Genomic DNA, 72,089 nt, shown 5'->3' on the forward strand with positions numbered 1-72,089 from the left:
TGTTGTTTGTTGTTTGTTTTGTTTTGTCTTTTAATAACTTTTTCCTGGTGGATGGTGACCATCCATGAGGGTCATGAAAGGTTGATGGGAGATTGTCTAAAAATCTCCCCAAGACACACTTAATAGTTAGAAGGTCCTGCACCCCAGAGAGAAATAGTAAGACTCTATATGTCACAGCCACCAAGTTGATCCCACACCACCCATCCCTCTTCCCCTCCAGACCTGCCAGTTTCCTTATGTTAGAACATACGAAGAACCTGCCTGTGTCCTGGAAATAAGCCCCCACCTCACTCAGTCATCTGCAGTTGTACTTCCTGCCCTGCTCTTCTGCCTGGGTTAGTAAGTTGGCATCTGTCCGTCCCAGCTTCACCCACTGGGACTAGTTTTCTTCTGTCACCCATTGGATATACAGCATACAGGTTCCTGAAGGGAAAGGAAGGAAAAGGCCAGGGTCCAGCTTCCAAAATCCCACTGTCAACACTTCTCAGCTTCCTTCTTGCTCTTCTCCTCCTCCTCCTCTCTAATAATCTCTGGCAGGTGGTTTTTGCACACTGGTCTTTTACTAACCCACAGAGGGAGGAAGGAGAAGAAAGGAGACACAGAGACTTGAAGAGCAATGTGGGAGTTAAAGCTCAGAGGGGTGGCTGACTGTGAATCAGCCTCTAGATGTTGGAAAGCCTCCCCTGCCTCTCGCTGCCCCATCACCTACTGACTGGACAGTGAATGGGGAAATCATCAGAACAAATTGAAGCATGATTCTGACTAGGAAATTACTGATCTAGGAACTACGTAAACAGAAGATATTGTTACATGTTACTAATTCCAGGTTCACTTGAATGTTTGTTCTGACAATCGCCTCTCTAACCTCCATGCTCTTGGTCTTGTATATTTATCATCAGTAATAACAAAAGCAGGAATGTTTTCAATTGCATAGATGGAAGCCATCGGTTTCTGATCAGGAAACAAGCTGAGAATCCCTTTAGTGAGAGCAGCAGTGATCTAGTCATTTGTCAAAGACACATTTGTCCCCCACTCAATAGCTATTTCCAGCCATTTCTGCCTCAATGTCACAGCCCTAAAGCTCTGAGGGTAAAGACGCTAGAATTTTAATATACTTAATTTCTGTTTTCCTGGAAGCTAGTACTGACTATGTCCCGGAGGGCACCCAGAAACACTTTTCTCCCTGATAAAGGATATCTGCAGGAATAGAAGCTTTGTCACTTGCCACCCCACATCAACTTCCAAGTTTTCTACCTGTCTTTGACAGTGTAGTATGAGGAATTTTGCTCAAAGATGGTGTAGTCTTCCTCTCACCAGGAAGACAACTGTGTCGCACTGTGGGTCACAACACAGAAAGACAGAGGGATATGAACTGTAGTGAGTTCTCGGCTGGTAAACCAACCAGAAAAAAACATCCACAAACTTCTTGCTACTTGATAAATTTTCTTTATCTTTGGTACACTTTTTTTTTTTTTCTGGTGTTTTGTTATTTGTTTACAGAGACATCCAAAAAAAGTAATGCCCCATTAAAAGGCCACACTGACCTGTGGAGTGCCAAAGTTTCCTATTTCCATTTATTTTCAGTCACTGACTACTTTGCTAGACCACTAGTAGGAGATTACCATTACTGCAAAAGGAACTCTAGAGTTTGAAATGATCATGGAAATTTAGAAATGGAAGTGCTTCTCTTCTACCTTATCAGCACTCTTCGATAACAAATGGCTTCTAGAAAATTACCAAGATTCTGCTCAAGTGTTCCTGAGACAGAGGACTCATCTCATAGGAAGCCAAATGCTTTCCTTCTCCTTTCTTTATATTATTTAAAGTTGCTACCAGACCATAGGGCAGCACATTTTATAAGAGAGAGAAGAATACAATGACATTTAATTTTTCATTTATGCGTGTTTGTAAACTGCACTGGTTAACTGCAAAACTACTTAAGGCTTTAGGGAAGATAACATTATATAATTTTACATTTTCCTTAGAGTTGTATAAATCATTAATAAGATTTTAATTGATTTTAAAATAAGGAAAGTGAATCAAATCAACATTATATTATAAAAAACACATCACAACTAATGTTTGGAGTGAAGCATGTTCACATGCTGTACTCAAACTGTTGATTAATAGAATGTTAATAGAAGACAAAAATAAAAAATATAAAATATAATAGAAGACATTATGAAGAAATTTTATGATTTATTTTGTATCACTTCATCAATAGAGTAATAATATCAAGGAAGAAACCTACAGGAAAAACCTTACTACATATTTTTAAATGCATATAACTAATATAATTTTAAACATAAATATTTGTCTAAGTATCTCTTCAGAACTTGACTTCATCCAACAATTTTGGATCTTAAATGATTCAAGTATTTATTTTTAAAATGTCCTTCATTTAAAATTTTGACTCTTAAAATAATCAGAGGTTCAAAATAAAATTCACTGAATTTCCTTGGTTACGAATTTTATTTTGATGCTTGTTCAAAAGGCCATTAAAGTGTGTTCAGTGATGGATGGGATGATTTGTAATTTCTTGTGTGCCTGTAATGTCATATTGAAATATTGTATTATTCTAAGATTCCAAAAAATTTTAACAAAACCTAATAGAGCTGTTCCAGTGTTATTCCATCAAGTGTGAGATCACAAAATTGCACTATATCTTTAGGCCATAGACATGAACCATACTGTTATGAAAATAGAAAGCAAGCTCAAGAATTGTATGGTATAGTCATTGATCTTACAGAGGCATCTGTCTGCAGGAACAAAGCTGAATCCTGAACACCAAAACAGCTTTACACTTATTTAGTGTTCTATCAATCTCCTCACACATGGTCCCGTCTTTAGAACCTGAAATAAGTTTGTGTCATTCCAAACTAAGAAATTATCTCCAAAATACATTTTGTAAACTACCTGTTTTGGCAAAGAAATAGACAAGATTGCTTGTATTGTATTATTGTATTTTTTTCTGATTCTTTGCATTTGACACAAAAACATCAAATGATGGGAAACAACCACATATTCAAGATCAGGTATCATTAATGAAAGAAAGCGCCTCAAGGAAGCTGTATGTGCAGACAAAGTCTTGAAATTCCATCAGCATCCTGTGAGTACAACAAAATATATTAATCCTTTTGTTTTTCTTTACCTTTTTAGGACCAACACTTCAAAGCTAAATTTTTTTTCTAGTGTCTTCCAATTGCAAAAGATTGATTACTGAGCTGAGGTTTAACATGTCTACAAACAATTCAGATCTTATGATCTCACAGTTCACTTGAATGGAAACTTGCTGATGTGTGACAAATTGTGTTAAGTTAGCATAGAATTTCCAGAAGTAACATCTGTGAACTTTCATTATAACACAATATGTTTTATGAGATTCTCATTTTCTGTATTTTGTTTGTCGCTATTCCAAAGAAAATTAATGATCTCTGGAAAACACAAAATAGGATGCTAGGTGCTATGCGGTATGTATTAGTTGGTTATTTTGTTGACCATATTATGAAAACAAAAAGGTTAATTTTGTGGCTAAGTATTGCCCAAACCAACTTTTTCAAATATCACCTCCAGGGACATCATTTTTCTCTGGTTGATATCCTTTATGCCCTAATCTGAAAGTCAAATGAGCATTTCTAGGCAAAAGAAATAAGAGCTAGGGTGTGCCGGTGGGTTTATTTTTAATTGGAAAAAGAACTCCTTTTTCTTAAAAGTCAGGTAATGATTTCAATGTATTTCTAAGCAAGGCCTGAATAAAATATTAGATAATCATGTTCAAAAACTATTAGTGGTTTTCTAATCTAATAGAAGGAGAGGACGTTTCGAAAGTAATTGGGATTTTCTTTATTTGTAGCTGCATAACTTGTGGAAAACCTACCAGGTATACAATTTAAATTTTTTTATCAGGCAAAGCACTGTGTTTCAAGTTTTTTACGTGCAAGGGGGAAGAGTAGTTCCATGTATTAACTGGTAGAAAGTACTGTGGACATAAATACACTGTATTCATAAGAGTAAATCTAGACCTGTAGAGTCGAAGACCTGCTGTTTTATTTTTTTTATTGTTCTGCTACTAATAGTCTGTTATTCCAGGGCAAGATCTTATAATCATTTTTTTATTATTGTTTCTGGAGCCAGACTCAAAGGCTAGAATCCAATATGCTCCTAGATAAAAAGAATTTTATTGAAATAATTAATCAAAACATTGATTTGGTGAAATTTGGATCTATACTTTTTCAACTGTGGCCGAACATTTACTGACCACACGATCTGCTTGTCCATAATATATCACAAGCGTTTGCATGGGAAATTGCTAAGAGTGGAGAAATGGTCAATTTTTTTTTTCTTTCAGAGAGAAATTGTCTAACTTGGGCCAAAAAAAGCAAAACATAATTGGACAATGTTCTGGAAAGAGCAAGCGGTTATGTTTTCCTCCTCTGAATACTTCAACATTAAAAGCAGAATTTCCTTAGATATGATGGGTACATGTATATGTGGTTCATGATTTGAGTTGATAACTTTTGATACCTGTGTTAAGTGTCAAGATGAATGAAGGGAATCAAAGTGCCAAAATATATAAAATTCTAAGCTTTTTACATGTAGAAATAAATTTCCTCCCAAAGCAAAGCTCTTTCAAGAATATATATCCAACTGTGTCCTCACACTGTAGATTTTGCATGGTAGAGGCTCAATTAAGGGATAGGGACTAGGATTTGTTTCCATTAGCATACAAAAACTCCATTTAAGGAACATTAAAATGGTAACAAAAGAATTGCCTCCCACTGCATCTTTAAAAGGGCACTGGCACAGTATTTCTTGTCCTGCTGATAATCATTTTTTTCTTCCTGCTGTTCATCCATTCCCCACTTCTGAAGACTAAGTATCTTTTTTTTTTCAAAAGAAAACAGATATGAAATATTAAAATAAATCCTAATCACTTGATCTAGAGACAAAGTGTAATGACCACCATTTTAAATATCATAAACATAATCTAAAATAAGAGCTTGATACATTTTCAATATACAATGATGAATTCTTCCAACACCAGCAAGATGCATTAAAGTATGTTCTCCTTAAGAGATTTCAAATTCATTACCAGACAGTTATGTTTTCACTTCAGTATTAAAGGCACAGCTGACAGTGCTCTATGAATAAAAATGAAAAGCAAATTCCACAGTCAGAAAGTCTAGTGGCTGTGAGCCCTTGTTCCGTGGGACTTGAGATTACACATTGAGCAAACTAATAGCCTGCTGATTCAACCTCGGTGAGTGACAGCGAGGTAAGAGTGAAAAAAATAAAAAATAAAACACTAAGAATATATTGGGCTCTGGCTACCAAGAGTTTTATTAGCCAGATACAAAAATCAATGTAAAGCCTTGGGGTTCTCAATGGAAAGATTTTTAAAAATCCATAAAGAGAATATTATTAGTCTTCCTGTTCCTCTATGGAAATAAAATTAGAGGCTGCAGCTTTCTTCCTCTCCTGGCTAAGCACAGTGAGAGAGTCACATCTGGACAAGACAAAGGCTGCTTCAGACCCTCAACCTCTGAGCACTTCGCTCCTCACCATGCCAGCTACTCAGTTAAAGGTAAGATTAGGTCAGAACTTGAGAGCTAGACGGGGTCTTGGAGATCATCGAATTAAGTACCCTAAGTAGAGGAGAGTGAATTGACTTAGTCGCTGAGTTATTTAGTAGTATTACCATAGCTAGAATTCAAATCTTCTGTTTTCCAGCAACAGTTTTGGGAAGCTTCCCGCTTCATCAAATTCTACACTGATATTGTCTGTAAACCCAAGTTCTGGCATTCCTGAAGACATGTTGACAGAAATATGTTTCACATAATTGACACACATGCTCATAAAACTGGGCATTTTCTCGAAGTAATACTTAGCACATATGATTTTCTTATTTTCTATTCTTATTACATTACAAATTATTATTATATTTATTTTTAATGGTACTGATACCACCATTTACCGGTGACGAGTTCTGCTCCTTCTAATGTTGAAGATTGAACACTAGAGAAGCACTCCAAGGCAAGCATATTAAGCAGGTTTTATTTAAAGGTAATAACACAGACTTCTCCCAGCAGGAAGAAGGGGGCCATGGCTGATGTTCTAAAGTCCCAAGAAGTGAGCGCACCCTACATCTTTTATAGGTTAAAGTCTCTTTTGTTCTCCAGTTTTTCCCCCCTTATCTCTCTCCTTCCTGCCTAGTGACTAGGCCTGGTTTTGCATTAAGTGAGAAACCATGGGCAGGGGGAGGGCCAAGGTGATTCAGGCAGGCAAGGGCCCAGGGGGCATTAATTAGCAGCTCCTTGCTTGCAGTCCTTGATAAAGGCAGGTAAATTTGGTAATCAATGGGCTCCAGAGATCCTTGACATTCCATTCTTCCAGGGGCAGTCTCCAACTTCCAGTGGCAGATGGCTTCATGGCTTCATTTCCTCGAATTGACCCGATTTCCTATTTCTACACTAACTACCTGTCCTTAATTCTGGCTTCATTCCCCCCTTTAGCTATAGGAACTCCTAACTGCTGTAAGGAAAAGAAAGGGGGCGTCGATCATTCTGGCTGCTTCGAAGCTGAAAGGGGGCAGCGAGGGGCAAGCAGTTTGGAGTTCCTTTTTTAAAAATCGGGTCAATCGAGGGGTCCAAGGTAGAAATCTGGTTGGGGAAGAGCAGGTTGTAAAGTCATCTGGGGGTGGGTGCTTCTATGATAGAAGAACAAAAAGACATGAGTACTGAAATGAGATTAGTACAAAGTAAATGTTGCAGCATCTGGAACATGCCACTGAGTATCATGAAAATGACAGAAGTCAATCTCTCACCAGGAGGTGGAAGAACTGAGAAATTGTTCCCATAACTAGGCCTAGCAAAGGCTGGAGAGGACAAGGCCTTTATTTGGGAACTTTAACATTGTCCAGGTTATCAGGAATGTAAACACAACATTTAACTCAATGTCATAGATGTCCCCAGAAAATATAGTTAAGCTACTTAATGTCGTCTGATTTTTGTAAAATATCCCTTTATTGGTATAACCTGTGTTTAGTAGAGAGCTCTATACTTTTGTTACTTAGGGCTAGATAACATAGGAGCAAACATAGGTTAAGTCTGCCTGTGTAGCTTAGGAAGGTCTACAAGCCTTAAACTGACTAAAAACTTCTGACTCTGGCAGTTTCTCTTGATAGTTATCAGGCACATTTGCTGAAGAATCTTCCTTTCATTTGTAGCTTCCAGTCTTTATTCTAGTGGGCTAATACAAGTGTACATCTTAAGTTACATTTAACTATTATTTCTTTTAAATGCCCAAGAATGGCTATATTTTGGTTTTAACTGTTTTGCTGGGTATCTAAGATCAAGCTGGTCAAATTGACCTGGTTCCTGTCTTGTTAAAGAGTCAGCTGAGTTCCCACAGGGGCCACTCGTAGAGAACTTAAGAGCAGCTTCTTAGCTTCACCAGTGCCATTGGTTAGGCAGGGTCTCCTTGATGAGGTGACTTCCTTTGGAAGCATTAAGGGATGTCTCCCTTTTTCCATGACCCTTCTCTGCAGCAGATGCACTGAGTGATTTTTCATTCTCTAGTCTCAACAATCTCCTTGATCAGGAGGTTTTGTGACCCAGAGTTGCAGCGCTCCTTAGAGAAGTCCTCTTGTTCGTTGTTTCAGGCTGACTGGGGACAAAAGTTCCAAATACTGGTCTATCTTGCTTTCTGTATTTAATTCCAATCTCTAAGTTTGATCTTAATCATCCAGCAAGCCAGTCTCACCAGTCATAAAGTAAGAGTACTGGGCTTTAACTTCAATGTCCATAACTTTACAGTTATTTACCCTTTTATCTAACTGGAGTCTGCATTAGTACTGGAAGTTACCACTATCTGTTCTATAGGTGATGGCTTATTATCACAAGTTACCTAGGTTGTGTGTTCTTGAAGCAGCTACTTCTGCAAAACATTAACAGGTAACAGTTTTACAAAATGAAATTAGCAAGAGTAAAAATATATTCAGCTTGTATAAATAGCTGTCTTGAATTTTGACTGAGAACCACATTATATTCCCTATTTGAGATCATAGTAATTTTACAACAAAAACCAATCTTTTGACTATAACTTTAAATAAGCTGAAGTCTGACTTATTTTGGAGTCACTCTAACATGCAGTAAGCTGGGAGGCAGAGCCTTATCTCAGGTAAGGCATGGCTCTTTACAGATCTAATTTTGATGTTGATCTTTGCTTCTTCCTTAAATATCATTTTAAGAAGTTTACATATATTGTTTCCTGAGCCTATATAAACTTTATAATTAACACAATTTAACATTGTATCTAAAACATGAATCAAAGAAAGGCTGAGAGAGCTTTTAACTTTCCTTTTGTGTGTCAAATTAGCAAAATGTTTTCATGTTTCACAATATTAACCTTTAAACAAGTTAGGCTTGTTTCAAATATAAATACATTTATATTTGAAATTTTTTATCTCAGTGTAAAAAGTAACAAATTTTACATATACCCTATTGATAGCAGGTCCTATAATAGAACATTAAATGATAGAAATAAATCCCCAATTAAAATTTACTCTTTATAAGTTTAAGATTACCATTACAGGCAAGTTTAATCTGGAGAATAGCAGCTTGATAAATTCCCTGCTTTAAAAACTTGTATACCTGGAAAATATGAACACATTTAATATACAACTAGTGACCATTTCACAATTACCTTGATACTTTTATCTTACCACATTTCGTTTTTAAAGAAAAATGGATACTAACATAGTACAATACTCTAACAGTTGTTTAACCGTAATTGTATAAACCCCAATTTTTAAGACTAATTGTTCTAAAGAATAAAACTTAATAGACACAAAGTTAAGAGTAAGTCCTTAGTGTTTCAAATCCTTGTCATTTTACCATGTCATTTTACCAGATAGATTAAACTTTGGTTTATATCAGAACATTAGTATTTCACCTTAGGAAAAACCATAAATAGCTTTAGCTGTCTCACATACATACAACCAACTTAGTTGCACGCAAACTTGTTGAAACTTGCCCTTTACTTACACACAGACTTTCTTAGCACTTACTTAGACCCTCATGTATTTCATCACACAAGCACTTTCTTACCCAGAAACATTTCCTTTTCCCTTTTACTAAATATATTTCCATACCTAGAACCTTTTATTTTCTCTTTCCTATTTGTTGACCCCTTTTTGTTCACATTCTGAAACAACACTTATGAAATTTCTGAATTTAGATAAATTATTCTATTTTAATAAGATTAAATATTTTGTTGTTTATAGTACTCTAATTGAAACACAGTTGAAACTTTGGGGACCCTTTGTATATAGAATTCCACTTGTTAGGACATAACTCTTAGTAACCTTGTTTTAGTTTAGTGAGGACACAAAGTAATTGTAAACCCTTTTTATTTACCAATCTATGAAAACACCAATAATGTCTAAGTATGTTACCCCATGTAATTTAAGGAGTTAAAAATACTCGATGTTATTTAACAATTAGCATTTTACTTTGTAAATTAATCAGATGTCTCTACAAACACATTTGAGTAATCCCATACATGTTAACTCTAATTCACTTATTCTGTAAAAACCAAGAAATCAGACAAGTGTTCTGAACAGTATTTGCTGTCTCTTTCCTGTTGAAGAAAAGTCCTAGAAACAATTGATATTAGACATTTTATTAACATCAATATTTTATTAGCTTGACCACCTAGAGACTTGTGAGTTATTTTCAAAGACATTTTACTTTCATTAGTTTACCCAATTTGAATTGAACCTTTAAATCATGTGAATTAAAAGTATCTGGATCCATTTTTAAATTTTAATTTTAGGAGCGCTCAGTTTTGATACAGACAAAACATGACATCAGACAGCACGACATACAAATAACACAAAATCAAAGGCCTTGTAACTTTATAGGTGAATCTCCATTGCAATGTAACAGATGTTCAAAAACTCTAGTTGAATAAAAAATAGAACTGATCCAAAAAAATCTTGAGCTCAAAAAAAAATGTAGAATTAAAAAAAACAAGAGTCCTGGAAAAATGATACGGCCAGTTAATTACTTTAGTAAGGCACCATAAAATTTACTTTTGCTGGAGTTCAAGTAAGACTCTTTTTACCTTTTTTTCTTGGGTTTGAGACCAGTCTCCTACTGAGCCTTTAGGCTTCCTATTTACATTTCAATGTAAGCCTTGACTGAGATCTGGAAGGATCTAACAGGTTTTAACAGAAACCTTGTGCCTAGGGCATTTTAGTCATCTCATCAGGACAGGTTGGATGTCAAAGAAAATTATGAGACCTTATTTTCCATTACTTTTGAGAATGAAGCTACTTTGCTAAGTTCCTCACTGAGATATGCCATTGGTTATTGAGTTGCCTATGGCTGCCTATCCAGGATTTATTTTCCCCTTTGTGACAAACAGGTTAAATCTTGCTTCATAGGTAAGCTGAGGACAGGAGTTTGAAGTAAGGCCCCTTCTTGATATTCCTGGGACAGAATATTGTCCTATAGTGGCTATTTTCTGTAGTATTGAACCTGTTGATGACATAATTAAGCTTTATTTTTTGAGATCTTTTAATTCCTATTAGCTAAGAAGTTTAGGAGTTCTGCAATGGACTTTTGCTATTCCTCCTGGATGGAGGCACATAAAGGATGTACTTTACTTACTGGAGAACAATCACAGAATGTTTTATCTCTAAATTTTGTTAAGTCTTTAGCTAAGGTTTGTCTGGAACAGGTGAGGGCCATCTAAATCCTGAGGCAATACTGTCTAGGTTAGTTGAGATACAGTATCTGGTTCCTCAAAGGCAAACAGAAATTGCTATTCAGAGTCTAGCATAAACAGGAAAAACCATCTTTTAAATCTAACTTAGTAAACCAAGCAGCAGTTGGAATCCAAGATAAAAGTGTATGAATTAAGAACTACAGGGTGGGGGAAATTACTGCTTCATTATTCTAAGGTCTTGGACTAGGCAGTTAGCTCCTAAAATGGGCAAATTGCATGGACTATTGCAAGGCATTAAAAGTTTCTATCAGTTTGAGTGATCTTTAATAAGTCCTTTTTCTTGCCTATATGTTCCCTTTTCTTTCTTTTTGATGTCTATTAAAAACGGAAGATGCAAGCTAGAGAAGATCATCTGAGGATTGATCAGGGCCACGTGCCAATTTTGTAATTTCCTCTAAATATTTGGGGCTGACTAAATGATAAATTTATACCTTAAAAGTAGGTGGCCCTTTATGGATTCAGGATTCAGAATGGTGTGCTTTCTTATTGCTTTTCTAAGTCTCTCCATGAAAATAGGAGACTTTCTTGAAGGCTGCATAATAGTTTTTTTAGGCATCCTACTCATTATTTGAATCCCAGTTAGGATGGTTTCTGTGAACTGCCTGTTCTCTAGATGTATTAATAGCATAATCTTCCAGGTGAAGTCATACCTGGCATAAGTTTTGAAATATCTCAATATTTATTAGGATCCTCCAAAAGCCTCCTTAAATTTATTTTTGTCTGTCTTAAGTTGGGAGGGTTCCTTCAATTTTCCTCCCTTAGTGGGTGATTCCTCAAGGCTTTCTCCTCTTATGGTAGAGATCATTGATGTCAAGCATGGTAACATACGAAAGGCACTTTTCTTGATCATTTGTAATTTAGCAGTATGCAGGCTAGTGGTACTGTTGAGAGAGAAGCTCCCTTCTGAGTTAGAAGTATTAGGGACGTCTCCCTAACTTTGAGCTTCCTTCTGGTCCAGAAAAACCCATCTCTCACTACCTGGCTTTGCCAAAGTTATTTCTGGCCTTCTTCGGCAAAGTGCTAGGGTCCTAGTTTGCCCTGTGCTAGAGACCCTGGGAGGATTCAGACTTAAGGACATTACTGCTTTCCTCCTGCCACTACAAACTCCTAATTATGAAAAATGATGACAAAAGTAAAAAGTGTGCCTTTTACCTATCTTCTTGCCCTGTAGACTAAAGGAATCTCCGGAGGGTGAGGGGACATCTATTGGTTGTTAGGCATATAACGCCCTTTGCTTGGAGGGTCTCACGGGAGGGGTTTTTAAATGCCTCCCTCTTGCAGCTTAAAGAGAACAGAGTGAGCACATTTAAGCATGGGAACAGTAATGGGGAGTCTCTAGATGTCTAGACTAGTGAAGGCTAACTACGGGAACAAAGAGAACCTGGGCATTTTCATACTAATCATCCCAGGCCTTAATTCTACAGTCTGAATTCCTAATGTCTGACTGGCAAGGGAAGGGGAGCATCCAGGAGGGAGTGGATGTGTGGGAGTGTTGTGCACTGTACGACCCATACGGAGGCAAAGGTGATTGGCGCTTTCCCTCAGTGCCATTGTCTACCGATCACCCTGAATACCCCTCAGGGCTGTCAGGAGGGGGAGTCTGGAGAAGGAACTTTTGGAGTCCACCCGAGAGTAGCCCGGGTCGAGAACCCCGCAGTTGCTCCAACCCTTCGTCCACCTCCACGCATCCAGGGCAGATCAGGACTAGGTACACTGTGTACTTGCGGCAATTGCGCTCCGGGCCTGGACAGAAAAGTAGGAAACGGCTTCAGCACAGTCCAACATGCCTACAGAGCAGGTGATTGGCAACTTGCCTGGGTCGGGAAACCTCTCACCCGAGTCTTAAGAATGGCGGCTGCACTAACTGCATTTAAATAGCCGACAGGTGCCCATTTTGCCCTCCAAAAATAAAGAGACAGAAAGATGCACCTCAAACAGATGTGGGGTGCATGGAGAGAGAAACTTACTTACCTTGGCATAAATCTCGGTGGGACCTCCAAATCTGATACCGCCATTTACCGGTGACGAGTTCTGCTCCTTCTAATGTTGAAGATTGAACACTAGAGAAGCACTCCAAGGCAAGCATATTAAGCAGGTTTTATTTAAAGGTAATAACACAGACTTCTCCCAGCAGGAAGAAGGGGGCCATGGCTGATGTTCTAAAGTCCCAAGAAGTGAGCGCACCCTACATCTTTTATAGGTTAAAGTCTCTTTTGTTCTCCAGTTTTTCCCCCCTTATCTCTCTCCTTCCTGCCTAGTGACTAGGCCTGGTTTTGCATTAAGTGAGAAACCATGGGCAGGGGGAGGGCCAAGGTGATTCAGGCAGGCAAGGGCCCAGGGGGCATTAATTAGCAGCTCCTTGCTTGCAGTCCTTGATAAAGGCAGGTAAATTTGGTAATCAATGGGCTCCAGAGATCCTTGACATTCCATTCTTCCAGGGGCAGTCTCCAACTTCCAGAGGCAGATGGTTTCATGGCTTCATTTCCTCGAATTGACCCGATTTCCTATTTCTACACAACTACCTGTCCTTAATTCTGGCTTCAGTACTTAAGATCCAGGAAAATGATAATTTCACTGTTCACTAAGGGACCACAGATACATCTCAAAACAATAACTGCAGCTTAACTTTCTTATTTTATTGTCTTCTAGGAGACACAAAGAACTTCATAGTATGTTTGTTGAGTAATTTATGCCAACAATCAAAAAGGCACCAGGTCAGGGCATGTGCCCCCAGACAAAGGAAAGCCTAAGCAAAGATGACCGGTGGTGCTTTTACTCATTATGCATGACTTTCTCAGATCAATATTCACCAGGTACCGCTGGGTTCAGTGACACCCTGGCCCTTCCTGTCAGGAAGAGGCCAATCTAGAGAAGTCGTACTTCCAGATAATTGCTTCCCCTTCCTGATTTCCTTTTCCAACAATATATTACAGAGATATTGGAAAACCAAAGTAGCTTTCTATAATTGCTTTTCTTCTTACAATTAAATAGTTGTCTCATGATTCTCTGTATTTTCACAATCCAATATATACAATATCTTTCTTTTAGTTCAGTGCCCCATTCCATGGATCACGGACAATCCATTCACCTATCCAACTCCCCTTTCTAAACAAAGAGTAGGAGCCCCATGGAATACTTACCAGTCCTTTGATTTTGTCTTGTTGATCACATGTTGCTTTGTACCCCACTGTGCTCCCTGTACCTAGTCCTACACACTCCCATTCTCTCACTGTTTTTCCATCTGTCTCATAAATAAATAAACATTATCAGGATTCATGGTCTAGATCTGGGGTTAGAATGTACAACTTGACGTGGCTCTTTAGGTGATAGAGATGTGCACTGTGCTCCCCACACCAAAACCACTATTAGCCACACCTCTGTATACACACATATAAGCCCCACAACAGCATCCAGCCCAGTGATCAATTGACCTTTATATACTAGTTCTTTGTATTGGTGAGCTTTGTGATTTTTTTTTTCACTTGCTTTCTTCAGAGTTTAAGCAAAACCTTAAAGAAAACTCTTAAAGGAAAGTGAGAGAGGTGGAGGAATCCTTCTGATTTAAGGACAATATAGAATGCTCACAGTGTCTTTGTCTCTCACCTGGTTCTCTTTCACCTTCCACCACTATGAGGCTGGTTTAGCTCCTTGGAGCAGTTTAAAATACTGAGGTCTCCCCTAATCCTTCCAGACTCCCAATAGAAAAGTATAGTATTACAACCGTCTGAAATGGGAATTTGAAAAGAAGCAGTAAATGAAAGAGACATGAAAAGGCAGATATTCCTCAGCTGCGTGGGTAACTCCTGAAAGAGTTAACAGAGCTATGCTGAATCTTCATCACAGATACATGGACTGCTTCCTTTGTCTTCTTCCTCTTATCACTTTGCTTTTGGAAGCAGTCAAACAAGTGATGAAAGGGTCTCCAGAAAGAATACTTTGTTATGACAAATATCACCCATAGTTAAGCCACCTCCATATCCCTGAAGCATTCACAGACCTTCTAAAAGGACAAAAGAAATTAAATTAAAAGGAATAAACACACATTGGACCACAATGCCCCCTGGCAAACAAGGCTTCTTTTCCTCCTTAACTAAAATCATTTTTCAACAAGTAAGGGGCAGACAGCTCTGAGACTCTGTCTCTGTGGAGCAGTTACAGAGAGGGCAGGTGGTGCCATTCCAGCCTCTGAATGGTCAGAGAAGAATTTCTGCTTCTTCACATTTTGACCTGGTAAATCTACATCAGGTATTACTGTAAAATAAAAGACAGATGTCTCAAAACTCTCCTACAGCTGCCAATTACCCAGAGATGAATTGTCTTTGTAAATGATCAGCTCTGTAGCCTCAGCTTATACAATACTGTAAAGTTGCAGGGCCCCTATAACTTTCACCCTATGATGGAAAAAAGCTATTCTACCTCGGTTGTGCAATTCTTAGAAGATTTATAATTGCAGTGAAAACTATATAAGTATGGAGGCGAACAAAAAGGTTTCCTGAAAATATTTTAATCTCTACATACTCCTTTAGTTAGAGATGAATGGAAATGTACTAGGTAACTTACAATGTCAAACCATTAACAGGATGGATTCTTCTTGTTGAACATGGAGTGGAAGGTTAAGTTATGAGAAATCTGGCTAGCTTTCTTGGCCAATCTTCTTCAATAATCATTTTAGAAGGCCTTTCCTTATCTATGTTCTGCTTTCAGCCTCACCATTTGTTTGAGGGCCATGAGGCACAGTTGTGACAGGTTAGATAAGGATTCTGTCTGCACCTTTCTCAAACTCCACTGAAGCTAGAAAAAGAGAGAGAATAATGTCTGTCAATCCAAGGGGTGAAAATAAGTGACACAGAGGCAGCTTTGCCCAGGCAGCATAGATTTAATTTAGAACTAAGAGCACTTAAGGAAATGTTGAACAGTCTCCCAGAAGCATAAATTGTTTTCTCCAGAATGATACAGCAAAATAGTTTGGGCTCCTCACCATGGCTTCTTTGGTCCCCTTACCTAGCAAAGTATTTTGGATATGTTACAACAGCAAATTGTCATGTGCTACCCACTTTGACAGACTTTTAAATATCAGAATCACTTCCACACGACCAGTTACATTTTCAAACCAAAGCTTTTATGCAAACACTTCAGAATGTGTGCGTTTAGTGTGGCAAGCATAATGAAATCACTTCATTTGAGAACAGCAATGTAAATACCCCCCTTTAAAATGTATGCTTTATGCATAGACAGTTCATATGAATGTTTGTGAAAGGCTTCCTGAGCAATAACTTATTGAAAAGTAGGCAATTGGTGTCTTGTTGCTTTATGGCATTTGCGGCTAAATCAAAACTTCTGAACTGAGCAATGATTTTTTTTGTTCTGTGTAGTAAAATAACACAGATGCAGAGTGTAACAATTTCTTAGAAATTGTCCTCCTGGTGGTCTCCAGTGGCAAAAGCTCATTTTTTGCAGGTATGACTCAGCATCATGGTGGAACTCAAAGGCATTTATTTTACAGTCAAGAAAGATTGGGGGCTTTTCTTTTTTCACTTCATATCACATACTGTGTGATAGACTGCTCTTAGATGGGGTGAGACTCAGAGACACTGATATAATTTGCAAAATAAATAAATAATCCTGGAAGATGTGACTACAACATTCAAAATTGTTTTACCCTGTTTTTGATGTGTGTGAATGATAAGGAGTTCCATGAATCATTCTTTGAACATTAATCTTTAAAATGAATAGGAAAAGAAAAAGGTTTATTAGCATTAGTTTAAGGAAGAATTTAGTATTTGTTAAAAGTAGTAACTTAGATACCACAAAAGAATATGGAGGTAACAAAAGATGCAAAGGTACGATTTAGGATACTACTGGAGAGAGGAAAGTAGACCAGGAATTATTTAAAAAAAAAAAAAAGAAGGAAAAGCGATACTTCAGAAGAAAGAGCAAGGAAAATGGTGGATGCTATGAATAGCAGTGAATGACTATATCATTTTAAAATAAATTTGATGAAAATCATGGAAGATTTAGCCTTTGTGGCAATCTTGAAGCTATTTCAGAAGCTGAATTCTGCATTCTGTACTGATTTTAAGCAAAATATTACTGTTACTTGTAGATTCAAGTAGCTAATATGCAATTTAAGTTATACGATATGATTTGTTGATTCCATGACCAGGAAACCATTAGAAATATTTTACCATGCTTGGGATCTGAGAAAATGAGTTCCTATGTTACAACAACAACAAAAACAAAAGCTATTTTAAAGAGTTCAGTATGAAATAGTTACTCTAATAAAAATTGACAGGAAATTAAGAAAATATTTTCTGATCATTGGGTAGAGAATATTAACAAAATGAAATGAAAAATCATAATTAAAAAATATTTTTAACATTTAAAAGGTAAATGGCAGATTGCTATGACAAGTAGTAAAAAATACTTCATAAAATATTTATGTAAATCAATATAATTGCTAACACCTTAAGAGAAACATGAGCAGAAAATCAGCAAACTTAGTGTTATGGTTTGGATGTGCAGTATCCCCAAAAGCTCATGTGTGAGGCATTGCAAAAATGCTTAAAGGTAAAATAACTGGGTTATGAGAGCCTTAACCCTATCAGTGAATCAACCCCATAACAGCATTAACTGAGTGATAACTGAAGGCAGATAGGGTCTTACCAAATGAGGTGGGTCACTGGGGCGTGCCTTTGGGGTATATCTTTTGTATTTGGTGAGTGGAGTCTCTCTGCTTTCTGATCAGCATGTGAGCTGTTCTCCTCTGCCACACTCTTCTGCCAAGATGTTCAGCCTCACCTCAAGCCTTGAGGAAAGAAGCCAGCTGTCTATGAACTGAGACCTCTGAAACCATGAGCCCCAAATAAACTTTTCCTTGTCTAGAATTGTTCTTGTCATGTCTTTCAGTTACAGCAGCAAAAAGGCTAACTAAAACACTTAGAAAATATGACAAAGGAAGTAGAAGTTCCTAATGAGAACAAGAATGCTGAAATACTTGTGTGGGAAAGCTGCTTATGGCTTATGAGTTGGTCTGGTTTTCCTTGAAGGTATGTACACACACAACCTCCTAGCAATTATGGTTCTGTGTATGTAGCCCACTGATTATGAGAAATATGAATAAATTATTCTGTGTACTTATTCCTCTTATTATATTTATTCTAGAAAACTTTTGAAATTATCCTAAATGTCCTGAAATGGTTAGATAATGATGCCACCTATTCATGATAGAACATTATGCAACTATTGAAATGATGCCTTAAATCATTCATTGAGAAATTCCCTTTAAGTATTTTATACTTGGAGAAAAAAGTAGAGAACAAAATTATATGTGTATTAGTTCCTACTGTGACTTTGCTCTTTGTGTCTGTCTCTCTCTCTGTATACACACATACATACACACACATATGTTTAGATAGAGAAAATGGGCAATATATACATAAGGCTGGAAAAATACACATAACAAAATATTTTACATGGTTATATGTGGATTTTTAGAGAAGGAGATTTTAACTTACTTTTCATAATTTCCTATATTTTCCAAATGGGCATTTATTGCTTTTGTGATTTTTAAATTTTGATCAATGCTTTGCTAATCACAATAGAAAAAATTGTTCTCTGAAATAAAGAGATGCTCACCTTGGAATGTACCCAAAAAATAAAGCCTATTTGGTTTCCACAGCATAATGTGAGAAATAGGCTGAAGATTGCTACTGAATATGGATTTGCATTAGTGTAAACACTTTACAAAGTTATGTTTTATCATTAAATACGGTGTGGACCATCAAGTGTGCATAACTAATGTGAATATACCTTATTTGATTTTATGCATATATAGTTTATGCCAAAAGACACACTATTGGCTTTTAAGTGAGGCAATACAATGGATTGAAAAGACAAAATGATACTGGAGCATATTTGAAGATTCAAGTTCATTTACTGTTAGCATTGAAACCATGGTTAACTTTAGCTAGTGGAAACTCTGCCATCATGGACTATACATCTGCAGTTTCTGGAGGCCTAGGAACCTGAGCTGTATATGTAGTAGAAAGCTACTGGACTTGTCAAAATCCCAGGCATGATAAAATCAGACTTTAAATGTTGGTTAGTGCAGCCACTCTGGAAAGCAGTGTGGAGATTCCTTAGAAAACTGGAATGGAACCACCATTTAACCCAGCTATCCCACTCCTTGGCCTATACCCAAAGGACTTAAAATCAGCATACTACAGTGATGCAGCCACATCAATGTTCATAGCTGCTCAATTCACAATAGCTAGATTGTGGAACCAACCTAGATACCCTTCAACTGATGAATGGATAAAGAGACTGTGGCATATATACATAATGGAATAATACTCAGCCTTAAAGAAGAATAAAATTGTGGTATTCGCAGGTAAATGGATGCAGTTGGAGAATATCATGCTAAGTGAGATAAGCCAATCAAAGGCCGAATGATCTCTCTGATAATCGGATGATGATACATAATGGTGGGGGTTTGGGAGGGGCAACGATGGAGGAAGGTTGGATTGTATAGAGGAAAAACAGGGATGGGAGGGGGTGGAGGGAAGGAAAAATAACAGAATGAGACAAACATCATTACTCTATGTACATGTATGATTACACAAATGGTGCAACTCTACTTCATGTACAACCAGAGAAAACACAGTTGTACCCCATTTGTGTACAATGAATCAAAATAAATAAACAAACAAAAATGTTGGTACTGACATCCATCCCAACTAAACAATGAAGTAAAAGTCAAGTGTTCCAGTCATAGAAAGATTGAGACTAAATCTAGTTTATTTCCCACCTCAGTTTTCATCAGACCTTTCCCTCCAAATTTCTCAGGATCTTAGAGTATACCTTATTTTAATCTAATAACCTCGAAACTCTTTAATTTATTGACATATAATATTTATACATATTTTTGAGGTGCCATATGATGTTTTAATTCATGTACCTATTGGTCAGGGTTTTACTCAGGGTAAATAGCATATCTACCACTTTACACTTTTTTCATTTCTAACTATATCTTCTAACTATCTTGAGATATAAAATGTATTATTAGCAATTGTGTTCACCTTGGTGTGCCACAGGAGACCAGAACTCTATCCTCTTATCAAATGATAATATGGTACTGTTGGTCTCCTTTTCCCCTTCTTCTTCTCTACTTTTCTTCGGTTTCTGATAACCATTATTCTGTTCTCAACTTCTGTGAGATCAATATGCTTAGATTTCACTTTTAAGTGATGTTTGTCTTTCTATGCTTGATTTATTTCACTTATGATAATGTCCTCTAGATCCAACCATGCTGTCGTGAATGACCAGATCTTGTGTGTTTTGTGTAGCTGAATACTACTGTGTTCTGTATTTACACCACATTTTCTTTATCCACTCATCTGTTGATGGACATTCAGTTGATTCCATATCCTATCTGTTGAGAATAGTCCTGTGATAAACATAAAACTGCAGGTCTCTTTTTGACATGTTAGTTTCATCCCCTTTGGGTATATGCTGGATCCTGTGGTAGTTTTATTTTTGTTTTTGTAGAGTTTCCACATGGCTCTCCACATGGCTGTGTGAATTTACACTCCTATCAACTGTGCACTAGAGTTCCCCTTTCTCCAAATCCTCACCAGCATTTTGTCATTTTTTGTCTTTTTGATAGTAGTGATTCTCACTCATCTCATTGTGGTTTTGATTTGCTAATCCCTAATGATTGATGATACTGAACACGTTTTTCATGTATATATTGTTCATTTGAATGTCTTCTTTTGAAAAGACATTTGGGTAATTGAATAATAATGAAGAATTGGATAATTAACCTATTTTTTAATTGGTTTATTTGGGGTGTTTTATTTTGTCTTGTTTTGTTTTGTTATTGAGTTGTTGTTATTCCTTATAAATTCTGAATATTATTCATTGTCAAATGTAGAACTGGCAAATACTTTCTTCCATTGTATGGGCTGTCTCTCTACTATGTTGTTAGTCTCCGTTGCTGTATAGATAATTTTTAGTTTGTTGTACCATTTATCTATTTTGGTTTTGTTGCCTGTGCATTTGGATCATATCCTAAATCTTTCTCAAGACCATGTCCTGAAACATTTCCCCTATGTTTTCTTCTAATCCTTTAGTAGTTTCAAATCTTATATTTAACTCTTTCATCCATTTTGAGTTGATATTTGTAATTGGTGAGAGAGAGGGGTCTAACTTAGGTCATCTACATGTGGATATCCAGTTTTACCAGCACCATTTATTGAAGAAACTGCTGTTTCTCCATTGAGTATCCTGATGTTTGGGGTTATTTCAGGGCATTTTATTCTGTTCTACTGATTTGTATGTCTTTTTTATGCTATTGCTGTTCTTCTATGATCACTGTAACTTTGTAATTTATTTTGAGATCTAGTAATGTGCTACCTCCTGCTTTGTTCTTTTTGCTTAGGATTTCTTTATCTGTTTGGGGTCTTTTATGGTTTCAAATGAATTCCAAGATTCTTTTCCTAATTCAATGAAAATTGACATTAATATGTTAATAGGAATTGCATTGAATCTATAGATCACTTTGGGTAGTGTGGATATTTAAAAAATATTAATTCTTCCAATCCATGAACACAGGATATATTTCCATTTATTTGTAGACTTTTCAATTTCTTTCTTCAATGTTTTTGGTTTTCATTGTACAGATCTCTTTTTGTTTACATTTATTCCTAAGTATTTAAAAAAATTGTAACTATTGTAAATGGGATAGCTTTCTTGATTTACATGTCAGATTACTATTAGCATATAGAATACTACTGATTTTTTGTGTGATGATTTTACATGCTGGAATGTTACTGAATTTATTTTAGTTTCAATAGTATTCTAGAGAATTCTTTAGAATTTTCTATAAATGAGAGTATATCATCTACAAACAAGGACTATTGACTTCCTTTTTCCCCCAATTTGAATGCTCTTTATTTCTTTCTCTTACCTACTATGTCTAGTACTTCAACTGCTATGTTAAATAAAAGCAGTGAAAATGGACACCATCGTTTTGTTTCAAATCAGAGAAGAGAACCAACAATTCCTTCCCATTATGATATTAGCTGTGGGTTTGTCATATGTGACCTTTATTGTGTTGAGGTACTTTTTGACTAGACCTAGTTTGTTGAGTTTTTATCATAAAAGGATATTTAATTTTATCAAATGCCTTTTTCTGCATCTATTGAAATGATCTTATAGTTTCTGTGATTCTCTTAATGTGGTATATCACATTTTAAAATTTGCATATGTTGAATCATCTTTGCACCACAGAAATGAATCACACTTGGTCACAGTGAGTGATCTTTTCAATGTGTGTTGAATTTGGTTTGCCAGCATTTTGTTGAGGATTTTTTCATCAGGAATATTGGTCTGTACATTTCTTTTATGTTTGTGTGACCTTATTCAGTTTGGGTATGGGAATAATGCTCCCCTCATAAAATGAGTTTGGAAGAATTTTCTCCTCTTCAATTATTTAAATAGTTTGAAAATAATTAGCATTAGCTTTTTAAATTTTTTTAGCTGTCAATGAACCTTTATTTAATTTTTTTAATATGTGTTGAGAATTGAACCCAGTGCCTCATACATGCTAGGAAAGCACTCTACCACTGAGCTACAACCCCAGCCCTTGGCATTAGTTCTTAACTGGTTTCTTTCTGTCTGCAAATAAATGGACTGTTCTTTTCCATAAAATAAATACAAAGAGCAATGAATGCAAAATTCTTTATTGATGTCTCATGCCTTCAAGCAACTACTGCATTTTTCTTTTCTTCACAACAAAATATCTGAAAAGACTTTTCTATAGTTCCTGCCAACATTTTATTTTCTTCCAATTACTTTTTGATCCAATGGCCTTCATGTGGCTAAATCCAAGAGGTTTTTTAAAGTGTCTTACTATATATCTCTTTGATACTGTTCATGCTCACTCCTCTACCCTGCATCTATTTTTTTAAATTCTTCCTTGCCCTCAGCTTCCATGATTTCAAAATAAGTTTAATAAATTAGATCACTACTGCTTTGTTGCTTTATACAACCATTCTTCTCCACCCACACATTAGTTTGTCTTGGTATGAGTCCTTTGCTCTTTAAGTACAATACTCTTGCTATATGTTTCCTTCATGATGATGATATTACTCTGCAAGATTTTTACCAATTTTTATCTCAAGTTCTAACCATTTCTCTGAGTACCTATTTAAATAGTCTCTTCTGGGATATTTAAAAGATGCCTCTAAACTACAGTAAATTCAAAATCTGCCACAACCTATCCTATCACTACACCTATAACTTCACTCTATTCTTTGTTTTCTATCTCATTGTATCATATCTCATCTCATTAATTTGCCCATACCACATTATTGAGCACCATTCATAATATCCCTCTGTTATTCCTTTTAACTAAATCAAACTAATCTGGATAATTTGTGCCTCCTGAAATACATCCACTTCTTTCTACCTCTACCATATCTTGCCTGGTTTTTCTGCCCTCACTCTTGCCTCTATCCATTCTGTTCTTCATTTGAAGCCAGGATGATATTTTTGAAATGTAAGTTTGATTATGTCATCCCCTGTTAAAACCCTGAATGGGGTTTCCATTCATGTGTTGAATCTCTTTTATGAGTTTTTAAAACCCATTGGCCATCATAGCCCTTCTCTCTCGCCATTGTTTCTCTTACCATATTCCCTCATTGTCTATACTCCATGGATCTTAATCTTCTTCCACATCTTATATAAGGAAGCTCCATCCTTCCAGGGTACATGCTATTACTCCCCTTATTTAAAATGCTCTTCACCCAGGTACTTCATTGCTTTTATTTAACTCTTATTTAACTTCTACTCTTTGGTTCAAATATGCTTACTTTTCCTTTCTCAACTCAGCAGCACTCAAGCCTTGCTAAGTCCCCCAGTATAAATGCTTAGGATACTCTCACCTTTATTACAGGACAATTTTCATAGTTGTGAGTTTAAATTGTAGCTCCAAATCCTTAAGAATCCAAAACATATTATTAATGAATAAATGGATGAAGGTACATATCAATTAATATGTGCTAGGTGACAAGGTAGCAATAGCAATTTTAAGATAACTATATCCAACTTCATGCTCTCTTATCTGGTGGGGAAAAAAACTTAGGCAAATAATTAAAGGCATAATTTAGTGAGATAAGTATTCTAATACAGAAATGTACCACCCACATGTGTGAAGAGGAAGATTCAATTAATTCTACATGTAAGGAGCAAGAGCAGGCAGGTCTCAAAGAAAAGTTGGCATTTGTGCTAGACTTTGAAGGCTGATGCAGAACCAGAGGTGAAGACTTTAGGAATAAAAATAACCTAGGCATAAAGCACAGAATGAGTGAAGTCCAGAAGGTATCTGTTTGCATGTTAGGTCCAAGGAACTTGGAATAAATGTTGCTTCGTGTCTAGGATGTGCAGAGTATGGAAGGAAAGACACATGCAAGGCAAAGAGCTATGCAGGCCTAGAATTGCTCTGGTTCTGAAATACGATGCAAAGTGCTTCAGAAGACAGTGAGATCGCCTCTACTTTTCTAATTCAGGTGATGTATGGAGCTTGCAAAAGACAACAAGTAACAATGCAGTGTGAAGAACAGAGAAGTGACAATAGGAGAAGCAGAGAAACCAGTAGAAACCTATTATAATCATAATAGAAAAGAGCAATAGGAACGAAGAGAGTATTTGAAGGTAAAATAATTATAACCTGCTTACAAATTGGAATGTGAACCAGGGAAGAATCAAAGATATCTTACTTGGATGATTGAGTGGCCTTTGCTGAGATGGGGACACATTAATAGGAAAATGTGTTGTGAAGATGAATGCCACCTTTTTCTGCCTTTATAGTGCACACAGACTAGTAAAAGAAAGACATACTATCTCTATACCATGATAACAATATGCAGGAAATTCTTGTTTTTCTTAGCAACTGGAGAGAGATCACTTTAAGGAGAGCCCATCATTTGTTCAGAAAGTGTTTTGATAAATCTGCTTGAAGAGTGAGCTGCAAAATTTGCAGACCTGGGATCTACCTACATGCACAGGAATGTTGAAGGAAATAAAGATGCTTTAGGTCACTAGAGAAAGATTGAAGGTGAGGGAAATACAGTAACTGGAAGAGGGAAAGAGATGCCTAGTGAGTGCTTGCAGGAGAAATGTTTGTGGTATGTGTGGTGTGGAATTCTTCCTCAGTTTCTCCTATGAATTATTCAAAAAAAAATTGCACTTCTTCTGGGTATGGTGGTGCATGTCTTATAATCCCAGGAACTCCAGAAGTTGAGGCAGGAGGATTGCAAACTCAAGGCAGGCCTTAGCAATATAGCAAGATCTTAAGTAATTTAGCAAGATCCTATCTCAAAATAAAAAACAATTATAATAAAAGGACTGGGGTCAGGTGCTATGGTGTATGCCTGTAATCTCAGCAGCTTGAGAGGCTAAGGCAGGAGGATCACAAATTCAAAGCCAGCCTCGGTAATTTAGTGAGGTCCCTAAGCAACTTAGTAAGACCCTGCCTCAAAATTAAGAAATAAAAAAATTCCACACTTCACACTAATGCCTTGTCAGGTGTGTCAAGTGTGCTTTATTTGGGGAAAATACAACATGCCCTGAATTGTTTTATTTTTGATGGAGAAATCACAGTACAGCTCAATCTGGGTTTCAGTGCAATCTAAAGGCCTAGCAAAGTTTGTAGTACATAGAAGCATAGAATCTTTGTAGAATAATCTCCTCTTTGAGATTTCCTGAAATGGAGAATATTCCTGAAAATGTATAAAACTATGAGAAAAACACACAAAGATATAAAATGGTAAGCAGTCTGGGCTGAAGAGTGGTATAAAGGAAGAAAAAAAAAAAGAGACACATAGTAGGAAAGGATTAGAATAAGGTATTTAAGCCAAAATTTTCAATTGAAAAATGGAATTTATATTTATTTTTTTTCCCAACAGTATTTCAGAGTTCTGTATACTTGCTGTATACTTGCTGTCTAGCCCTTTAAACATTTCACTCTGAGTATCTACAAACAGCCCTAAGATAAAACAATGACCATATAAAGCAATCAGAATTTTAGCAAATTTTTCTCACTCTATTGTAGAGAAATTTTTCAACATGCAAAAATCTCTTAAATATACCACTAAAGAAAAAATTAAACAATGCAAATGAGAAACAAACATAAGCATGAAACCATCACGCAATAATGATTAGTTATTATTTCCTATAATATTTCCACAAAAAGAAAGTCACATTCTTAGTAAAAGTCAATGCACAATCATGGAAGTAAAGGCTCTCACTTGAATGAGGAAGACTTTGTAGGATGTGTACTGAGAATACCGGTGAATGCCAGTTCTTCTCCCTTCACTCAGAATTATGGCTGAAGCTAGAACATGCTTCGTGTGATTTTCTGCTCAGGGGCAAAGTGTAGTCTCCTTCACCTCTCAGGGTAGAGAAGCAATTATGCATGACTAATTCTGTAAAATTCACATAAAAGATATAAAGATTAGTTTCATTACATTTCCATTATTCTTCAATAATTATTGAAACAAAGGACTACCTACTCTAGATGGCTCAATGAACCTTGTGTTTCTTCCCCTGCGTTTGTAATGAGTTGAATAGATTTTATATTTTCAACAAATCAATTGCCTATTCCCTAATCTACATTATTGTTCACTTAGAAAAAATGAGGCATTTTACTCTTCTGGGCAAGGTGTGATGACACATTGAATGAGTGCAGAGTTTTTATGCAAATTATTCATTGACACCAGTGAAACAGAAACATATCACTTAATATCAAAGTTAAATTAGCCAAAAGATTCATTATTAATTTTTTTTTCACTCAATCTAATTTTAAAGCCTGAGATCACTCATATACATACTGTTCATTCTGCATGCATCACACCTTTAAGGAAAAAGCATTCCTTCATCCACATCTCTCCTGAAAAACTCTTATTCTTTTTCAAGGAAGATGATGTCGATTTTTTATCTTTTCTATAGCCTGTTACAGGACTTCTTGGCTGCCCTACAACAGTTTGGCAATTGCAACACATTGAATCCAGTGCCATAGGAGAATCCTCACTGAAAGTGAATAGTGGCTGTGTGGGAGGGTTTCTCTCACACTTCATCTTGACCTTCTCTAGCTCACACTAAGATAAGCTGCTTTTAGAATCATTTTATTGACATTACTTAACCATGTTAAAGAAAATCGCTTTCAGAAAGAATTTAGTCCAACCAAACCAACCTTCTGGGAAATCATTTAGTCAACCTGTCAGACCAGACTAATCATGGTTGGTTAAATGCCCGTAGCTTTGTTTAAAACCTGAATACACAGAAAACAAACCACACCTTCCATTATTAAACATCTTGCTATTGCAAGATACCTGGGAGACAAATGTGGCGTGTACAGGTCTCATCAACTCTAAATTTATCCCGTAGTTAGAGCCAGACCACTGGACAGACAACATTAAAACAATAAGATAAACACTTTTTGAATTATGCTTGGTTATCCCTACTATTACTTCTTACATTGTCTTTATATACTTATTTTCATTGCTGTCAGAATTTGATTTCCAAGTGTAAAGTGTATGTGAATTAACGTGGTAGTGCTGTATTTGGGGAAAATACTATACTTGTGGTTCATGGTGAGGTCGCATTAGTTCAGCAGGTCTATCCAAGCACAAATCCAGAAGATGTTTAGATGCAGAGCCCGATTTCTCACTAGTAACATGTCACTTCTCATTAGGTATATAATAAAGTGTATTGCAAGACCTTTTAAGTCAGCAACCATTTTGACATAGCCTGGTATCAGGATGAACAGCTGTTGCCACAAAGTGATTCTTAAGGAAAATATAGATGTAATCAATCACTATTGCAACAGAAAATAATTACAATATTAAAAAAATTTAGCAGATGTACAATTTCTGTGTATTTTTGCATAATTGGTTAACTGTTCTTTCCACAAATTAGCAAATCCCTGAGTAAAATCATGAATGTTCTGACAATTAACATTTCTTCAAATTCTCCTCTCACAACCTTCTGTAATATTTTTTTCAGTGATCAAAAAGCAGTGGAAATATTGACATTCTATTCCTCAACCAAAAACAAAATTATAAAAAATAAAATAAAATAAAAATGCGGCCAGATACACAAGATTTTAGCTTCTGAAACATAGTCTGGGTTTTAAAAAAGGAAAAAATAAAATATTTTTTCTTTACTAATGCCCTTAACCATACATGTTTGAATGAAGGTAGCAAAAGACAGCTTAACCACACAAAATAACAGGGAAAATGGCCCACAAAACAAAACAAAGTAGAGGAGGACTAGATGAATAGGTGGACATCATAAATTATCTTCCTAAAAACAGTTGTGTTAATCTTCAATAAATACCAGCATTTAGGGCTGGGGATATAGCTCAGTTGGTAGAGTGCTTGTCTTACATGCACAAGGCCCTGGGTTCAATCCCCAGCACTGTAAAATAAATAAATAAATAAATACCAGCATTTTTAATTATTTTTAAATGCTTGCAGTATAAAAGTAGAAGTTATAACTCTGGAAATAGTATTATGCAATAAATTCTTGCAAACTTTTATTTTGCAAATAGAACATGCTTTCTTGCTATCATGTAACTTTTCATTCAAACTCAAATGACAACCACACCTACTAGAAAAGTCTACTATTTATTCAAGAAGTATTTTTGAAAACTCACAATGCACCAGAATCTATATCATACACTCCTATCCAAAAATAGCTAGATAGCTAGATAGCTACCTTTAATGTATCTTTTTTGTATAAAGCTATTTTTTGTATATTGAATTTCTTAAAGAGAATGCAAATCACATTAATCTAATACATGCCAGAAATAGCATTTACTTAGTTGAGCATGCAACGTGTGAATTTAGTCACTGTTAGTGAAAGGTCAGAAATGCAGAGAAAATGCCCACCTTGCACCAAGAAAAAGCTGAAGAGATCACAAGAGAAACAAGACAAGCCAATCAGGAAAGGGAACTGCTCTTCTCAGATAGCAGCACTATAATGAAGAGATAGAAAAAACATATTTTACCAACATGAATATATGATCATACCTGAAGTAGTTTGGATCTGAAATGTCCCCCAAAGGTTCTTGTGTTAAAGGCTTAGCCACCAGCCTGTGGCACTGGTGAGAGCTGGTGGAATCTTTAGAATGAAAGTTGCAGTGGAAAGAACTTACATCATTAGGGATGTGTCCTTGAAGGAATATTGGGACCCCCACACCTTTCTCTCACTCTACCTTCTGGTTGACATGAGGTGAGAATTTTTCCTCCACCACACACTCCTACTGCCCATGATGAACTGAGATGCCACAGGTTCAAAGCAATAGGACCACGTAATGGTGGACTGACACTTCTGACACTGTAAATCAAAATAAATCTTTCCTCCTCTAAATTGACGTTGTCAGGTATCGTGTCACAGCAACTGAACGCTGAGTAGCACCACTATGATATGCAGCATTGCAATTACACCTGTTTTGTTTAATCTTTTAGGTTTTTACTCCCTTCATGCGCGCTTCCAAAACTCTAATTATATTGTTATATTGTGTATTGTGTGCCATGTAAAAATATGTAACAACAAATTCCATCAGTGTGTAAAACTATAATGTGCCAATTTTCAAAATGTGGGGGGGGAATAAAAGAGAGTTGAGTCAAACACAAATCAATTGAGAGCCCTTGTAGTTAGTCCTTCAGTAAGGTATTTGTATTTCTCCAAAACCACTCATAACTCTTAAAAACAATCTTGACAAATTTAACTGTAAAATCTGGAGATATCTGGCTCACCTCAGTTGGGGACTCCACCCAAACTTTTTCTCAGACCACGTAACTCTTTTCATACATCTGTCTCATTTTCCACTCCATGATCAACTGAAGGACAAGGTCGTTGTCTTGTGCAACTTGATGTCCAAAGTGCATGACACAGAATAGAATGTCCTAAATAATAATTTTATAATATGCATTGAATTTGATTTTTAAACAATGAGAATCAAAAGAGGAAATAAAGTCAGGAGTATCATGACTATTTTGTTTTGGAAAAAACAGGGTTTGATTTGAAAAGGTGATATTTTTCCATTAGTATTTGAAAGGTATTTAAAGCCATTACCTTTAAATTCTGCCTATATAATTAGCTCTCAGCATGACAGAACAAGTCACTCAACCTCTCTATTCCATACTAGTAAAAATTATTCTAATTTACCTTATAAGAAGGTTGGGAGAAACCAGCTATGAAGCAAATTATAATATGAAAGTACTATATAAAGATTAATGGAGAGGACTATGATTTTTAAAGTGATCATAATAAAATAAAGTAACTTCAGATTCAACAGCAACTTATATCAGAAACAAAGCAGCTACAGAAACTACTTCAAAGTTTTCTTGATTTCTTTTTCTCCAAACACCATTATGTCTAGATCATAGTTTGTTTGTTCTTATAGCCCCTGAATACGTTTCTGAGATTACTTGTACAATATACCTTGTGTTAGAATATTTAGTTTATATTGACTTTATAAGGCTTATTATTCATTTAAAAATACACAACCTGGAAACAAGACCATGATTTTATAAACTACAAGAAATATATCACTAAAAGTGAGTTATATTTTGAGAGCTGTAAAAATGTAAGGGTCTGTGCAAAAGTTCTTTTGTCTCAATATATCTTTTCTCCTATCCATTTATTGTGAAAATTATCCAGCTTTCATAAAAATAGTAACAACAATACAATGAATGCCAATTCCCTTTACCTCTATGCACCAGTTATTAACATTGCCACATATACTGTATGGCTACACAAACATAGCCCCACCTCCACCTTTTTTTTGCTGAGTCACTTCAAAATATCCTGCATATATCATAATATTCATCTCTAACTATAAAATACTCCAGCTTGTATTTCCTAGGAAACAGGAAACAAGACCATTTTCCTGCATAGTCATAATTTCATTATCATGCTCAAGAAATAAAATCTTGATATAATGATATTAGTTAATAAATCATTTCTCCAATTATCCATGGGGAAAGATTAGTATTCCTCATTTGCAATCAATTAGAAATAAAATAAAATAACTAAAAAAATGAGCAAGTACCTATATACCACAACAATAGCAAATTGCTCCAGAAGTTTTTAATTATTTACTTTCAATTTCTGTACTTATTATCTTTCAGATCAATAAAAGAGATCAGTAAAAAGGCATTTGGCACTGACTTCAGGACCACACTTTTGAATAGTACTTTATGATACTGAGAAAATGTTCAGATGTGCCCAATTACTTCCCTCATTACGTTTTTTGCTATGCCCCATGCAATAATTGTTTCTATTCCCCTTTAATCTAAGAAAGTGATCTTTTCTTTCTATCTCTCCCTTTCCTTCTTCCTTTCTCTCTTTCATTCTCTCCCTCTGACATTTATAACATCAACCTTTCTGAAGAATCCAGACTAATTGGTTTGTAGAATGCCTTATAAGATCATTCTGGAGCCTGGGGTTGTAGCTCAGTGGTGGAGCGCTTGCCTCACACGTGTGAGGCACTGGGTTCAATCCTCAGCACCCATATAAAAATAAATAAATAAAATAAAGGCATTATACCTACTACAACTAAAAAAAAATTTTTTAGAAAAAAGATCATTTTGTTTGGTGTTATCTCATGATTAATTTCACTTTAAAGACTTTGGGCCGGAATGCTACAATAGGTGATTCTTTGCCTTGCTTGACATTAGGAGGAAAATGATGCCAGTGTTTCCCATTACCTTTAATGTCAATGTGGTATCTGTCAGATTACATTACAAAATAGCTATGACTGTTTTATTTTTTAATTCATAAATAATACTTATTATATGAACATGGTGTGAATATATGATTTCTCAACAAGCATATGACTCAATGCTTTTGGTATCTATTTATGATCTTTGCCTGAAATAATTAGTATAGTTTAGATGAAAATGACCATTTCTACTTCTATCAATTTTTATTCATTATATATCATTCTTCTCTAAAGAAGAGGTTTCTTTGTTTCTACACCTCTTTATTTTGGGGGAAACACCTCTGTGGATTCATGGTTTATTTTATTATTTTTTATTCAATATGCTATAATCCATTATCAGCATAATCCGTTTTGAAGTTGAAGTTCTAAGTGTTTAAATTTTCATTGTCAGAATTTTTTCAGGACAGCTCCAATGCCTTTGTAACCTTCCCTTCAAAGTTTTTAAGTACTTCCTTACTTTCTGATAGTGTATTCACCAGGTACTTTCCATGCCCCAGATATACAGTAATCATTTCTCCCGTGATCCCTGGTTCTTTTGAGTAGCAGATGGTGATTTGAAGCCAAGATCTGAGTGCTAGGTATACTCATTACTATTGCATATTATCCTTTTCAGATAACTATAAAGGTGTTTACAATTTCTGAAATCCTCTTATCATTCCAGCCAGTAAAAAAAAAATTGTTTCAGACATAAAAATATCTAATATGAACTATATTAGCAAACAATACTAATGGGAAACTTTTAATGTAAACTTTCATATGCATTTAAGCATTTAAACACCTATCTCTACAGATATATTGTCAGAACTTTTAGGGATAAAGTTTTTATGCATAAAGATATAAAATTTTATTTAAATCTTCTTAGAAGTGAGAGTTTTATACTTTCTGAATCTCCCCAATAAGACATGATGAATCTGTCTCTTTACAACTCTAATAACACTGTTTCTTAATATTCAGAAGTACATGGTGCCCTGTCTCATACTATAAATAGGACAGTCTCTGGCTATTGCTCATCTACCTCTATAATGATAGATTAGAAGACTTGGATTTGAATTCCAGATCCAGCACTTAACTAAATTCAAATTAAAAAAAAAAAAAAAGTATCCTTAACTTCTCAAAGCATGTTTTCTATGTGGAAATAGGGATATTATTTCTTCATAGAATTGATAAAACCTCATAGCATAACCTCATAAATTGTGACTTTCAATGAGGAAAAAAAGAAATATCCAAAATCTAGTTAATGATATTTTCAAGAACTGTAAACAGTTGAGATTTTGAAAAAGCATGATTCAAAGTCAAGTGTCTAGCATAAGACAGAAAACACATTTACATGTCATAAAATTTCTGTTGAGTTAAAACCTTTAGACCTACTTGTGAAGATATTTAAATATCCTAACAGGTATTTTTAAATGCAAGATTCAAAATAGTAATCAACTTGGGAAAATTAGCGTCTTCCATGATTTCATCAAGACAGAAATAAACTGGAGATCTGTTTTAGATGCCCATTGGACTCTTGAAATTATGAAGTCTAGGACATAATTTCTAGCCATAAAAATACAGAGTACTAAGTAGGGAAGCTAGTCAGTTCAAAGATTTCCCTGGACACCTGAAACTCCAGGTCCCTGAGTAAATTTCAGATAGTAGGAAGCCTAATTTAGCCACAACAGTTATTTTTTCTCTAGTAATAAACATCTTTAAAAGGGATAGATTCAGTATTCAATATGGACATGTTGAAAAATAAACAGTGGAGGTTGCTGGTTTCAGCATCAACAAGTAAAGAGCCAAAAAGTTGTCACTGCCATTCTTACAAGATTAACTGACTAACTAAAAATCAATTTCCTATTAGAGAACTGAGGTTAATGGGCAAGCTGCCACCTTGAAATATGGAGAGACAGGTGAATCCCAAAGAATATATTAACCAAGATGTCCAAAATTTGAACAGACACCAGTGGAGCCATAAACTAGAACTATTAAGAAATAATTTTAACAATTTCCTAGAGGTGTGGAACTCAGTGACCACAGTCATAGGAGGACATTCATGTTTCATGGAATCTACCTCCAGGAACCCCATCAGGTATTCAAGATGAAGAGTTGAGAAACATTCCCTTGAGGGTCTGGCAAGGGAAGGGGTACAGGAAAATCGCAAACTCCCCAGGGAAAAGAAATTTGCTGAACTTTGCTGAGAGAAGAGAATTCCTGCCCACCTATCCCATCGGTCAAACCAGGACACAAGCCCAAAAAGAGATTGAGATTTGATTATTTAAGCCTAAATCAGACAGAAAAAATAAATATTAAAAAATAGAGTCAAAATAAATGAAATTGGAAATAGAAAAATAATGATGGAATCAATAAAACCAAAAACTAATTATTTGAAAAGATTGACAAAATTGATAAACCACTAGCTATGCTAACCTCAAAAGTAGAAAGAAAACTCAAATTGCCAATATAAAAATGAAAACTGAATTTAAATAGGTGATAAGGGAAAATTATGAACAAATTTTACTTACATCATTCTTAGGTAAAATGGACCAATCCTTTGAAAGACACAGACTATCAAAACTCACATACAAAAAAGTAACCTGAATAGTTTTACATCTAAAAATATTGAGTTATTAATGACATTCCAAGTACATAAAGCATCAAACCTAGATGGTTTCACCAATGAATTCTGCTAAACATTCAATGAAGAACTAGTATTAAATTTCTACCATCATTTCCTGAAAATAGAACAGAATAACCTCCAATTCATTCTATGAGATCAGAATTACTTTAACACAAAACCTGATAAAAACATTACAAGAGAAGATGAGTACAAATTAATATTTCTTATAAACATAGACAGAAAAGTCCTCAAGAAAGTATTAGCAAATCAAATTCAAGAATCTATTAAAAATTGTATAAAAATTACACACAATGACCAAGTGGGATTTATATCAGATATGCAAGGTTGGTTCAACATTTGAAAATCAAGTGATATATACCATACCAGTAGCATAAAGAAGAAAAATCACATGATCACATCAATTAATACAGAAAATCTTTATAAAACCCATCACCCATTCATGATTATTTTTTTAAAAACTCACAGAAAACTAGAAGTACAGGGAATGTCTTCAACTTGATAAAGAAATATTTAGAAAATCCTAAAGCTAACATACTTGTTAATATTGAGAATTGGATACTTTTCTTTTAAGAATGGTCACAAGATACGGATGTCTGCTCTCATTTCTATTCAGTATCTGACTTGAATTCCTATATACAATAAAACCAGAGAAAACAGTAAAAGTATTCATAGTTGAAAGGAAGACATAAAACTGTGTATTGCTGGGTCATAGGTTAAGTGTATTTTTAAGAATGTACCTCACCAAATTCCAGAGAGGATGGTTCATTTTATATTTACACCAACAATGTTGTGGATCCTATTTCTCCACGCCCTCACTATCATTTGACATGATTAGCATTTTTTATTTTTTGCCATTTTAGCATATGTGCAGTGATACTTTGTGATGGTTTTAATTTGCCTTTCCCTAATAGTTAATGATCTTAAACATATTTTCATATGTTTATTTACCATTTATATGGTTTCTTTGGAGAAGTGTCTAAGTCTTGTACATTTTGAAATTGGATTGTTTGTTTGCTTTGAGGGTTTCTGTGTATGTTCTGAATTCTTTGCCAAATATATAATTTGCAGATATTTTCATCCAACTGGTGACTTGTCTTTTCATTGCCTTAGGTTTGTAACAGAGCAAAAGTTTTTAATTTTGATGAACTTCAACTTATGACCATTTTTTTTAAATTTTGATGAACTTCAACCTATGGCCTTTTTTAATTTTTTTTATTTTTATTTATTTATTTATTTTTTTGGCAAATTATACCTTTGGTTTCATGTCTAAAACTTGTCACCTGATGTTATCATGAAGATTTTCTATCATATTCTCTCCTAAAATTTTGTAGTTTTGTCTTTTACATTTAGGTCATGAGAACCCATTTCCAGTAAAGTTTTATAAAATATGTAAGGGTGAGATCAAAGTTTATTTTTTTGGCTATTGATATCCAATTGTTCCTACACTATGTGTTAAAAAGACTATTTTTACTGACTTAATTTTTCCATTTGTCATAAAATTGTAACTTCAGTTTAACTATATAAACTCAATAAATTTTCAATTGAAAATCACATATCCAAAACTATAATGTGATATATTAGAACATTTAGGCCAAATTTAATTTCACTTTACTTACAAGTATCATATGCTAGATTTATAATTTTTAAGTACTCCAACAGTTTCATTTGTTAGTCAGACAATTGAAGTACTTTAAAAGGAAATCAATCATATCTAATGCATAAAAAATTTAAAGTGTTGAAAGTGGTTAACTAAATATGTAAATGAGAACAACAATTATTAAAAGAACACTTTAAGTAGATTGCTAAAATTTTCTAGGCATATCGAAGTCACATAAGCTGCACTAGCATACTTAAAATACTTAAATGGTCTTTTGAATATGTTTAGTAAATTGAACACTAATTTTAAAAAAAAGTAACACCCACTAGAACAGTTAAAATTACCAATAATGACAATACTAATAGTTGACAAGGATGCAGTGATATTAAATTCCTCATAGATTGGTTCTGTGAATGTAAAATGGCACTAATATGGAAAACAGTTTGTCAGATTTTTACATGACTAAACATGACTTAACATATAACCCAGCAATTCCACTACTGGGCAAGAGAAAAGGAAACTTCTGTACACATAAAAATGTTACACAAATGCTCTTAGCTGCTTCATTTATAAATTCAAAAGCCTGGAAACAGCATGAAACAACAGGTGAATCATTAAACAAATTATAGTGTAGCCATACCATGGGATGCTACTCAGTAAGAAGGAAGTATTGATAGATACAACAACTTGTATGAATCTTGAGTGAATTGTGCTGAGTGAAAAAGCAGTCCTTGAGGATTACATACTATAAATTTTCATTCATAGAATATTGAAATGACAAAAATATAGACATGAAGAACAAATTAGTGGTTGCCAGGAGTTAGGAACTGGCATCAAGGGTGAAAGGGAGGTAGTACGGCCACACAAGGAAGCATGAGAAATTCTTAGAGTTCTGGAACTCTCGGTATCTTGAATCTGGCGGTGGTCACACAAATCTTCACATGTGGTAAAAGTTCATAGACTTAAATGCACACATTCACATGAGTGCATGTTTGCACTAACCAAGGTTGAACAAGATCCAGTGGATTTTTATCAATGACAATATCCTGCTTCTCATACTGTGCTTGCCGTTTGCATGTCACCACTGAAAGAAACCAGGTGAAGTGCACACAGGACCTCTATCTGCTATACATGAGTCCACACATAATTAAAAATAAACATAATGACTAACTCATCCCTGTATGCAATCAATCAATCAATAAATTCATTAAGGACATTAAAAAAACTCACAATGATGTATAGCATACAAAAATTGTTTAGAATGATGCTCAAATATATAGTCTTCACCAATAGCTTGCACCTGCTGCTTCTGCTGTCATGATTGCTTTTTAAATTATTGTAATTAATATTTTGAACATGGTCTGACATTATTCCTTTGGCTATTCTGATGGCTTCTTCATTGGATTTAGGTACTTGTGAAATTTATTACAGAAAACATTACTTTCTTAACCAATTTATCTCCACTTGCCCTGTTTTTTCTTTTGCTTCTTCTTTGTTCCTCACTCTGCTTTAACTATGATTTATTTTCTTCTTAGCACTTATGATTAAATGAAATATTGCATCATTAGGTTTATTGTTTTTATCAAATCCCCCCTGTATTTGAGAAGGCAAGCTCTATGAGAAGAATGCTTTATCTGCTTTTGTTCGCTGTTTCATCTCTAGTTCTTGCAAAGTGCCTGACAGAATAGAGGCTCAGAAGTATTTATTCAGTAAGTAAACATTGCATTAAACTGATGAATGAATGTTAATATTAAAAGCCACAATGCAAAATTAATTTTCCTTATGTTTTAAATAGTGACTTCTGATGTGAAAAGAAAGTTAAAGATGTCTTGGAAAATTCTTTTCAATTTATTAAAATGTTCATAAAACTATTTTGAAGAGACTCTTTTATGCACTTTAATGACAAAAAAATAAAGATTTTTAAAATGTTGTGTTCTTCCAGGGTTCAACACCACTCTCTTTAAACCTTATTCATAAGTTATGATTGAGAGTCTGCTCCCTTATGGAAACTACTCTCTTAATTTCACATCTCTGCTTCCACTAACTTTCAAGTTAACTGGCTCTTAGAGTCCCACATCTCCAGGTGGAAGCTCAGTTGCCTCGGACCAAATTTGCATTTTGCCTTGAGGATCCATATAAAGTCTTACTTGAAGTTTCTTTCTGCTTCTTTGTGCAGGAACGTTGGAATTCATCCAGTTGCATAAATATAAGTTCTCCCACCTTTGCCTTCCTGGATATCCATGAATCTTTTTAGTTTTCCTAGAAAGAAGAAGTGACATTGTAAAAATATCTTCTGTGCACACAAAACTGTCTTAGAGGTGATACATCTTAACTTTTCGTCTTCTTCCTTCTTAAAGGAATATCTTTTCTACCCAAGTTCCTGGTGAAGTTGTTTATAGCAATTCTTCCAATGAATTCATATGGTTTACTCTTCATTGGAAGGATGAATCAATAAGGGGGGATGCTCTGAACCTAGAGAGGAAGACAAATATCTAGATTTATTGAACATTCTAAAAATTGTAAGGTAGTAGAAGGACTGAGGCTCCAATAGGGAGTCACCAGATAGTAAAGAGGAAGTAAAACAACTACCACCCCAAATTAAGCAGGATTTGCAAGGCAATGGAGGAAAACCTACTTCATGACTCCTAGAAATCTCAAACTCATAAAAAGCGGTCAGAGAAGGACTCAACAACACTGGTAAGGAGCACTGTAAATGTAAGGTGCCCCAAAATAGCTTAAATCTGGGTATTACTGGTAGTTGGTAGCCCTATACTATCAAAAAGCTCAGAAAGTGATGTGAGGTTGGGTAGCAAATGAATTACGTGGTCCTTTGAAACAATGCAGGGTCAGTTTTATGCAGCATGTTTCGCTGTCTTTGTAACCTAACCAAAAAGCATTGTTTTTCTTTAAACTCATAACAATATGACCTCATACTTTATGCATTTGAAATTTGAAACCAAAGTTCTGTGTCATTACAAGGTTTTTACTATATGTCTCTGGAGGCAGTTCTTGCCCTCCTAAGAGTCCTTTCTAATCTCAAAACTGTTTGGGAAAGAGAGATGGTATGAAAAAGATAGAATGGTCTCAAAGACTACTCAAAGACTTTGGGGGAGCTTCCAACAGTTTGGAGCTCCAGAAGACCAATGCCTGATTTACACACAACACTACAGACTATGGACTGATGTCAGACCATGGCCAAGGCAGTGGAGAGGGCTAAAGAACAGCTGGCTCACCTTACTGGTTGGCAGATCCAAAGTGTTGGGGTGGGACTGCACTCCCTAAGTGTATGGGAGCAGTAGTGAGTATTTCCATAGTGACCACGTGGGCTACGAGAGAGAAAAGACTGGTGTAGGTTCTAATAGTGCTGCCTGAAGGTCCAAGGAGACCACAGCAAAAACTATCTACAATAGTAGGTAGTGGTAGATAACATGTGAACTAGAAAGAAATCATAAGCAACCACAGGGCTGAGGTGCATTCTTAAGGGAACTGAGAGTTAAAGCCAGCAGAAAACTTCTGAACTGAAACACCATAAGTAAAGAAAGGCAACCTGGAAGATCTGTCAAAGCCAATGATCTAAGTCATAAAACCAAACAATAGTGTTTGATCCTCTTAATCTCTTCCCCACTTAAATCCAGACAGAGTTAAAGAGCGGCAAGTGATTTCAGGTAGAAAACTCCACCCCAAGTTTAGGGAGGAAAGATTAAGCTATAAAAGGGATTCTGGTTATTATTTAGTACTAGGCTTTCCAATTATCTAATTGAAACAGTGTTTGTGATGTAAGTTTCTTCAGGACTAAGAATCTTCATAATAATCTTGAACCTGCTAAAATTTTCTTCCAAGGGCAGAAAATTTACCCTGACTGTGGGAAACAAAATATAAAGTTGCATTTTGATGCAAGTCCATGCATCACACCTATTCAACCTATTGGTTACACACACATCTCATTTGCTCTTCAAGGCATCTTTGAAAGTTAGGCATGTGACTTGTGCAGTTGGGCAAGGACATATGCTCAGAAGGCCCCTGCACTTGGCTTAAGGCTCTGTTAGTGATATCTTGAAATTTTTAATATTTTTGAATAAGTGACCCTATTTTAATTTTGGACTGAACCTGCAAATTGTGTAGCTGGTTGTGCAAAGGGCATCTGTGGTGTTGGTCAAGTTCAATTCTTTGATCTATGTTGGAGTTATGTGGGTGGTAAGTTTAAATAATTTGTTATGAACATATAGCAGTTTTATGCAATTTTCTGCATGTATTTTATGTTGTACCATTTGAAAATGTTGAAAATAAATGTTTTTCCAGAAACAGATTTACTTTAAAAAAGAGGGGAAAAATTTAACTTCTAACTCATGTACTCAGTGAGATGTAAACTATACTTCTAGCAAACAGACAAAAATAAGAAGGGATCAAACCTAATCTTTTATTAATACAGAAATTAAAATAAAACCTGGTATCACCAAACAGGTGACTTGCCATGGCAGAAAAATAAGTTTTCAAGAGTAAATGGATAAGCTTGAGATGTAACCCTATAATTCAGAACGAGTATATACAAAGATAGGAGAAGATATTGGAAGGTAAATGACATACAGTCAATTTACAAATGATGGCCATTTCCATCCTTCCAGAATAGAAAAAAGACCTGATATCAATGGCAAATAAGATATTTCACTGTGTTTATGGTACTTGTAATAAGTAGTGTGTTCCTGTTAACATTGTTTTGATTTCCAAAAGGATAGAAATAGTTATAAAACTCTAAATTGAAAAACAGGTAATCCTCCAATAATTAACCTACCATCAGAGAGTTCAATTTTTCCCCTTTTCTTTACAGAAAACAATACAAAAATATATTTGATTTTGGCAGTTTATACTGGGGGAGGTGATGACACAAAAATTTAGACACCATTCAAGTGAGTTTCGATGTTTGAGGACAGAAGAGCAATCTCAGAGCTTCAGAGTTCCAGAAAAAATACTGAAATACTTGTAGGAAAAAAATATAAAATATAAAAATATAAAACAGAACACCAAAAATATAAATATAAAATATAAAATATAAAATATAAATATAAAATATAACAGAACACCAAAAATATAAATATAAAATATAAAATATAAAATGTTACTCTGTCATCCAAAAATGAAAATAAATCCAATGTAAAACTGAAAAGTCATGATGTGAAAGAACTAGCAGAAAACACAGAAGCCATCAAGAAAAATATTCAGAATTCACACAATGTTATTGGGAGAAAGATTGATGCTGATAAGTCTAAATAACTGGTGTAACTATGGAAACTAACAAGGATGTAATGACAAAATATGCTTTGAAAAAGAACAATTTTTTTTTAAATAGCAGGGTTTGCAACCTCTGATTAAATTAATACAAGTACATCAGGTAGGGAGAAAAAAGAGCAAAAGTACTATGCTTACTTTTACATAAAATGAAGTTCAAAGTTGTCTCTTTTTTTGTAAAAGCATCACTAATGCAAATTTGAGAAATCTACAAAAATTGTTAAATTTCCCATAGTAAAATTAAAATTTCCATTTACAAATTATTGCAAAGGATAATAACATACAAAGCATTTTCTATGCAACAGAACACCAAACAGAAAAAGAAACTGCTTCATTGAAAGTCAGACCCACAAAAATACATTCAAAATTAATCATATGGTTCAAATGAAAATATTCCTGAACCTTGCAATAATTATTATTTCAAATAAAATAGAGTAAAAAAAAGATTCAGAACTATACAGAAAAATTTTTTAAATATTGTAAAAGTATAGTTCAATTTTCTAGATGAATCTGGACAGTGACATTGTTAATGAAGTCGTAGGAAAACAGAGAGACAAATCTCCATGACCATAGAGGTTCATTTCCTCTCCCTTTTGATGATCTAGTAGAGAACTGGTTCAAGAGACCTGAGTTGCCTCAAGGTAAGAACTGGTCAACACCAGCCACTATGTCCTGGGAATCCATCCACTTTTTTAAAAAGATTTCTTCCAGACCAGTGATCTTTTAATCTTTTATAACTACATTCATACTTTCTGATTTTCTGCATAAACATATAGGGTAAGACCAGAGCCAGACTTTACTCTGACACATGAGCCACTGTGCACCAATGAGCTCCTAAGTTGTGGGGCAGTAAGACATGAAGGAAACAGTCTGTGCTAGTAAATGTCTTCCCATAAACCTGTATCAAATCTACTGTGCTTTGCTGGTGATGTTGCCCATGATTGTTTTGCACAACAAGACAAGAAGTCAGCAATTTATTATGCCAAAGAATATTCATCTCAGCACTGAAAAATGTTACATTTATAAAACTGATTAACACTATATGTCATATAAAAAGGATAAATAAGAGAAACTGCATTATTCAGGATAACAGAAGGCATTTGATAAAATACTATGCCCATTTATATTTTAAAATCTTTAAAAGAAAGAAAGAAAGATCGGTTAGCATGTTTATTTCAAACTGACATCCAGCATTGTACTGGGTAGACAGAGTGATAAAGTCTTTTCCTTTGAATTAGGAGAAAGGCCAAAAAGATTCCGACCTATTTTAAAACTAACACTAATTATAAAATTCTGATAAATTTCATAATTTGATAACCAAAAATAAGTGAAACCATAATAGCAAAAGAAAATATTTTTGTTACTTGTAGATTATATGATGCAGAACCTCTAGAAAACTATTCAATTGAAAAATAGAATTTGTAAAAATGTTCAGCAAAATTAAAGAGTAAAAGACACACAAGGAAACCAATAGTTTAATTCTATATAGCAAATTGAAGAATTCCCATTTGGAATAGCAACAAAAAAATTAAGTAGGAATTATGAGTAAAGTAAATAGGGATAACACTGTAAAAATTATTTTATGCTTGTATCTAAGAAAAAATATATCTCCACTATTATTTTATATTTCTCAATTGTGTCAAGATTTTAAATCTCCCCAAATTAACCTGCAGGTTTAGTTTTATTAGAATAAAAATTGCAATAGCATCCATTTTGAATGTTGAGCAAATAAACTCCATCTCTAAGAATAACCAGATGAGAAAGTTTGAATTCTTTCAAAAGGAAATAACTAAACAAATTCTTTGTGTAGAACAAAGTATTTGGTCACAGAAATTAAAACATTGACAGACTTGTCTATAGGTAAATATAGATTATGGCAAGAGAGAAGGTGGCTGAAAACAATTAATTGCAGTATAATAAAAAAAGAAACATAAATCAAGGAATAATGAAAGGATCATCTGATAAATTGTGAAATTTGGTGGGAGGCAGAGTCAAAAGGGAAGGGAGAATCTATGTAGATCTTCAGTTTGTATCATACCACACAATAAAACTAATTCCTAAGGGATTAAAATATTAAGTATGAATTTAAAAATCAGAAAAAAATATGATCTGAGCATTTTTCATAAGATGATTTCCTAAATAAAACCAGCACATAAAAGAGGAAATAATCATATTTACCTTCATAAAAATAAAAACTCTTGCATGCGAAAAAGTTAATATAAATTAAAAGTTAAATAAAAGATTGGTTCAATTTCATGGCAAACAAAGAGGTAATATCTTGATAAACCTCACTCCTGTTCTAATTTGCATTTATGTGATAACTACTGAGAGCATAGCCTCATATGTTTACTTAATAGTTGTAATACTGTTTATGTTATTTGACCATGTATCTGTTAAATTCTTAATATTTTTCTAATCATTCCACATTTGGGAAGAATACTTTCAATAAATAAAGCAGGAAATACTTTCTACTGAACAATAAAATTAAAGAGAAGAGCACCGTGCACCATTAATTATTAAAGAAATGCAAGTCAAAGAAACAATGAGAAATTTTAGCATATTAAATAGGCACATTTCTTGAAAAAAGATAACCCACCATATTGGCCATGTAAAATACAGATTTCTTTCATATATATTTGGTAATAGCAGGAGTTGAAATTACAAACAGAATGATTTAAAATTATAAGATATACTTGTAAATTGTCATAATAATCATAGTGATAGTAAACCCATATCCTAAATAAACAAACAATCTTACAATATAAAAAAGGCTTTTTTTTTTTTCTCTTTTGGTACTGGGATTTGAACTCAGGAGCACTCAACCACTGAGCCACATCCCCAGCCCTATTTTGTATTTTATTTAGAAACAGGTCTCACTGAGTTGGTTAGCACCTCGCCATTGCTGAGGCCAACTTTGAACTCTCTGTCCTCCTGTCTCAGCCTCCCAAGCTGCTGAGATTACAAGCATGCTCCACCTCACCCGGTCTAGAAAAGGTTATTTTGAAAATTTTCTAAACAGCCTGTGTATCCAACAGCACAGAAATGGGAAAGGAAATGATGGCCCACATATAGGGAGCTCAATGCTGCCATTAAAATGATGATTATGGAGATTACATAACAGCATGGAAATACTTATGATAAGTCTATCATAGGAAAACACAAATGCAAAATATAAAATGGTGCACATGACAGCCAAAGATAAAAATGGAAAGAAATGCACCAAAATCAATAACCTAGAAGCTGATTTTAAAAAACAAAAACTCCAGTTTTTAAAAATTGTACACAATCTCAGTAATTAAAATTATCTAGTTCAATGTATTCCAATTCTCATTCAAATCTTCATTCAAACATTCCAATAGAATATTCTAATCCTCATTTAAAGATGGAAAACCCCTTTCTCCTGACCCATCTGAGGCTGGAACCTGGAGGTTGGAAAAGTATGATTTCTTTCTCAGCTGGGCTAAATTGTGCATGCCTATAATCCCAGAAGCTCAGGAGACTGAGGCAGGAGAATTGAGAGTTCAAAGCCAGCCCCAGCAATCTAGTGAGACCCTAAGCAACTGAGGAAGACCATGTCTCTAAATTAAAAAAAAAAAAAAAAGTCAGGGGATGTGGCTCAGTGGTTAAGTGTCCCTGAGTTCAATCTCCCATTACCAAAAAAAAAAAAATCTTTCTATTTCTCTCTCTCTCTGTTTGCCCTGATCCTCTTCCTTCCTAAATTACTGTATTACTGTGCTAACTTGGGCATTAAAGTCTTCTCCTTACCCTCTGAAATGGGCCTCTTAAGCAGGATTTTGATCAGTTCTTTCTCTCCTGTGGCATCCTTATGTTGTCATGGTAAATGCACATTCATTCTTAAAGACTGCAGTAAACCAAAAGTGACACTCTACTTCCCTGCTCTTAGCCTTGAATCATGATGGAGAAGAGCTACCCACCATGCTCCAACTGGGTCACAGGAAGTCCATTCCTCCAGGCTAAATCCCTGAGACATATCAGAAGCTTTTCCCTTCCTATGAAGTTGGGAGCCACACAATCACTTCTTTTCTCCAGAGAGACCTTACAAATCACTTTCTCTCTCTTCATTTTCTTCACCCTTTTGCATTCTTAAAATGGCTAAGGGTGACAGGATTCTTGGTTACCATTTTGAGGATTCCTCTTTGTAGCACATCAGATGCTTCAGTTTTAACCAGCTATTACAAATCAATTATCCCAATATGTCTCAGTGGTCCACCGTTATCTTAATTTATTCAAAAGACTAAAAACTAAATTTATAAATAAAGAGTTTAAAAGAAAAGAACAGATAATTCAATCAAGAGCACAAGTTCTAGATTCTTCTGGAATCTCATAATTATGTGCCTTGATGATTACACTCCTTGAACTTGTTTCTTCAGCTGTAATAAAAATAAATAATAGTTGTCCTACTTTTTTTATTAGACATTTAATAAATAGATAATTTGTTTACTGTTAACATTATGTCAATTTATGCTAGCATTATTACAACAATTGACTCTTTCATAGATAGAAATATTTCCCTGTATTCTGTCTTCATCTCAGTGTTTATGAATTGCTTTGGTCTTCCAAGTGGTGAAATGATCAGTAATAAATAATCCTAAGTAAATACCAAAGTCAAAATTTACTATTACAAATTATTCATTGAAGCTTATCAGAATATCCACCCAGGATTTAAAGAAAAAAAAATAAAGCCTGTTAAGATTTGAAAGAAAAAAAAATGACAGCTTGTGAGAGTTTTTCTTTTTTTAACTGAAATTAATAAAGAGATGTAAAGCATCTGGAAACAAAAGCACGTCAAAGCTTTTCTTTTAATAAGCACAAAAGACATATTGCCAGGGTTAGATGCTGAAAATCTAGTAAAATGAGTTTAGTGTTGAAAGAAGGTTTTTGTTGAAGATTATTGCTTTTATACAGATTCAGATGAAATTGTTTTCTTGAGTTAGACAATGAATTTCTTCCTCTGGAGTAATTTCCCTGTGAAGTTATTTTTATCAGTGGCAATTTATATCTAATGTTAGGACAGAATGACAATAGAGTTGCTTTTTTTCTGGGGTGGTTCCCTCAAGCTGGAATTCGTTGATCATTAAAAAAAAGTACTAGGGAAACCCTGAGCGGAAGGCACCTAAGGCCTGACCTCTGCAGGCTGCACGGCCCTGTGGGTTTCCTTATTGTCTCTTCCTCCCTTCCCTCCTTCCCCAATCAGCTGCCTAACATCACCTCTAGATGTTAGAGGTGTGGCTAGGAGTGTTGCAATAAGCAATAAATGAAACATTTCCTTCTTTCTTCAGAAAGAACTTCCACTCTAAAGTAATCTTTGAGTTTTTGTAGAGGCAGCATATTTGAGCAAAGGGAACACTGGGGCTTCTTGTCTATTCAAATCTCATTGTGTCCTTTTTTTTTCCTCCACTTACTATGTAGGGCATCCTGTTAAACAAATGGATTTCACCTTGTTTAGCAGCGTTCAGTCAGATGGCCTCACCTCTACCTTTCCTGTCTGCACTCTCACTTTCACAGCTGAAATCTGAGGAAACACGTCATAACAAAACAAAACACCACATTTATCTGGGTAGATTTAACCAACACAAATATTTAAAGCTGCTAATGGCACATGAGCCAAAAGAATGTTCTTGACATATTTGCTAAATTATGTATGTGTGTGTGCGTGTGTGTACCTTTATATAAACATTTAAAAAGTAATTTTGATACATGCATCTTTGGATAAACATTTAAAAAGTAATGTTGAAATGTTAATTGTTCAATGTAAATAACAATAACATTAGTAATGAAATGTGATAGTTTAAAAGAACATGGATATGTTTAGTGTTTTGCACAAAGTTAAAACATTTCAATGTTGAAAAATTATCCCCAAATTATCCTTGCATTACGCATGCAAGGACCCTGTGGGATACAGTGACTTGTCGGAAGGCCTTTGCAAATCAGAACTAGAGCCAAGATCTCTTTCCTCCTGGTCCATTATATGTGTATGTATGTGTTTTATACAGGGCACACAACACTTGGACTTTTTATAAATCTTATTGGAAATTCGTTGTTGGAATTATCAACCCAAGACCTATCTGGAACCATTATTATTGCCTTAAGTATCAAAAGAGGTGGAAAAAAAGAGAGGAACTGAAAGAGTTCCTGTCCTCCTGCTGATCTTGTATTCCCCATGTAATAACTAGTGACAACCATCATTATTTTTGTCATGGAACAGTGGACTCCACAGTTTTTCTCAAGGTGTAGCACAAATTGCTCCCACCATACTGTTCACATAATTGTTGTGCCTCCCTGCTTCACTTCCTATTCCTTACCACTGTTTCCTCAATTTCCACTAAGCATGCAGGTCTCAACTTCCTTGCTTTGGAAGTGGCCTGCTATGTTCTGAATGACTGGTGCCCACAAATTTTTATGCTCATACCTAAACCCCAGTAGTATTAGATAGTAGTGCTTTGGGGAGGTGATTAGTTCGTGAGGATTCATCCTGCATGACTAGGATTCACAACCTTATAATTGAGACCCTACAGAGCATTTTGTTCCTCTTACCATGTGAGGACAAATAAAATGATGGTGTTTTTGAAGCAGAGAAGGAACCTTCATCTGACACCAAATCTGCTGGCACCTTGATCTTGGACTTCCCAACCTTCACAACTGTGAGCAACAAATTCCTATTGTTTAGAAATTACCCAATCTGAGGTCTATTCTTTATCACTGCCTAAGTGCATTAAGGCATGCTGTAAGAAGTCTATCCAAATTTCTCCAGAAAAATGACAAACCTGTTGCCCAGTAGCGGCCACAATGCCATCTCTAAAAATAGGTAGCTTCTTTAAGGTTTGGGGGATCATGCTGCCTACAATTCATGGGTGCCATCGCACTGGCAAAGGGGAAAGTTTTGCTTGCTGCCTATATAGTGCTATTCTAAACAGGAATTGAGATTACTGCTAGTACTTCCAACCAAGAATATTCACTAAGCAGGTAAATTTGAGTTCAGAAAGAGATTAATCTCCAGATTCTGAGAAGTCCGTTTCTCCCAGGACAATCTGGTCATCTCTTCTAGTATAGGCAAGATTATCTGAAATAGAATAGAGACAATTCAGGGCAGGTATAGGACATTGTAAATTTGACTCGGGTTCTACATTTATCCCTCTGCCCCTCCGCACACATTCTCTTTCTCCCATTCTAAAATTCTTTGAGCACTTGAGGCCAAGGAATAGACTAAAAGAAGAATACTGACAACTCCCTTTGCATTACTAAGTTCTTCATGGGATAATGATATTAGATTGGCATTTACAAATAATAAACAGTGATTTAAGTAAATATTTATCTGTGTATATATCAGATATGTTTTAATGTCTCTTTCCATTATTTACTTATGTATTCAGAAATTTTGTACAAATACATGAAATTATACATTGGATAAACTAAAAGCAATTAAACATAAAATTATAACTGCACTTAATCGGTTACTATGGAAAAAGAAGAAATCAAATGTTAGGTGCCACAATCAAATATCCTGAGTTCCCTCTCCAGTTCTATAGTTCACTCACTCTGTGACCTTGGCAGACTATTTAACTTGCTGAAACTTATTGTTCCCATGCATAATAACAGCATCCTCTGCATAAAATTGTTTTGTAAATAAATTGCTATATGAAAAATGTTTAGCACACCATCTGGTACAGGTGAGTGCTCAGTAAGTGTATACTACATTTTTAAAGGAAGATAATAAAGGAGAGTTTTGCATTTATAAGGGAAAGACTCTAAGGAAATAATCTATTTGTCCTTCAGTGAGTGAATGATGCAAAGAAACTGTGGTATATCCACACCATGGAATGCTATTCTGCAATAAAAAAGAAATGAACTATTGATACAACTGGATCTTAAGAGAATAATGCTGAATTAAAAAGCCAATCACAGAATCTTGCATACTGTCTGATTCCATTTAGGTCACAGTATTGAAAAGAAAAAATAATAAATGGAAACAGATCAGTGCTTGCCAGGGGTTAAGGGTGAGGGAGGAGAGGGAGTAAAATTGCTTTGGTTATGAAAAGACAGCATGAGGGACCCTGGGATGCAAGTGTTCTGTATAAGGACTCTGATGGTGGTCACCCAAAGCTCGGATGTAATAACACTGCATGGAATTAATACACACAAAGCAGTACATGTAAAATTGGTATGGACTGTGTCAACATCTGTTTCCTCATTGTGATATCAACTCAGTCAACCTTACATTTATGCAAAGTGTTTATTACTTTTGGGGGAGACAGATTGAAGGGTCCCTAGAACATCTCTGTTGTTTCCTACAACTGAATGCAAATCTACAATGATCTAAAAAATCTTTTTAAAATTAAAAAAAAATAAACAACCACTCAAATAATTCTCTAGGGCTTCCAAAATAAAGTCATCTGCCTTTCGTGTTATTCAAGATGGAGCCCTGGGTCGGGGGGTAGGGGGAGCAGGTCCCAAATATAAAAGTATTTGCAAATAAATTTTAAAGTTATAAAACATTCTTTCTAAAAATAAAAGTTTAAAATTAACAAACTATTTGGTGCAACATTTTCTTTCTGTGAAAAAGATAAAGTAAAATAATTAGGCATCCATTGACAATTTACTTGCCATCTAAACACTGACAGTGTCTAGTTAGAGTCGGCTTTCCTAACTCTCAGCCGCCAATACCAAAAATACCTCATCATGGGCTCCTGACACCTACAATGTAGGAGTCCATTGTCATTTGTGCCTGGGAACTTTTTACACAGACACTCATACACTCACACAAATAAAGGAAAAGCAGCTAAAAGTTAGGAGGAAATGAAAGGAGCCGACAGGACTTCTGTTTGTCAATAGCTTTCCTGCCCTGCCCACCTGGTTTACCTACAATGCCCCAGGTGTCTTCTCTGGTCCTCACTTCCCTCAAGTTATTTACCAGAGTTTAAGACTGGGGCATGTAAGTCACCGGAGAAGGAAATGCTGACTGCTGGTATTTACCTGAGTAGCATCACCCAACTCGAATCAACGTGTCCATGATCCTATGAGTATTCTAGAGGGCCTGGCATTTGCCTCCCTGTTGTTTGTTGGACAACTGCTATTTATTCCCTTGCTGCTGTGATGTTCTTTATGATTAAACTTTTGCTGATTTGTTTACAAGTTTTTCATCTTGTCTTAGACACTGGTTAAATAAAAAAAAAAAAAAATTAAAAAAACCCTCTATATTTCCTGCTTCCTAGAAGGCCTTCATTCAGTAAGTCACAGACAGACTCACACTATGAAGTCCTCAAAGCCCCAACAGCCCACATCATCCTGAAAAGCACATACTATGCATAGCACAATCAAAAAGCAGGAGAAATTTCACAGTTGATTAAAAAATTTAAAAATTGCTGTGCCAAATGTCAACTTGTAATTAATGGAATTGAAATTATCTAATAGAACAGAACTTATCAAACTATTTAAGGTAAGGTTCTAATTGCAGACTGACTCAACTATAAATTTCAATGAAAATAAATTTTTAGAAGAAAAAGAAAAAAATCTATGACGACATTAGAAATACAGTCCCAACATTTCATATTAAATCACAGATATGAAATTCCTCACTTCCAACCAGTGAAATCTCAGTTTCTGTGTTAATTTCAGTATGAGCAGTTCATGAGCTAAAATGGTACCCCAATCAATTTTGAGTAGCACTGAACTACCACAGGATTTTCCATATCTCATTCTTCCTCACTTCCAAAAATCTTCTTCCATACTCACATTTAGATAATCCCTTTCCACATTCTTTTCTTGGTTGTTGCTTGTGTAGTTTAAATCTTAACTGTTCCCCAAAGGTCATGCATTTAAAAGCTTCATCACCAGCCTGTGGTAATACTGGAAAGTAGTGAAACCTTTAAAAGTGGGAACTAATATGGAGGAAGTTAGCTCACTGAAGGAGTATTGGGATCCTGGTCTTTTCCTTTCACTCTCAAGCTTTGCTCAACAGTGTTTTACTCACTGTGATATTCTACATCCCCACAGACAAAAGTGATAGGCCAAGTAACCATGGACTGAAACTGTGAGCCAAAACAAATCTTTCATCCCTTAAATTGAGTTTCTCAGGTATTTTGTCACAGTAACTGCAAGTAGTTTAACACATTTTTCTTGACAAAGAGGACTCAGAAAAAGACCCCAAACCTACATGGTCCTCCTCACATGTGTGTGTAACTGAAATTAAATATACTATTTCTAAGAATAGCATGCTATTTTTTCTAGATAGTTAATTGCATGGTGGATACTAAATCCCCACTACCAGCATACTTGGGAATAATTTATCTCATTTTAAAAAATGTCAGGTCCAAATTTAAGCCTGGCACATGATCTTTATTTTCTCAATAGTTGAAATAACCTTACAAAGTAGGATTTATCTCATGGAAATCAAAGTAAACCAACTAGTAAATAACAATATTAGATGTTAAATACTGATTTTTTTCAAAATCTGAATGTTCTATACATCATTCCATTTTCTACTGCAACATTCTAAGATCACTACATATAAGTAAATCACTTGGTATGTAGTTCAATGCATTTTATGGTGTAAGGAAATCAGTACATTTTTATACTTCCTTCCATTGCTATTTAATTATTCATATATGTATTTCCTTTCTTCCTCAAAGAGAACACACTGTCTTTGAAGGCAGGGAGTTGGCCTATAGAGTTTTTACATCTTTCACAGTATCTAACACAGGGCAAAAATCACCATTTAGCAAATACAGACTAAGGAAACTAGTATCCATTTTCTTATTGTTAATTAAAACTGTATATATATGCATAAGATAATTTTTTAGAAAGAACCAAAATAATACTTCAAAGTGAAAAAATATTTTAAATATTAAATAAAAATATAACTTCACAATTTTTAATTCTCTTTCATGATTAAGAAGACCTTCCAACATCTTAGAAATCAATTTTTATTGCCTTAGCCAAATATATGTAACTGAGCAGATAGTTATTTGGCTTTTTTCCTTAAATTAGAGCACTGCAGTTATTCAGCTAAGCATTTTGGAGAACCCTGGGGATAGGAATGAATTTAATCTGGTCAGTAAGGACCCTGAGGCAATAACAAGACTACCCCAGCTGTCAGACCAACCTCAAGAAGTAACTGATGACCCAAGCTGGATGGATTTCCAATGTACACTGCCATCTTGGACTTGCTTCTCAGTTGACAGAATCCCTACAGCTGCTTTAAAAGCTTTTTACTTTTTATTTTGCCAAAGCCTCTTTAAACACTGCCTATGCGCATCGAAGCTTTTTCAAACAAATCGGAGCTTTTTATATCTCTAAAGCAGCTGTGAGGACTTTACATTTTCACAAAGGGAATAAAAGATGGAGGCTGTAAAGAGTGGCTTATGGGAGTCTTTGTACTTACAAATTAAATGTCTTAATAAGTTTATTCATGTAAACAAAATATTGAGGAATGATAAAAACCATGAAAAATAATTTACTATCTTCACCAGTGTAATTAAACCAATGGATTCTGTCTACTCCTGTGGAGAAGAAAAATGAAAATAAATAACACTAATGCTCTAAAATCTCACATGTTAGAAAATTATACTTATGTTCCTAATTAAGGTTTGAGGCATAATTTTAATGGATCAGATTGATAAATAATTATATAATGGCAGAAAGTTTTTATAAGTATTCTAGGCCAACTTTAAAGTGCCAAATTATAATATACACAAAAGATAGCAAATTAGGTTGTTGAAAATTATGATAAACTTATTACATCTTGATAACAGCCTCTTCATTCATAATCCAAGATCTCAGTAATTGAAATTGAACATTTTTTTCTATGAAAAGCATGCTACTTTTCCCAGATAGTTAATTTCACAGTAGGTATTAAATCCCAACTCCTAGCACTGCCTAAGAATGACTTCCAATATATTTGTGTGGTATGGTGACCTTAACTTCTTTGTAAGCATGCATCTGTTCTATGAAAGTATTACCAGAATCTTAAAAGGAGAAAGGTATATTCTATTATTTTATTGATAAAACCATTCTCATCATTTAGCCAATAATAATATACTTTAGCAATAATTGATCATTAAATGTCATGCTCTTGGTTGAAACAGAAAACTCATCATATGACATGTATGTTCCCGAAAAGTAAACTTTTGAACTGAAAAGAAAATATTAGAAATTATTTACAAGGACCAGTGTTCACTGACCATAAAATACCTAGATTTTCCTCTCAATTCTAGATCACTATAGTTGTTCCTATAATAAGTATATTGTCATCCTGTTCTTATGACAGTGAAGTCAGTATCTTGTAGCTAACTGGCACTCAATGGGCTCTTGTAAATATTCATCAAAGAATGTAAGAATATGTGGATAAATGACTGAATAAAAATACAAAATATCTAACAAGGACTGAATAGAACGTTACATGGCTTTTGTATTTTATCATACCCAGCATGGTAATTTCCAAACTCTACATACTAAATAAGGATTTGTTTTTATTGAGACAATATGTTTAGCATTCCCTACCCTGCCAAAAATACCATAAAGCATTTGCATCTGTTAATTTTAAATCAGGAAAGTTTCATTGCATTTTTAATTTTCTTACATTAAGAATACCTGTTCAACTAAGATGATTTTGAATCTCTTCTACAAGTTTTCATGAATATCACTTTCATTATGCAATAAGTTCATTTTAAATATTATGGTCTGGAAGGCTATGTTTAACAAACAACAAATAAACAAATGAAACAAGACAGATCAGGAGAAGGTAAGTACAAGATCAGAGGCTGGATGCCTCTGGGGTTCTAACAGAAAACGAAGACCCCTTAAAAGAGAATTCTCCCTGTGGGGTATAAGCTGAAACCCTGGTAGGGCTAAAGAGCAGGCTGCCCCGATCTGAGTCCCTGCCTCCCTATCTACTGGTTTTATTTCACAGAGCAAGTAACCTCTCTGTGACTTATAGATAAACTGTGGATAACAGCATCTACCCTATAAGTTTATGAGAATTAAATGAGAATGTGCACATAAAATCCCTGACATGCAATAAGTGCTCAGTAATTATTAGTTATAATCATTGCAGAAAATCCATACTCTTTTTTCTGGGAAACATAGAGCATTTTAAAATTACACATATTTTTCCAGTATCACTTGCCCTAAAGTTGATTTGTGAATTACATATTATTCCCTTTTTAAATGTAATATAGATTATAATTTTGTATTTAATTTTTGTTCTACAGTTATAGGCAAGATTGTGGGGGCTGAGGTAGAAGAATTATACTTAATGAAGAGCTCTTCCTTGAAAAAAAAAAAAAAAAAAAACAGAAGTCTTTTATTCCAAATGGACAAAAGTTGATATAAGCGCTCTTTCATTTGTCTCTTATTCCTTCTTCCATCCCCCTGACCCTATTTCAATATTTCCCCTTCTTACTGGCTCTTCATATACTCATGATGTTATTACCATATAAAGCAACATGATTAAAAGCAAATTGTCATTAAAATATTCCAGTTAAGTCAATTTCCCACAGTGTGTGCATTTTAAGAGACTATTCTGTAATAGTTGCACTTAATGTAATGTGTAAGCCTCAAACAACAGAAGCTCAGTTGCTGTTGTATCCATTGTATATTAGAGAGAATCTCCAAGTTCATAGGAGCCAGTATACCTTTTACAAAAGGCAAGAAAAGTGAACCTGAAAATGATGGCCTGGTAAGTCTAATGCCAACAGGAAAATAATAAAGCAGGCCCAACAAGATGAAGTTTATCAACATCTGGAAGATGATGGAATCCTAAGCAAGTTAACTAGCATGGTTCTATAAAGAGCAAATCGCATGCAATACAAATCAATAGCTCTTTTCAGCCAACTGACAAAATTAGAGGATGAAGGGAATCAGGTAAATGTTGCCTATTTGCACTATCACAATGCATTTAAAATGGTCTCAGCAAATTTTAAATTCAACAGTAGATAAAACTGATTCAGCCATGAATGCTTTCTAAAGAGATCTGAGAAAAAAAGGCAAAATGTCATAGATAATGACAATGCAGACAGTTGTGGGATACTGGAGTTAATAAAGCTCATTCACTGCATTTCTTAAACAGATGAAAGGGAAGAAGTGTATCACAATTGTGTATAACAGGCTTAGTGAATAGCACATTTCATAAGACACAATTAGGCATATTTTAAAATACAATGGATAAACTGAAAGGTTCTTAGGTGAGATCCCTGTAATAACTATCTCTTGACTAAAATAAAACAGACTGAACTTCAGGGAAAGCCCTTAGCACCCACAATCAAGAAATCTTGGGCTATGTTCTCTCTTCACCTTTTCTAACTGCTTTCTTCCATGACTTATTTAAGCTGTCTGGTTTTCTTTCCCTGATTCTGACTTCAGGATTGAGTTATGATGTGACAGGAACCCAGTCATGTGCATTAAGTACCTTGGATCTTTGAACAGAATTTGAGGGACAAGTCTACGGACCCTTTCTCAGCTGTGACACCTCTATTCTTAGGTGCAAAGGTAATCAAACTTTGGTTCAGAATGCTTTCTTGGCAAGTGGTCTGGTGAGAAAGAGGAAGAAAGAAGAAGAAAGTGAGAGAGAGAAAAAGATAAGGAAATAGATAATTACATGGAAATGAAATAAGAATAATAATACAAGTGTGTAGAAAGTTCTAGAGCAACTCAAAGAAGCAAGAGCTCATCAAAGGGAGCTGGTAACCTTTCCAAGAGGTGACATTTGGTTTTGACCTTGAAGACCAGGCATTGAAGAGATTGGAATGTGTGCCACATGGAGGGATGGCAGGCAAAACTCTCCTCCCAGATACAATAAGAAAATTGAATCCTGAACAATCCAGCTGTAAACACTGCTTTGAAGAATAACCCATATGGCAGAGTTTCATAAAGCATTATATAAATAAAAAACATTAGAGTTACACGATAATGAGCGTAAAATTACTTTGAAATAAGATTACTTACTAAGGTGAAGCTCTAACCCAGTGGCTTAACTTCATCCTAAACACAGCAGCATTAGCATGACTGAGCTTCACCTACTTGTCTAGCTGCTTTTGCATTGGGAGTAGGATACAGAGATGCCACACACGCAGAACAGAGCTCAATTTTTTTGTGGGTACACGTACTCCCAGAGCATGACTCACGTGCGTGGGATGTGAAGCCTCCTACAGATCAGCATGGATTCACAGGCAGCAGCTGCCACTCTTCTCTGCAGTTATGTTCCCTGAGAAGGGAGGGGTGCAGTGTTCCCATCATCTTAATAGCCTGGAATCACTTAAGCCCCTTCTTCCTGTGTTGTGATCACATGGTAACTCATCGTGCTTCTTGTTCTCATCTCTTCATTGCTTTCCTGCTGGCACCAACAAATCTACCTCCTCACTTGGACAATTCAAGGTTCCCTACCTGGTATCTTCCATCGGGCCATCAAGCCTCTCTTTTTCTGCCAGTCCATCTTCCAGACTAACTTGGCATAGAAAAATAGTTACTTCTATACTATTATACTCATTCGAAATTCATCAGTAGCTCCTTCATGCCAATATCAGTGATTCTCAAAGTTCATATGCATGAGAATCACATCTGATATTTGTTTGAAATGCAGATTCCTGGATGCTGCTTCCCATTCTGATTCACCGACGGGAAGATCCTGAGATCTTTACTTTTTTAACAAAAATTTAGAATTAATTTTATTACTAGACTTTTTGATGGCAGTCCCTGTAACAGATATCAACTCTTCTCAAGATCTAGACCTAAGCTTTAAATACTACCACCAGGTATCTTATAATATCACATAATCATTTCATTAGGCATGATTGTCAAAACTAGCAATATAATATATACTTCATGGTACACATAATGTACATCTATCAGTTCATCTATTCTTCTAAACAGTGAGTACTTAGTAAATAAAGTACCAGGATGAGATGACTTTCTGGTCCCCAAGGGCTTACTAACTAATGCAGGGATAGCTGTTGAAATGGTTCACAGTAAAAAAAAATGCTGATTTCTGTACAGTCCTGTTTGAAGGAAGCTTGATTCATGGTCCTTGAGTTTCACAGTTTAAATAAGTCTCCAAAAAAGTAAATTTTCCTGCCAGGAAGGGAGGGCTGCCTTCCTGAGAAGATTTAAGCCATGAGATAATAACTATGTCTTTCCCTTTTCCTCCATGAGGTGAGGTTGGTAGATGTAGAACATTTATTTCTTCCATTATGGTACCCAACTCATCACCATTCAAACTGGATACTGCTACCTGTCTTCTGAGGGTGATGAAATGATTGAGCAGCAAATATACCTAATGTGACCAGAAAATGGTCAGGAAAAGACAGTAAAACTGAGAGACTTGCTGCATTGGAAGAGTTTACATTCCCTGAACTTAGCACACAAGAGCTCATGAATTTGAGATGACTCATAAGGAGATTGTATTAGGTAATTGGGACACAAGCCAAAACTCCAGTCACCAGCTGGAGTTAGAGAAGCCTGGAAACAAGAGGTTGTAGGATATATAGTGCTAAAGCAAAACAAGCAAGAGGTTGTAGGACATATAATGGTAAAACAAAATAAAAAGGAGGCTGATTATTTCTGTACCCAAAACCCTTTCTTAAGCAAGCCCAAGCTTACCAGGATCATTCCTTATAACTAATTTTTCAAATTGATAAATAAAAATGGTATATATTTATCATGTACAACATGTTGTTTTAAAATAGGCATATATTATAAAGTGGTTCAATTGAGCTAATTAACATATACATTATGTCCCATATTTATTTCTTTATGAAAACACTTGAGATCTACTTAAACTTATTTCTACTATCCAACTGGTATTTTATATTCTTGGAACAAAGTTTCTCCACTCTCTCTCTTCCACCTGCCCCATTCAGCCTTTGGTGACCACCATTAGAACCTCAACTACCAGATTAACATTTTTACATTCCAAATATAAGTGAAATCATGCAATATTTGTCTTTCTGCAACTGGCTTATTTATAAATTATGAGTTATTATTAAAATCTTCCATAGTCAGGCATGTTGTTCCAAATGTCATAATTTCCTTTTTCTTAAGACTGAAGAGTATTACATTGTATGTGTGTGTATGTGTGTGTTGTCACATTTTATTTATTCATTCAACCATTGATGGATACTTAATTTTATGCCATATCTTAGCTATTCTGAATAATGCTACAATGGACATAGGAGTCTCTTCTAAATACTGATTTCATGTTCTTTGGATATATAACCAGGAGTCATATAGTAATTCTATTTAAATTCATTGAGAAATCTCAGTACTGTTTTCTACAATGACTGCACCAATTTACTTTTCTACCAACAATATACAGGTGTTCCCTTTTCTCCACATCCTCACCAACACTCATTCTCTTTCATATTTATCGAAAATACTTTAAATGTTTGAGGTGATATTTGATTGTGGTTTAATTTGTATTTCTCTGATGATTCATGATCTTGTACACTTTTTCAAAGACCTGAAAGCTATTTTTACATCTTCTTTTGAGAACTTTCCAGTCAGGTCTTTTTGCCCAATTTGAACCACATTATTTGTTTTCTTGACATTGATAACTCAAATTTGAGTTCCTAAGTATTTTGGATAGGAAGCCCTTATCAGATACATGGTTTACAAGTATTTTCTCCCATTCCTTAGGTTGTCTCTATTCTGTTGATTGTTCCTTTTGCTATGCAAACATGGATGAACTTTGACTGGAGCCGCAACCAATCACAGACAGCTGACCAGCCCATTGGTTATAGAACTTGGGATCTCCCATCAGGCAATAACAAAGTAAGACCAAGGCCCACCAGCTGCCAGTCAAGGAGACTCTTTACTTTGCTTCTGCGTTCAGCCCATAGAAGCCCATTGCTCACACTGCTGGAATGAAGGTGTCTGAATCATTTTCAGTTTTGAGTTCTGCCCATTTAATCACTTTGCTCAAATAAATTCTATTTATTGTGTAGTTTTCTTTTAACAATACGATCTATGGACACAATGGAGGAATGAATGGACACAATGGACACATTTCACCAGGGTTACCAGATCTGAGAACTGAACAGTGAAAGTCACCTAAGAACCAGATAAACCCCATGAAAGATCTAGCATATGGAATGCTGCAGCCCAGAGTCACCCGAAGAACCACTGTACAATAATCACAAGAATGGACTGTTTCCTCTTACAGCTCCCAACAGCACAAGGAACTAAGAGAGGACTGATGTTTTCCCAGGCCAGTGGTTTTTGAAATTTTAAGATCAGTTTGTCTATGGCTTTGTAGAACCCCTGCTCTATAGTCCTGGGAAAAGGTATTATAGAGTATATAATAATAACTAAAATAAATATATCCAAACTGTCCTAAAGAGTTATGGTGCATAATAAATATTTATTTGTAAATATAAATGTATTATTTAAATATTTGTAATATTTAAATATTTGTTTGAAGATGCTGAAATATAGTCAATTGGCAATTCTAAGTCTATACATGAGTGTCTGTTTATGATTGTTTACCTTTTTTTGAAAAGTATAAACATAAGATAAAATTAAATCAAATACAATTCCAAAGTACATGTTAATAATCTTATTATCATAAGTTAAATGTAATGTAAAGAAAAAAATTTGGATTAGAATCACAAAACCTGAATTCTAGCACCCACCAAAACATTTAAAAACTAAACCAATGGTATAACTATTATGAATAGTAGTTCTATGTGAATTAAGAGTAATAATGACTCTTAAAATGAGAATTATAAGACTTTCCAAATTCACTATTCAACACTCAATTTTTGTTAGAGATATTGTAAATGAAAATTCCATGCTACAAAACTCCATATGACATCAAATATTATTTTAATCAATGCTCATTAAATGTTTGCCAAGTTGATCTCTTTCATGGTATTTTATATTTATTCAACACCTAAATCTAAAATTTCATATATAAATGAGGGAACTAAATTGTATGTTTTCTAAATTTTCCTTCAGTTCTAAGATTATTTCCTCATTCTTAGCACATTTTAATTAGAACCGTTAATGTGTATGAGTATTATCTAACTTTAGTTTTCTACCACAGTCAATGAACTTAGTAATAATCAAACTGGAGCAAAAATATAGAGAGGGGAGAAATAAGAAGAAATAATTAGTACACAACCAACTAAAAAGTCAGCTAAAGAAGTAATTGTGTTAATTTTTTATTCATCTCATTTAAGTATTTTGTTACATATATTTCACATTCTGATTAGATTGCCAAAAACAGACAAAACCTTTGAAAATGATTACATGGAAGTGAAAATGTTCACGACTCATGAAATAGGAGATGGTTACTTCCTGGTTTAGATATGTGAAAAAGTCAACAATCTGAGATCAGACAGTTGAACTTTATGTCACCTGCCATGGATTTGACCTGTCTTGAAATTGCTCCTGGGAGTCACTTTCTTGGCAACTTGGTACAGTGGGAAAGGCATGCTCTACTTTTTATTTTTTAAAGTAGGCCTGGCTAAAGCATTGCTGGAACAAATCATAACAGCAGCCTTATGCTACATTTGTGATATTCTGCTTTTGAAGACTAGGTATTGGGTTCCACAAACCTGATATTGCAAGGGATTTGATTTTTTTTCTGCAAACGCAAGATCACCTATGTATGCAACCCAAATATTATTGTTAAACAACTTGTAGTGGAAACATAATAATGTAGGGATTGCTAAAATAATCAGGCAGGAAGTAAAGGAAACCAAAGAGAGAAAGAATTTCACATAAAAAACTTTTTCACTTCTCCCACTGAGGCCAAAGTAACTACGAATCATTTTAATTAATCTGCCATAAAATGTCACAGTCTAAATGAATTCAAAGGATTTTAATTCAATCCGTACTGCATCACAAATACCACCATGAACTAGAGCCAATCCTGCAGCTTTAAATCTTAAGACATGCAGATAAGAAGATAGGTGTATGCACAAAAGAATAAAGTATAGTAGAAACCAATTACAGAAAAGTCATTTTTCTTCTGTAAGAAAGAATTTATTATAAAAAGAAAAATTACCACAATAAAAAGGGTTGTGATTTTTCTAATGATTGAAGTATCTATATACTTTCTCAATCAAATAAATTTCATTCAAGATAAATCACAGATAAATTGTCCAGCTTGACACAAATGCAATAGTTCTACAAAGAATCAGACCACCTGCACCAAAAGATATATTCGCCATCTCACATCCTAAACAATCAGCTATAATTAATGGCACAGTTATAATTAATATGATGTTTTCATATCTAAGATTAAAGATGCAGATGGTGATAAAAGTTCTAGGGTACATCTGGTTCCAAATAAGAGGCTGACAAAGGCTCTCTTGCTTGATTTGTTACTTAAATATTTGACAGAGTACAGAGATCTAATATGTAATTTTGCAGGTGAACATCACCACCCAGCTAATCCTACTGTGGATATCTTTATATTTCAGATCCATCGTCCTCTTTCTACCTCATCAGACTGCTGTTGGTGGCAACTGAACACAGCAAAGATATATTATTAGCAAAAATCTGGCTTATTATTTAATTATCAATGGCTGGTTGAACTCTGAAAGTAGAATAAGTAAGGTTTTGATAATCATGCAGAAGTTCTCAAAGTATTCAAAACTAGTAATATTACAAAATGAAGCTTTTCTGCATGCTTTTTAGTGTGTTGTTAAGATGTATGTCTTTTTCTCATTCAAACTAAGTTATGTTGTGCAGAAACGGACTTTAGACTGTATTCCAGTACTATCATATTATGTTTTAAAAAAGAGAAATATGAAGGAGAAAACCTGTTTTTGTTTCCTTTTAACAAAATGTTTAGGTAATACATTTGTAGCTTGTCTTTGACTCAGTGAAATAGTTTATCATCACTACTCAAACTCAACACTATGTGGATGACATTGGGAAAGTTCATTAACTTCTCTAGCTTTCAGTTGCAGTGACAATCACAATATTGCCCAAATAGTTTGTAATGATTAAATATTTCAGAGAACCAAGTACATAAAATGACATATTCATTATGTTAGGGTCTTTCTGCTTTGATAAACATTTTTCTTCCTTCTTTATTTTCTTTATCTGCCACTCCTATTTTCTGTTCTTTTTCCTGAAAATAAGTTTATAATCTTTCAGAAGACAAAAAAAATTAACAAAAATGTAGTCCCATTCATTTCTCCCACCCACAGTTACCCATCCCTCTCTCATGAGTGTTGTATCTGTCTTTTTCTTACCTGTCTTTCCACTTGACTATAAAGTCTGAAACACTAAGACCATAAATTTTTATTGTTATATCCTCAGATACTGGTACCTATACAGCACATAATAATTTTAAAGTAAGTATGTGTTGAACAAAGCAATACTAAGAATGTAAAACATGGTCCCAGATGCTGAGATAAAGAACATACAAAATATAAATTTAAAACTTTAGTGGCCTAATTTTGTGCAAATTATAAAATGTTTTCAGGTGCATACATCAGTAGTTTAATCTGTGCACCAGACCTGAGGTATATAGTAGCAGCTTGGCAAAGGGTATCAAAAGACCTATGCTCAAGATCTGTCATTACTGGTCATAGGACCTGAAGCTGTTTTGTGAACTCTTTGAGTCCTGATCTCTCTGAACCTCTCTATTTTCATTTTCAACCACAATTAATATCTGTCTTGCCTCCCTTGGCAGGGTTGTTGTGAGGATCAAATGAGAGCGCATTTGTCAGATTGCATTACAAGATGTAAAAATATACATGTAGGAAGTGTCTCTAAATCCTTCTCAAAGAACAAGTAGGTTATAAATAATTAGTTGCTAGACATCATCTTCACTTAATGAAAAATCTGATGACTAAGAGGCTCAATTTTTTACAGCAACTGGGAGTAATTAAAGAAGAGCACCCTTAAGAAATCAGAGCCCATCTGAGATTTGAAGTCAACTAGAACCTAAATGAGCAATGAGGAAGGAAGGATGGGGCAGGCAGAAACATACTGGACAAAGAAGTCAAACACCAGCAAATTACTTAAGTTGAGAGTAACTAAATCATCCTTGCTGGAACGGATGGTTGGTGTTTTAGAATATCAGCTTGAAGAGCTAAATGTATCAGAATATGGAGGACTTTGAATGTCAGGTTTTAGTCCTTTTCATGTAGAGAATACATTTCATGGAGGAAAAAAAAGATATTCCATGCAACCAATAATTTATTGTGAGGCAAATAGAATTTTAAGAAAATAAACCAAGTCATATCTATTGGATTGGAGATTAACAGTTATAGCACAGTAATTGGTAAAATGCCTACTGTTAGATAGAAGTAATGCAAGGAGGGAAAGAAGGAAGACAAGCTATTGTGATCTATTCAGAAAGAGTAAAAGAAAAAAAAGAAAGCTTAAGGAGTGAGGAGCGAGTGGAAGGTGGAAGGAGTAGTGATGAATTCAACACTACATGTAAAGAGTTCGGTGTTAGTTCAGATACATAGTAAGAGCTAAGACTATGGAACTAGAACACAAAGATAAGATGTATTTCAGCTATACGCCATGGTGAGTCTGTGAATAGAGGGTGAATAACTCCCAGGAGGAGACCACAATACTAAGTCTTTGCTATATGAGAAAGAAAATCCAGGTATAGAATTATAGAAGAGTAACACAGTCATGGAGGATACATCTTCTAAAATCAAATAACTATTTAAAAGTTTTGAACATAATAATTCTTGATATGAAACTGAAATACATAAGTGTTATCCATATAGATTAATATACAATGAAAAAGTGAAGGAATCCAGGTAAGGGTAAGTACAAAGAGTAGGATATTAAAATTTTACTCCATCAACTCTAGAAACATTACTGAAGAATAGTTAGATCTTTAATTCAAGGAGAAAAATAGGAGGTCAAAGAAATCACCCCAGAAACTTTTGGAGGAAGCTGATTGATGGACCTATGCAACTTCTATGAAATCTAATACCCAAACTAGAAATACACACACACATGTACATGCACACACACAAACAGTATGATTTTATATATTGACCTGGCTGGATCACCATGCCTAGATCAGATTGACATTCCATTCCATCAGAGACTTAGAGCAAAACAGTTTGCTCTCCACAGTATGATCCTCATCTGATCAGTGGAAAGCCTGAACAGAACAAGAGACTGGCCACCTCAAACAAGAGGGACTTTGAAGATAGACAGCAGGGCTTTCAGACAAACAGTATCAACTCTTCCTTGAGTTCTCCACCATGGTAGCCCAACCTGAACATTTTGTATTTGCCAGTCTCCATAATTGCATGAGCCATAAAATAAATCTCTGTATGTATGTGCATGTTGGTGGATTTGTTTCTCTGGAGAACCCTAACACAGAGAGCAAAATAGATGTAAGAGCAGCACAGAACCAATACAGAGTATGCACAGACAAGACGTGAAAATTCAGCAAAGTGCATATTATGCAAATATTCAATAATTTCATCTGTCAACAAAATTGAATATTTCTGGATTGATAATTGATTCTAAGGTTTGAAATACAGTAACTTATATGAATAGCATTAATTTGACAGAAAGTCAAGAATTCTCACATTTTTGTAGATTGTAATCAGTCATGGAGGAGTATCCTAGAAGAGAATCATTCAATTATTGGAGCAAATGAAGGTAGTTTTAAATATTTAGTAACTGTGCTTTCAAAACAAGGTTATACATGGGAACAAATACTTGAAAATATAATTTTTAGAACACTTTATTTTCCCAGAACTACAGTTTACAAAACATTTAATGCTATGTACTTTTATTCGCAAATATACACTAACACGTTGAAATTTTTTCCATAAACTGTAAACACAGATGCAAATGTATAGTGTTTATAGCTATTTGTAGACATTTTATTGAATAATTTCAACTTAGGCACTTGAAAGTTTTATTTTTCTCCATTCCCTGTCACAGTTTTTCTGTTCATTAAGGATATTACAGGCAGATCCCATAGAACCGTAGTCACTGTCAGCCATAAAACTCCAGGGTAGTTTAAAACTCCACTCTCAAATTTTACTTTTGCTCTACAACCAACCTGGGGCTTGGAGTTGGGAGTGAAAATGATCCAATCTTTATGTCCTTGATCATGTTTTCTGGCTTCTTCTGTTGGAGACACAGAAAAAACGATGTGAAGGGGCTAAAGTCTCTTCCCTTGGCTATGTCCTGTGTTGGCTCTCACTATTCTCCAGCTAACACTGACTGGTCCCTGCTGCCCTCCATGTGAACTACAGACTGTGTTCTTCCCACAGCATGGAGTTTTCCAAACTACTCAATTTCTACCAGTGGTTCACATCATAAGCCGTTCCAGAAAGAACAGAAGTGACAGCACTCTTCAGTAGGTTAAAGATGTAGCATTCAACAACTCTCTGACTCCCTCCCATTTCCTTCCTTAATCCTCTGATTTCATGATGTGTGAGAAGGGCAAGAGACTGGGAATATATGAGGCATTATGTTGGCAGTGATTGGAAACAGCAGTATAGATTCAAAGCTTGCAGAAAGTGGCTCCAATTTTGTTGTTCTGTTTTAAACAATATACTTTATATTAGTATTTCTTAGACTCCATGGGATATAGTTGCTAATTCTGGGACAAAAGAAATATTCTCACTCTCATCTTTATATTATTTAGTATCATTTTGTCATTCAATCTGGGTAGATAGAGCTGTAATACTCATCAGATAGACCTTTGAAAGGGTTAAGGTCAAGGACTCAAGGGAACAGGTAAGTGGTGGAATTCACAACTAACTCAAGTTATCTCAAGTCAGTGGCTCCATAAATTCCACACTCCCAGGGGTCTGGGATTGACAGGCTGGTTGGGAAGATAATCTAGACAGCTTTTCAGAAGGCTGCATTTACATAGCATTTTACAAGAGATTTAAAGAAGCCTCAATTGTCCACCTAAAAACAATGGGCAGAGGAGCTGAAGGAAATGAAGAGAACTAACCACTATCCTCTCCCACCAAATCAGTACCTGGTAGTACCTTTGTTCCAAGTCTAGTGCTTTTCCCACTATGCCTTGACCCTTGAAGTGGGTAGTATTGGCTGACGCAAAAGATATCGTTCAAGTCCTAACCTACAATACCTGAGAATATGACCTTATTGGAAAAAGGGTCTTTATTGGTATGATCAAGTGAAGATGAGATCACACTGGATATGAATGGGCACTAATCTAAGGACTAATATCCTTGTAAGAAAAAGAAACTGTGGACTCTGATCACAGGGAAGAAAGCATTGTGACTGTGGAGGCAAATTGGAGTGATGCACCTACAAGCCTAGGAATGCTAGACATTCCCAGACACCGCTAGAAGCCAGAAAGAAGCAAAGTCTCATTCTCTAAAGCCTTCAGATAGAGCATAGCCCTGTGGATAAGTTTTGGACTCCCAGCTTCCAGAACTGTGGGAGAAGACGTTTCTGTTGTTTGAAGACATACAGCTTGCCTAATGTGTTAAAGCAGTCTCAGGATTCACCCTTCAACTTTTTCCAAATTTTTTACTATAGGTGAAGCAAAGCTCTACGTCTACATTTTTAGGGTTCATGCTGGACATGAGAATTAAATTGGCATAAGATATACTAATAGGAGAAAAATATGAGTTTTATATGAAGTGGAATTCCTCACATGGAAATGACCCAAAGAAGTGACAAAACTCAACCACCTTAGAGGTAATCGTGGAAAAAATAAATTATGTGTGGAGGCTCAAGAAAGATAAAAATTATTTAAATAAGATTTGTTTTCACGAAATCTCTTGGCTATGATTCCCTGTGGAACAATGTTTTGTTCTGTTTTTCTCCTAGTACAGAAAGGGCATCTTTCACATGGGAGTTTTTATCTCCTGTTTTTGGAAAGAAAAGGGGAGATTAAAATGTCCTTGTCACATCTGCTATTTTTCAAGTGCCTTTAATTCAAAATAATCCTATTCCAACATGGGGGTTACATTCTGCCATTCTTCATAACGAACTTTTAGAAAATAAATACTCATTCACACTTCTGTTTAAGGAAGAGAAAAAACCTCAGACAAGGCAGCATTACATATTTCTTAAAAGAAGAAAAGGGAGCAGAGAGCCTTAGGTTTAGAATATTACTTTTTCTCTCCAGTTCTCACAAGGTCGCCCCCCCCCCGCCCCCCCGCTGACCTAAAACAGCCACTTGAAGCTAATCTCAAAGCTTCCAGTACAATTTTATTTAACCTTTAGTTAAAGACCACCTCTACTAGGCAACTAACTTTGCCCATCCCCTTGGGCTGTTATAGAGGCAGGTTTCACCGTGTTCCTTTCATTGTTCTGCTTAAGAATCTAAAACCTTTCATCCTAAAAGAAACCAACCTGAAAGTGCCAAGTGAGGCAATAACAAAACATATTTCAGACATTTTTTGAGGAAAAAATATGCAGGGAAGAAAAATGAAGATAATAAAATAGTCTGTTTATCTGAAAACTATGTTTTTTTATGCTAAGTACTCTGTTTATAGAACCCATACATCATGTCCACCAATAAGTGGAAGTGAAGCATGTTTCTTCCACACATTGTTTGACACGGAAAGTGAGTATTTTATTGGCATTGGGTAATTTAAACTCACATAGTGGAGTCTGGAGTATATTAGCAGCATACCATGCAAAGATGAGATTGTTCAGCAATTTGTGTACCAGAGAGAAATGTTCAACCATAATTCAGGAGCAAGGCAAGGGTAAAAAGGGTGGGAAAGTTGCTTTATGTCAGAAAAATACAGCTGTCATTAAGATGGTATTGAGTAATATTGGATAAAACCTAGGAATCCAGTCACACAGTTTGTTAAATACTAGTTTATACGTCAGAGTTGCCAGTGATGACATGGAAATACTGATCCAATCATATCCACAGCACTGAGACACCTCAGATAATAAGCAAAATTATCTCTTCCTATTTTTCCCTATCTTCCCTGTAATAAAAAGCATGTGAAGGAACACACACACACACACACACACACACACACACATGCACACACACATGCATATTTATTGCCATGAAGACAGAGGGCTTTGGGCTAAAAGTGTTGGCTCTGGAGCTAAATTACCTGGATTTGAGTCCCAGTGTACCATTTACTGCTGTGCAAACTGTATCTGTAAAGTAGAGATTACATAGTTCATATCTCACATGTACTATTGTGACAAGCATTAAAGAGGATAATGCATGCAAAATGCAGCCTGAGGCAAGGAATAAATGGTCAATAAATGTCAGATATCATCATCACTATTATACACATACATATGCTTGGTTATCAATGTACATCTGTAGGACTAGAAACATCTTTAGCTTTGTATATAAATTTCAGGGTCTATAGGCTTGACAAAGGTTTGACATTTGGGGAAATTATATTAACTTTTCTTTAAAAAATTGTGAAATGAAATGGAAGAAAATATCTCAGTATCCAAACTTAATCAAATGATCAGATATTTAATAGGAAAAGTCTGCTCAACATTGACAATTCTTGTCAGCCAACCAACACAGATAAACCCGCGATGCCTCCTCTGCCCACTGATGGACAATTTGGGACATGCTATGAACCTTGGAATAATATGATTGAAGGAAAGAATCAACTAAAGCAAAAGGAATCAAGGAAGAATAACAAGCAGGTCAGTTTGTGTGGCTTAACAGATTGTAGTGTCTCAGCACGCTAGAGCTGAGACAAATGCCAGAGTCCTCTCCCTGGTATGCAATAGGAACCCGGAATGTCTCTAAGCTTCTGTGTTGGCTTGGTTAGTTTTGGTTTTAACAACAAGAGCAAGAAGCAAGAAGATTTGCTTGATTTTAAATCAATAAATGTATGCGAAAATACTTTATAAGATTCTTCAAAACTAGAAAATAATAGCACTTATTAATCAACTAATTGTCAGAAATAACCTTATTATGAGATTGAAAAATAAACAAAACAAGGAATGCCAATGCAGAGAAGTTGAACTTTTCATTGACTGTGATGAAATTTTGTGATGTCATCAAAGCAGTATTTCAATGGATTGATCTTGCAGTTATATATGGCTTGTTTTTATTGGGTTATGTTTTTCTTCTTATAAGCTCAGTGAGATAGAAAATAAAATCTATAGAATATGTTTTTGCTCCATAGAATTTAATATGCAAAATACACATTAACAAATAACTTACAATATGCATGAACATGATTTTGGAGCTATCGGTCAGCCATAAATGAAGGCACTTATAAGAAGGTGATATTAAAAACTTTTTCAAATGGATTTTTCATGTAATAATAGTGCAAAGCTATATCTTTTATGAGACCTTTTACCTTTTTCTATTGAGATAATTGCCCTGTATTTTCCTTCTACCATAACTTCTACCAGGGTGGTAAATTCTACTATTCTTCAAAATATTCACTGCCCTTCACTATGGATTGTACCTCCTCTCTCCATTGCTAGTATACTTATCTCTTTTTCTTTAAACTTTTTCTTTAAAAAATAAAATATGAATGAAAGTGACAAGTGTCACTTTCATATAGAAGTTGTAAACCTTCACATGGTTCCACCATCTTCCCTTTTCACAGAAAGAGTGTAAATCATAGTAAAAAGTAAACACCAGAACTCTTTAAATATGTTTAATCAATCAGAGTCAATTCTATAGCCATGTTAATAATAATCACCCAGAATTGCTCAAAAACATCAGCCAATAAGTGGCAGCCTCTTGCCTCTGAAAGTCGCCTAGTGGGGAAAGGACTCACACAAGAAACTTCTTCTGAATGTCAGTCAACGACAGTCTCACCTAGTAATTGCAGCTGATGTCAACACACTTCCACCTCAGGAATCTGCCAGGTACCCCAGACTTCATCCTTCACAAAAGTCACATAAAGATCAGTTCACTACTTTGCTTTAGAAGTATGTGTCTGATGCACATAGTTTTCTCTCACTTAAAAAACAATAAATTCAGCTGTAAGATTTTCTTTCAGATATTGAATGGTGGTCTTATCTTTTGACACATGAAATAAACAAATGGCAAGATAAGGGCTATCCCATCTGTCTGGGTACCCAGTGAAGATAATGTAGAGCAAAGCCACAATTGACCCATAATGGGCATGTAACATGAATGAGAAATAACTTTTTTGTGTAAGCCACTGAGGTTTTCACACAGTTCATTAATATTGAATAATACACACCAAACTGAATTATACAAACTATGAGTCTAAATTAGGACTATAGAAAATTATACCAAGAAAACAAGCAGTAATAATTCAATCCTCATAGAAGCTGAGTTTTCCTTTTGTGGGATCAGACTTCTCTTCCCTCATCTAATATAATCATTAAGTTTCCATGTTTCAGCACAGTGTTTATTTTTAAAGTTTCATTTTCATTTTATTTTATTAGAAAATTATTTTCTTCTGTAAAATGTATGATTGTCGAAGATTTCTCTTGTGCAAAAAGACTTCACTAAAACAACAACAGCAATAACAAGGGCAAAAAATGTAAAGTAATATAAAATATGGCATCCAAATAAATAATATACTATATAATACATTACCCAACTAAAAATTTTTAATTCTGAAGCCATTTCCCCCATAGGATTTTCCATTCAGTTTTGAAATGAAAACATATAGGAAAGTCAAATTTGTCTTTAAAATGTGTAAATCTTGACTAAAATGTGTCTATTTCAAAAGGAATTTGTATGCATGTAGTTATATCTCATTGGATATATGATTATTTTCTAATTGCATTGTTTGGTTGGATCCTGTTATTTATTTGAAGGAAAGCTAATGATAAGATTTTAGTTATCATAGGAACTGACTGATTTATTTAACAAACATATATTGAGAACATATTATATATAAAATGTAAGATTAAGTGCTATCAGTATTCAAAAATAAATGAAGTACAGGACTTGCCTTCAAGTCTAAAAGTTAAAAGAGAACATTTAATTAAAATCACAGTAGAATGTAAACAAGATAAATGGCATCAGAGAAAAATAAAATGAGATGCAAGATCTGAGGAATAAGAAATCACAATTAAGGGAATATCAGAGCAAGGTTATGGAACAGGTCTATGTAATGGAGACACTGAAAGACAGGTAGGAGATTCACACTTGAGCCTGAGCCTGAGAGAAACACACCTCTCTTCAATGCTGCCCTGAGCCAGCAAGGTAAAGCCACCGTCTAAATAACATGACTTCATTTTCCTGTTGCATATCAATACCCTCTGAGATTTAGCAGGAGAGGATGGAGGTTATGTTTTAGGATCTACTCTCCAGTTTTATCCTCTCACTTAGGCAGCATAATTTAACCTAACTACTACTTCCGACAAATCTTAGTGGAGTAGAGATTTCAAAGCATACAAGTCACTGGAAATTAATTCAGGGTCTATACATCTCGCTGAATTGTTGGCCTATGAGGGCCCAGACTTGTCAGTACCTTGAGTTAGAATCTTTCCCAAAGTAGACTAACTTTCTGTATTTTATTTCTTCTATATGGGTCAGAGCTTTAATCCAAAGCACTGAACCTCAGCCAGAGATTAATAGTGGTGAAAATTGTTAGTTAACTAGATTTGATGGAGCAGCCAACTGATAAGGCTTGATTACAGGCCTCATAATTCACTGGGAAAAATTCATTAGTCAACATTTTCACCTACACTCCCTTCCTAGTCATAGTCAAAGCACGGTTCTACAGTCTTTCCCTACAATTACATTTCTCACCTGAGAAATTCCAGGACAAAGAGATTAAAAGGAAAGCAAATCCTTCACTCCATATCTCACCTACAAGAGTGGGCAGCAATGTGATTCAGGGAAATTTCCTGAAGTTATGATGAAATTTATAGCAGAACAAAAGCCACCTAGACCTATTATTTATTTTGCAAAGCAAAGTAAGACCTTTAAAAAACCTCATATTCAATTTTATTAAGCAATATTAAAAAGCAATAGAGCTTCCAGGACACACAGGAATATACTGCACATATCATTTATATGCAGTTGTGCATAAATCATTTCTCTTTTTTTCAGATGAAAAGAACCAGAACTTCATGGTACTTTCAGAAAATACCCACTTAATTCTCAAGAATAGTCCTATAAA

The 72,089-nt window shown here is 35.0% G+C and overlaps 2 long non-coding RNA genes across 2 annotated transcripts in view; both read right to left on the bottom strand.

The window, feature by feature from the left end:
• Positions 1-26,091: 26,091 nt before the first annotated feature.
• LOC124985184 (uncharacterized) lies at positions 26,092-38,058 on the bottom strand. Its single transcript, XR_007108817.1, has 4 exons — positions 37,947-38,058; positions 29,613-29,762; positions 28,743-28,828; positions 26,092-26,276 (listed from the first exon to the last, which is right to left on the bottom strand). It is a non-coding gene; the product is annotated as an uncharacterized LOC124985184 (long non-coding RNA).
• Positions 38,059-68,101: 30,043 nt separating this feature from the next.
• LOC124985185 (uncharacterized) overlaps positions 68,102-72,089 on the bottom strand; it is a 19,644-nt gene continuing 15,656 nt past the window's right edge. Inside the window, exons 2-3 of the long non-coding RNA XR_007108818.1 lie at positions 69,800-69,866; positions 68,102-68,151 (exon numbers count right to left, since the gene is read on the bottom strand). This is a non-coding gene — a long non-coding RNA (uncharacterized LOC124985185). The remainder of the gene's footprint in view (positions 68,152-69,799; positions 69,867-72,089) is intronic.

Source organism: Sciurus carolinensis, chromosome 5, assembly GCF_902686445.1.
Source record: "Sciurus carolinensis chromosome 5, mSciCar1.2, whole genome shotgun sequence".
Lineage (NCBI taxonomy): Eukaryota > Metazoa > Chordata > Mammalia > Rodentia > Sciuridae > Sciurus > Sciurus carolinensis.